This window comes from Lupinus angustifolius, chromosome LG10 (genome assembly GCF_001865875.1).
Source record: "Lupinus angustifolius cultivar Tanjil chromosome LG10, LupAngTanjil_v1.0, whole genome shotgun sequence".
NCBI classification, from domain to species: domain Eukaryota; kingdom Viridiplantae; phylum Streptophyta; class Magnoliopsida; order Fabales; family Fabaceae; genus Lupinus; species Lupinus angustifolius.
In genome coordinates this window covers 12,484,105-12,551,686 of record NC_032018.1, presented here as the reverse complement: position 1 = coordinate 12,551,686, position 67,582 = coordinate 12,484,105, and the positions used below count along the sequence as shown (strand labels likewise).

The 67,582-nt window shown below is 32.5% G+C and overlaps 4 protein-coding genes across 6 annotated transcripts in view; 2 read left to right on the top strand and 2 right to left on the bottom strand.

The window, feature by feature from the left end:
- Positions 12,044-18,687, top strand: LOC109358295 (rhomboid-like protein 20). Its single transcript, XM_019602450.1, has 8 exons — positions 12,044-12,166; positions 12,333-12,433; positions 13,444-13,584; positions 14,145-14,211; positions 15,748-15,899; positions 15,997-16,098; positions 16,873-16,995; positions 18,209-18,687. Exons 1-8 carry the CDS (start codon positions 12,142-12,144, stop codon positions 18,374-18,376), a joined length of 879 nt encoding a protein of 292 aa, XP_019457995.1. The 5' UTR covers positions 12,044-12,141; the 3' UTR covers positions 18,377-18,687.
- LOC109358294 lies at positions 20,002-24,415 on the bottom strand. Its single transcript, XM_019602449.1, has 6 exons — positions 23,854-24,415; positions 23,590-23,688; positions 22,876-23,106; positions 22,350-22,452; positions 21,234-21,463; positions 20,002-20,477 (listed from the first exon to the last, which is right to left on the bottom strand). The coding sequence occupies exons 1-6, from the start codon at positions 24,162-24,164 to the stop codon at positions 20,258-20,260; spliced, it is 1,194 nt and encodes a 397-aa protein (XP_019457994.1). The 5' UTR covers positions 24,165-24,415; the 3' UTR covers positions 20,002-20,257.
- On the bottom strand, positions 25,489-32,047 carry LOC109358293 (CDPK-related kinase 1-like). The gene is made up of 11 exons (XM_019602448.1): positions 30,830-32,047; positions 29,708-29,838; positions 29,426-29,467; positions 29,174-29,282; positions 28,213-28,291; positions 27,829-28,125; positions 27,633-27,748; positions 26,995-27,102; positions 26,847-26,909; positions 26,590-26,757; positions 25,489-26,080 (listed from the first exon to the last, which is right to left on the bottom strand). Exons 1-11 carry the CDS (start codon positions 31,319-31,321, stop codon positions 25,943-25,945), a joined length of 1,743 nt encoding a protein of 580 aa, XP_019457993.1. The 5' UTR covers positions 31,322-32,047; the 3' UTR covers positions 25,489-25,942.
- LOC109358912 (general transcription factor IIH subunit 2-like) overlaps positions 61,535-67,582 on the top strand; it is a 9,117-nt gene continuing 3,069 nt past the window's right edge. The window contains exons 1-3 of one of the 3 annotated variants that reach the window (XM_019603407.1): positions 61,535-61,881; positions 62,131-62,254; positions 67,312-67,582. The exon at positions 67,312-67,582 is cut by the window's right edge and continues 16 nt beyond it. In XM_019603407.1, the coding sequence (XP_019458952.1) occupies positions 67,317-67,582 (266 nt within the window). In that variant the 5' untranslated portion in view covers positions 61,535-61,881; positions 62,131-62,254; positions 67,312-67,316. Of the gene's footprint in view, positions 61,882-62,127; positions 62,255-67,311 lie in introns of all 3 variants that reach the window. The other 2 variants (XM_019603405.1, XM_019603404.1) reach the window with 2 other exon arrangements.

The window sequence follows — 67,582 nt, the reverse complement described above, 5'->3', positions numbered from 1 at the left end:
GGCGCTCTATCATCTGGAAGATCATCTCACCCTCATACCTTCGAGATTTCAGAAATGGCTCAACAAGGTATGTTCTTCATCTTCACCATGAACTCATTTGGGGTTTCTTCGGTCTGGACCATGGTTGTTCCATTCGGGTTTATGTATGGGCATAAACATTCGGCTTTTAGAACAAAGCCATGGTCATAAGGACTTCCGTGTTTACTCTATGGATTCCGTGTTTATCTTCAACTACTTTATTTAATTTCATCTATTAAATGAATTTTTTATTTTTTAATTATTCAACAATGTCCACGGGCCGCTCGCAAATGTGTTAGCCCGTTTTAAAACGGGCAGAACATTGAATTTTGTCCGTTAAGCTAATGCGGACATGCCCGCACCCGCTTAAATTTTTGCGGGCATTTGCGGACACAGGCTAAATGGGTCGAGCGGCCCGTTTTGCCATCTTTAATCATGCGACATTGAGACACAAAGTAGATTCACATCGGACCAATTTGCCATACTAATTGAGCTTGATAGTGAAACCCAACTAAATAAATAGTTTTTCAATGGGTCGTCTAACTACTCGCAACTCACACCTTACAACCATTTTAACTCAACACCGTTCATGTATGCTAATACATGCTAGACAATCACATTTCTTTGGATCGATATGTTACTTGCATAGAGATAATTACACACAAACACATTATAACTGATAAATGAAAAATCTACAGAGAAAAGGTCACTTTGGCAAGTACTATACTCTTTTAACCAATCAAAATAACAAACCATACAAGCTCAATAAGCACAACTTAATATTGTTATTCTATTAACCAATCACATTACATGCAATTGTAAGCAAGAAATCATAAAGTATATATGACAAGACATGTACAAATAATTCAACAATGGACCAATACAAGATACTCAACACAATATCAAAATCTATTCTTTGGATTTAGAATTTTTTTGTTGTAAATGATACTATTAATATCAATGCAATATTCAAATATTGATAAAATTAATTCTATCAAATAATAACATTTATCTCGAATGAAGAATGATTATTATTTACATGTAAGCATTTTATCATTGCTACATAATTATTATATGTTATTATTTTAATAATCTTATATTATATTATAATCTAATAATATATTATCAAGATAAGTCACATAAATAATCTTATATTATAATTTTAATAAAATCAATTTCCACAATAAATATTATTTTGAAATATATTGCACCAATTAATATAACTAAAAATTATTAATCAAATGAAAAACAATGTACTCCATTATTTGTTAATCTTACACACAAACTAATATCATAGAATGCATCCTTTAATTCCTCATTGAACAATATATACCAATTTTAACAGAATAATAAGAAACAATTTGCTATATATCATTATCAATATACAAAATAGTAGCCATAATCTGCATATACATTTATATATAATAAAATCATATAGATTTAATCCATGATATCTAGACATGTAACATATAAAGACCAAAGGATGTGTAAAATGCATACTGATTTAGATTGTGAAGGACACCTAAATGTTTTGTGATAACGATGTTATATTGACTATAAAATTATGCATAAGTTCACATGATGGCATGAAGCAAATCAAATTGCTCGGAAATCAATTATATGTGCAACAAAATTTTTATTTCCGAAAAGACATAATTTAATTTCATTTAGTGTATTTAATCATTAAATTATTATTTTCCCACAATTTCTCATGAAATCATAACAATATAGCAGACGTGTGGATCCATATACGAGATAATTTAATATATCATCCAACATGAAAATTACTTGTGAATCGTATTAGTTAAAAAAGTGTTATAAAACTCAGCTTAGATTGGCCGGTTCAATCGTGAACTGAATATTTAATTGGTCTGAGTCTCTCATCTAATCGACTTTGTATAAAAATTGATTGACTCAGTTCGACTCGTTTGATTTAAGACTAAAACTAATGACTTGGATGATCGAACCAGTTGGGTTGTATTAATCAAAAAATATTTATAAAAAAACAAATCAAAACGATATCATTTTTAAAGTAAAAGAATCAAATATTTTTAACTCATTTGTAGTTATCTTTATCATTTGTTGACTTATATAGGAAAATGTTCGTTGTTTAATTAAATTTTAAAGTTATTATTATTATTATTTTCAATTAAAGCATGACACATATGTTGTTTGATGACAGTTTCAACTTATATATCAAATTTCATAATAGTGAAATCTTTTTTATTAGTTATTTAATTAAGTATAATAATATTTTTAAATTTGGATTATAAAATTATTAAATAATATTAGCTAATAATATGATTTTTTTAGAATTTTTAATACAAATTGAATCAACTGATTCAATCATTGACCCATTTGTTCAATCAGTAACTTATTGACTCACTGTCCTTACTGAGTCCGTGATCGGTTCGAGTTTAATAACACTGCTAAACATAAAAAAAATCATAAAATCTTAAATTTATAACTAGCGTTTACACCAAATCAATGACTCTTAATTGAAAAATCATGAATATTTTTATATTGTCCTCGGACATCATTTGCTAGAATTTTGAATTTGAAAATTATATTTGACTTTTATATATGATTCCTATATAATCAAATAAGAATATAGATATATACATGAATTTATATTCTTAATCTTTCTTTGATATGCTTTAAAAAATTTAGTATAATGTTATTCCTCAACAATATCCTCAAGTTGGTGAAGAGACTTTTGTTTTCTTTCTAATATGAGAAAGAAAAATTGTTGTTTATTGATTTGGTGTATTGAGTGATAATCATAATTAGTAGTTTTAACTTATGGAAGTCGCACATATTATCTACATAAGATCACTTAATATAATTATATTAAAAAATATGATGACTAAATCTTAATTTATAATTTATAAATATATAACATATAGGCCGTACTGAGTCTTAATTTCACTACTTAAAATAAAAGATCTACTTAAAACTTTCACAAGCTTTTTAAGAATAAAACAATCTTATAACAACAATCCAATGTGAAGACTTTACGTAAGATTTTGTTAAAACTATGTCGTGATTGTTCTAAAATAAGTTACACTATTTATATGCTGATCACTAAAGTAATAATAGTACGAGAGTTTTCTTAACCTCAGCCCTAAATAAGGAACCGAAAGTAGATATATTTTTCTAAGGAAACTAAAGAGATAAACCTTCTAATTTTTTTTATCGGCAATAAAAATTATTATTAAAAGAAGGGATAATTATAAGAGAAGGAAAAGAAGAGAAGAAAGAAAAAGACTCAAAACCATTACAACACATTATGAAGACAAGACATGGGATTCGCTATCCAATCCGAAAAAGAGATTTGATCTTTGCTCATCTTCCCATTAATCCATAACCAAGAATTAATTTTAGCGGACTCGAGAATTTTCTCAAAAGTGGGTTGAACATAATTAAATATAAAGTCATTCCTAGATCGTCAGAGTACCCAAATAGTAGCTAACCAAATGATACTCCAGCACTTCAAATGACGTCCGTGCGTTATCATGCCCATGAGATTAGTAAAGTGATGAGTGGGCTGAAGAGGAAGGACTACATTGATGTTCAACCATTGTAAAGAAGCTGCCAAACCGAGTAGGTGAAATTGCAAGATGAGAAAAGATGTTGAGAAGTTTTTGTTTGGTTGTTGCAAAAAGGGCATAAGGTTCCTACTCTAGGAGCGAAACTCTCCTCTTGAGAAGAGCGTCCATAGTTGGAATCTGATCCTAAAAAAGTCTCCACGCAAAAGCTTTAGCTTTTAGGGGAGCTTTTGACTTCCAAAGCATACAAGTGTTATTAATATTGCAAGTCGAAGGCTGGTGATGATGCTAAAAGAGAAGGTCATAAGCTGATTTGACTGAGTAATGGTTGGATTTGTCGTGGCGCCACTCCCAAGAGTCGAGAACGTTTTCCCAAACGATAGTGTTTTGAATTACCTGCAAAAAAGAGTCAATTAGTTCAATTTCCCAAATAAAAAGATTATGTCTCCAAGAAAGATTCTAATCCCATTTTCCCTCACACCAACTTCCTAGATCACTAATGTGGGCATTCAGATGCACACTGAGAGAATAAAGCCTTCTAAACCTGGAGAACAGGTTAGTAGGTCCCACCCAGTTATCGTGCCAGAACATAGTCGAAGACCCATCTCCAACACGCCAAGAAATACCCTCCCAAAACCAATGATTGTTATCAGAACCTATAGGATGAAGATTACTGAGGTTCCTAGCCCATAAAGATTGGTTATTAAAGGAAGACCTAGACCAAATCTCAATAACGTTAGCAAAATTCTGGCCATAAATATATCATTCTCGAGAAATTATATTCACTTATGAGTCTCTGGCGTTTAGGGCTAAGGTTAAGAAATTCTTAGTATGAAATATAACAAACATATTATTCTAAACTCAAAAAACATAACACATCAACTAATTCTTTTAAATATTTATTATTTTTTATATTTTATATTTTTGTTTTAATTTCATTGGTCCGAGACATTATTTGGGATAAGACCTGAGATCCTTGTCCACATTTACTGTGTTAAAACATGTTTCTTACATCTCATGCTACAACATTTTCCTTCTATATTTCTCTCGTTCATGCCTCTTCTAAAGAAGATGAAGTCGTGGGCTTCTCCTTATTTTCTTTCTTTTCTTTTTATGTTTCTTGTAATTGGGCCTTTTATCACAAACTCATTTCCTTTTCTGGTTTGTTACTTGTCAGTTTCCTCATTTAGTTTGTTAGGTAGTTATAATAGTTTAAGTGCTTTCTCTTTTTAGTATAAATTCTCTTCTTCTTCATGAAGAGATTCATTGACTCCTAATTCTTTTGGCTGGGTCACAAATTCAATAAAGATAGCAAGTGTGCATTTTTCATCTCTTTTTCTCAAACTAAAAGTTTAACATGGTAGCAGGAGAAAAACTTCATTGAATTTTGCATCTTCTTTTTCTTCTCATCAAGCTTCTGTCCTTCGCGATAAGCCTCATTCTCCCAACAATGACTTCTCCTTCACTAGATCATCTTACAGATCCATCCAACCCCTTCTTCCTTAATTCGAACAAAAATCTGGTATTAATCCTTATTACTCCACTCTTAAACGACAGGAACTATCACGAATGGGCAAGGACTTTCAAATTAGCCCTTGAATCCAAGAACAAAACCAATTTCATTGATGGCTCACTCAAAATTCCAGCACCAAATGATCCTATATTTCGGCCATGGAAGAGATGCAACACCATGGTGCTATCTTGGATTCATCACTCCATAGAAAACTCCATTGTAAAATCAATTCTCTATATTGACTCTGCTGTTGATGCATGGAAGGATCTCAAAGACAGAGATTCACAAGGAGATATGTTCTGCATTGGTGACTTGCTTAAGGAATTTTATGACCAAAATCAAGGTACTCTTCATGTTTCCGAATTCTTTACAAAATTGAAGACCTTATGGGATGAAATAGACAATTATAGGCCTGTCCAAGATTGCACTTATGGTACTTTTCACTCACTAAGACAGTATAAAGAACAAGATTATGTGATTAGATTCTAAAATGATTAAATGATCAATAATGTTGTGTGCGTTCTCAAATTATGATGATTGAACCACTGCCTCATATTACCGATGTTTTCTCTTTATTAATGCAACAAGAAAGACAATTTGATAACCCTATTTCCCTAAACCCTAATCACGACAGCAAATTTCTGTCAATAAACTCCAGACCAGATTCTCAAACCAAAAATATCCATTCTACAAATATATCAACCTTTAGGAACAGATGTGGTTTCCCTTCTAAGGGGAGAAGAGGTAGATCAGGGGGTAGAAACCAAGGAACAAAATTTTGTACCTACTGCGAAAGAACTAATCACACAATAGACACTTGCTTTCTTAAGCATGGATATCCCCCTGGATAGCAAGCCAATAGACCTGCAAGAATGGTAAATCATACTGCAATCTTCCCCTTGGATAGAGACACTGAAACATTCACTAAACAAACACAAAGTCACAAGGACAAACTATTCACTGATGAGCAAGTTAAAGGAATTTTAGAACTCCTCAACAGTTCTAAAACGGAGCACTGCCATGCCGTCAATTCAGTTGTGGAGACAACCCTACAAGATCCATATAATATTCATCCCCAGTGGCTCCTAGACACTGGAGCCACATGCCACATTTCCTCTAAGATAAGCAACTTTACAAATTTTCACTCCATAGCACCTATTCTTATTGCATTGCCTAATGGTGATAAAGTTTCTACTTGCACTGTTGGAACAGTCCATTTGACAGAAACTATCACATTAACAAATGTGCTCTTTGTACCACAATTCCACATAAACTTAATATCTGTTACTAAGCACATTCAATTCTTAAATTGCCATCTCATACTATCTCTAAGAACTTGACTCATTTTTCATAACAATACAAGGAAGATGATTGGTTCAGCTAGACCCCATAAAGGCCTCTTTATACTGAATCTTCCATCTTTTAAATCTACATTGCCAAATTCTTCTGTTTTTCATACTTCTATTTTTCCTTTTGATAATCAATCATTATAGCCCTTACGGTTTGGACATGCCTCACAATCTGTTATGCATATGTTGAATAGACAATTTCATTTTACTCACACTACATACAATTCTTATATGCCTTGTGATATCTGTCATTTAGCAATACAAAGAAAACATCATTTTTCTCAGATCAACACTAAGAGCATGAAACCCTTCCAATTACTCCATGCTGACATTTGGGGTCCTTACTCCATCCCATCCTTGTTTGGTCATAAATATTTCTTGACCTTGGTAGATGATTTTAGCAGATTTACTTGGGTTATCATGATGGATACTAAAGCTTCCACTACGCCTAAACTTATCCATTTTGTGTCCTACATTGAGACACAATTCCATACTCAACTTAATGTTTGAGAAGTGATAATGGAGTTTAATTCTTGATGCATGATTTCCTTGCTTCAAAGGGAATCATTCATCAAAGAACTTGTGTTGAAACTCCACAACAAAATGGAGTTGTTGAAAAAAAGCATTAACACATCCTTAATGTTGCTAGAGCCCTATTTTTCCAGGCTCACTTACCCTCTACCTTTTGGAAATTTGTTATCCAACATGTTGTCCATTTAATAAATAGACTTTCAACCCATTTTCTTAAAAACAGAAGTCTCTACCAAACCCTATATAATATTATGCCTTCCATAGACAATCTTAGGATCTTTGGTTGTCTAGCTTATGCCACAACTATCCAATCTCACAAAACTAAATTCAATCACCGAGCTAGAAAAGCAGTCTTCCTAGGCTTTAAGGATGGTACCAAAGTCTACATTCTTTATGACCTTCTATCCCGCACTCTCTTCCTCTATAGAAATGTCCAGTTTTATGAACATTTTTTCTCTTCAGTGATTCTTCTACCAATACCACCTCAGAGACTTGCAAACTCTCTGCTAATCTTTCCCCTCCTATATTAGACACCCCTATACCTCACCTCTATAATACTAGCATTCCTCTACCTCCCACAATTACAAACATACCTTCAACTCATCCCACACAAACCACTACACCTACTATCCCTACTAGACAATCTCTCATGCCTAAGAAACCTCCATCACACTTAAGGGATTATCATTGCAACCTTATTTCATCTACTATTCTTGTTGTTCACTCTGATATTGCAAACCATTTGTCTTTTGTTTTGACATATGACAAGTGTTTTGCTCAATATAAACACTTTTGTCTAAATATCTCTAGTCATACTGAACCAAAATCTTATAAACGAGCCTCTCAAATCCCAGAGTGGCAGAATGTTATGCAAGAAGAGCTTCAAGATCTCACCCTCAATAATACTTGGACTTTAGAACCTCTGCCCCCTAACAAGACTCTAGTAGGATGCAAATGGGTTTACAAGATTAAATACAATGCTAATGGCACCTTAGAGAGATATAAGGAAAGATTAGTTGCCAATGGATATACACAAATGGAAGGGGTAGATTTTTTTGAGACTTTCTCCCCTGTTGTTAAAATTACAACAATTAGGCTTATTCTTGCCTTAGCTACTGCTCATTCTTGGCACCCAGAACAATTAGACATAAATAATGTCTTTCTCCATGGGGATATTCATCAAGTGGTCTATATGAAACCTCCCTCTGGCCTAATCATCTCTGATCTTTCTCTAGTTTGCAAGCTAAACAAATCCCTATATGGCCTTAAGCAAGCTAGCCATGAATGGCATATTACCCTCTCTACTAAACTCATTTCCTTAGGATACACCCATTCTCAGACTGATCAAGCTCTCTTTACAGGTCCTCTGCTAACTCCTTCACTGCCATCTTAATATATGTAGATGACTTAGCTCTTACAAGAAATGACATTGAACAAATTTTGTTTGTCAAACTCATTCTTGATCAAACCTACAAAATCAAAGATCTAGGCTCCCTTATATACTTTTTAGGTCTTGAAATTGCTAGATCAAAGTCAGGAATCCACCTAAACAAACGAAAATATAATCTATCTCTCCTTGAAGATTGTGGTTCCCTAGCTGCAAAATCTTCTACAATTCCTTTCGATCCATCCATCAAAATCCAAATGAATCAGAGATCCCCTTATCATGACCCTTCATCCTATAGACGCCTAGTAGGAAGACTTATTTATCTCAATATTTCAAGGCCAGATATTTCATATGTTGTCCAACAACTTAGCCTTTATATGGCACACCCTGTGGATTGTCATTTTAAAGCTGCATTAAAAGTTATTCATTACTTAAAAACTTCCCATGCTCAAGGTTTATTTCCCCCCCTCAAACTCTGATTTAACATTGAAAGCCTTTGCAGATTCCGATTGGGCATCCTGCTTAAACACAAGGAAATCTCTCACTGGTTTTTGCATTTTCTTCGGTTCATCAATCATATCTTAGAAGATCAAGAAGCATAATACAGTAAGCAGATCATCCATTGAGACAGAATACTGAGCTCTAGCAATCCTTGTCTCTAAACTTCAATGGTTGCAATATATTTTCAATGATCTCCACCTACCTTTTAAGCCTCCAATTTCGGTTTACTGTGACAACCACTCTATTATTTACCTAGTCCATAATCTGGTTTTCCATGAACGCACAAAGCATTTTGAGATCGACTGCCATGTGGTGTGAGAAAAGATTCAACAAGGTTTGGTTCATTTACTTCCTATTTCTTCATCAGAGCAACTGGTCGATGCTTTTACAAAGCCTTTCCATCCCAAAACATTCCAGACATTCATTCACAAGTTGGAACTTCATGACTTACACAGTCAAACTTGTCACAACTTGAGGGAGGATGTTAAAACATGTTTCATACATCTTAAGCTACAACATTTTCCTTCTATGCTTCTCTAGTACATGCCTCTTCTAAAGAAGATGAAAGTCTTGGGCTTCTCCTTATTTTCTTTCTTTTCTTTTTATGTTTATTGTAATTGGGCCTTTTATCATAAGCTCATTTCCTTTTCTGGTTTGTTAGTTGTTAGTTTCCTCATTAGTTTGTTAGGTAGTTATGGTAGTTTAAGTGCTTTCTCTTTTTAGTATAAATTATCTTCTTCTTCATGAAGAGATTCATTGACTCATGATTCTTTTGGTTGAGTCACAAATTCAATAAAGATAGCAAGTGTGCATTTTTCATCTCTTTCTCTCAAACTAAAAATTTAACATATTGTGCATTACATGTGCGAGGCCTGTGTGGCTTGCATGAAATCTGAAGACACAGATGGAAGGACCAAGCTATAAGTCTCTAAATCATGTGTTTCATTGTGCTCAGCAACATAGATTGTTAACAAAACTGCCCATGACCACTTAGGTATATAACTGAGAGAGCACAATATATTAATTAGAAGTGGGTCGCATGTTAGGAGAAAATTAACACTCATTTGTAGCAAATGCTAGGACCAAAGAATTTTGATTTATTCACGAACCAACCAATATATATCTATAATATTTATCCTTCTTAATGGAAAACTTAAAATAACTACTCATAGTGTAGTTTGTATTTATTTATTTTACCCTTCACAATTTATAATTTCATAGTTTTTATAAATTATGAGCATGTCAACGTAAATTAATGCTTCATCTGTTAACTTTCAGAGTAATTTGAAGTGAACATAACATAAAATATGATAAATGAATTATGAACATGACATAACTGAATGACATTTTAATTATATAAAATTAAACATATATATATATATAAATATAAATATAAAGCCAAAATATTATGTAACAATCATTGTGGTATAATTTATATTTTTCTATTTTATCTTTAACATTTTTTAATTTCTACAAAAAAAAACGATATAATCCTAGGTAATGATCATATCACATTAATTTAATTTAGATATTTTAATAAAGGCAAAAAAAATATATTATATAAAGTACACTCAATATAAAAAGTTATAAAATATACCCACTATAAAAAAATTATAATAAAAAACATATCTAAAAAAAAATGATATTTAAATTCTCTAAAATAAAATATATAATAGGTTAAGAAGATTCTAGCAATTTGCATCAACAAACTCAAACAACACTTTTGTGTAGTTTAAACTTTAAAAGGCAAATATTCAACATTCCTCTGGTCCTCATTGCTTTAGGAACAACACATCTCAATGTTCTATCTTCAAAACTTGAACTTGTTGCGTATTTGGGAAGAAAATAGGGTGACATATTTAAAAAAAGTTACTTGATTATGTTTCTTAAAGTAACTCGTTCATAAACCTCCGCGGAATAAGTCCAAATTTGTGAGCTCTTTAAAGTGAATTATAACTTATAAGTATTTTTTTTTTTCATTTTATATATATCATCTAGTTTATAAGCAAAATTTTCTAAACAATTTTATTAACTCAATCTTCACAACAAACTGAACTGAAACTTATCCAACTCAAACTAAATCCCTCAACATACATATTTAACCGAACCTACATGTATTTTTTATGAAAAATATTCCTCTTCAAAATAATAATAAACACATTTTAATTCAGATCTTAACCAACTAGATCATTTAAAAAATAAATACATCTTTTTTCTTCTTTTAAACAGCTTTTCCTCATTGTATAATAAAAGAATCAATCCTTTAATTCAGGTTTGATTGAGATTATTTCACTAATTTTTAGATTATAATAAGCAGCAATATATCCAACAAACAAACACATCCTCGAGATATGTATATGCCTACTAATATGGCAGGTATATATATTACCAAAATAAAATATATTTCTTTACCTCACAAAAACTATAAGAGTTTAATATTTATACATTGTCACTATAAATATTTTTATATTGATATATTATCTATAATTAATTTGCATTAATTTTATTTGAGAGTAAATAATAATTAACAAATGAATGATTAACGGTGCATTAACAATATAAACATTTGTATTATCAATATATAGTAATCTAAACTATAATAGTGTTCAATTTTTTTTTAATTTCTAAAAATATTCTATTAAAATAATTAAATATAATATATAATTTTATTGTAGGAAGACATTATTTATTTATTGTAGGAAGACATTATTGAAATAACTTCATTTGATGTAATTTTCATTTCCTATATTACCCTAAACATTATTTAATTTTTACAAAAAAAACTATATAATCATAAGCAACTACCACCCATACATTAATTAACCACATATCTCACTTTAAATTAAACATTATCGTAAACACAAAAAAATATAATATAAAGTACACCAAACACAAAAATATATTTTAATTCAAAAAATGAAATATATAAAAATTGAATATGTAGTATCACACAATATTCGTTTAATCCTAAGCAACTATCACCAATATATTAATTAACCACGTATCTCACCTTAAATTAAACATTATCGTAAACACATAAAATATAATATAAAGTACACCGAACACAAAAATACATTTTAATTCAAAAAATAAAATATATAAAATTGAATATGTAGTATCACACAAATATTCGTCGACAAGCATAAAGTGCATTTAAAATATAATATATCAAAGAATACACAAATTCATCATAAACATAATTTCATCACTGAGAGAAAAACTCGAAAGAGCAAAGGAAGAAAGAACACAATAAAAAATCTGTGAAAACTCATTGATTTCTGCTTCACTGCGAAGATGAACGGAGGTCCATCTGGTTTCAGTATGTAAATTCTTCTCTCTTCCAAATCCTGTATTCATCAACGCCATCGTTTTATTTTTCTTCTTTAACCTCAATTTTTTATTATTTATTTATTTATCGTCACAAAGTTTTAATCTTTTTCGAATTTCGATTTGTATTGATATTTAAATGTTTAATTCTACAACAGCAAATGCTCCTGTGACAAGAGCTTTCATCATCGCATCAGCGCTCTTCACAATTTTCTTCGGGATCCAAGGCCGTTTCAATACTCTTGGATTGTCTTATCAGGTCCTAATTTTTCTTTTTAATTTTAATTTTTCAATTTAGTTTTTATGTAATTAAGCCCTATGGTTTATTTTATTAATTTGTGTTTCTTTATTAGGGTTTTGATGTGTGTTAGGTTAGTCATTTGGTTTTGAAGTCTGATTTTAAATTAATCCTCAAAAGTTATTTTTTTATCTAGTAAGATTTGGATTTATTTTAAATTGGAACACGATAATTTTAGTTCTACTTAATGTGCCAGGTATAGAAGATGATTTTAATTGTTAATGGATATGACTTATTATAGGATATATATGATAATTTTAGTCCATATAACAGAAAAAGGCTTGGTTGTTATTGTATTCTATGTCAATTTGTGATAATAAGTACAGGATTGATCTTGGTGGTAAAATTTCAGCTTTCATATCCATTTCACCGTTTATCTTCGAATTATAATAAGAGATCATGCTGTCAACGAAAAAGTCAGGTGGGAGAATGAGTACCAAGTTAGCTATCGTGTTTGACACACGAAAATGAGAAGATAGAAGTATAGAACTTGATGCTTTTTTTTATTCGTTTTGGTTTCAACCCATTTAGAAGAAACAAATTGTTCTACTTTTTTAATTTCTTGTCTGGGCATGTTCTATTTATAAAGTACAGCAAAAATAGAACACAACCTTTATGGTTTGTTCTGTTCTATTTTGACAAGTCGACCAAATGCTACCCAAGACCATGTGACATCTGATGATGATTTACACTCTATCAGTAGTATATGATTAAAGGGCAAACATTTTGTCTTCCTTCACACAGGTGGATAAAAACAAAAAAAAGATAGAATGTATACGTTTTGTTTTGACATGTCTGTGAAATACTACCTAAGACAATTTGACACCTGATATTTTTTTCACTATCTATAGTATATAATTAATACTTGAAGGGCTGACATTTTGTCTTCTCTCACAAAGGCGTGAATGTGAACATGTTATGCATATACCATGTAGTCTTGGTCTTACTCCATACTCTTCTCTTTCTGGCAGGATATTTTTGGAAAGTTTCGCTTTTGGAAGTTGATTTGGTCCATATTTTCCTTCTCATCGACACCAGAGTTGATGTTTGGTCTGTATCTTCTATATTATTTCAGGGTCTTTGAGAGGCAGATAGGTTCCAACAAATACTCGGTAAATAATTTTAAGTTAAAATTCATGAGTTTGTAAGGTATCTCTAGATTTATTTTCAAAACCAATTTATTTTTATTAGAAAATTATGATATTGATTGATTAGCATATGTTTTATTAAGATTGATGCGTAGCATATTCAAATGCAATTGTTAAACCAATTTTCTGCCTTTTCCATTGTCCACTCTAAGAGGGTGAGCCTCGGTGCAACGATAAGGTTGTTTGCCTTGTGACCTTGGAGGTCATGGGTTCAAATCCTATCTTGGAAACAACCTCTTCGCTTGCGAAGGTAAGATTGTGTTCATCTAATCCCGCAAACCCTACCAAGTCGGAGCCTCGTGCATTAGGTTTTTTTATTGACCCCTCTTACATAATAAATACTGTTGAAATTTTTAATGTTATTATCTTTCAATTTTCTTCTTCTTTTCGAATACCTTATCGACCTCTGTCTTGTTTGCTATTTTCAATTTCTCACCATAGTACAACAACCTTGCATAACAAGGGATAACATGTTTTACTCTCAGTGAATGGTTTTGAAATATCTGCATGCACCCCTTATGCAGGTTTTTATTGTGTTCTCCATATTAAAGTCACTACTGTTTGAGGTCCTTGTCGTAGGGCTCTTAAAAGGTATTATTCTCCGTGTTCAACTGATCCTTGGCATGCCTTTCAAACTTCTTATAATTGGTTTGTATATGTTGCATTTTCTTTTGATAATTTTTGCTACACTTCTTTTCATGTAAATATCACCACTTCTCTGTTTAGTTTTCTTCTTGACAAATTTTTATCTCCCCATTTGTTGTTTTTGCCTTTGGTAAGCCTTTTTAATTAGCTTATGGTTACCCTTTATAACATGTTTAAGTAGATATAGTAGGGAACCTCCTTTTGCATGACTAGTTTCATATGGTTTGCATGGTTATTTATGAGGGACAGTTAATGGTCCCTTGCTGCCATTAATATCATAGCAAGGAATATTTTCCTTTTATAATGAGGCTTGCAACAAGAAAAAACTAAGAAACATCATTTTATAATGTAAGCATTTGGTTCTTTACAAAAAATATTCCAAAACAAAGGATGAACTATATATCTTTCACCTTTGGAAATTTGGAAAAAGCTCCTCTAAAGTGAGCTTGAGTTTAAGTGCGCAAGCAAGGGTGTAGACACCCTTGATTATCTAAAAGTGCATTGAGATCTTAATTTACAATACATTAGCTAATTAAGAGTTGATGCACTCTTATTTTCTCACTTTACACTTAAGCTTAGTTTATAGAAGCCTTATCCTTTGCTTTTAGTCTTTTCTTGTGCACCCAAAAAATAGAAAAAATCTGTTCTATCTAATGCCCATTTGCCCGTCATGATGTTTTGAAATCTACCAAACAACCATGTCATTGAAGCTTCTAACCATTTTAGGTGTTGGCTAAGTGCTGTGTTGGCGGATATTCGAACCAATAAAAATATAGTTTTAATTGGAAGCCCAATGAGGGGCGGGACTCTGATGCATCTCATACTGGTATCAGGAGAGTGTCAGTGTTGAAAACACGTTCAACACTTAGACACCTCAATAAACAAATGTGTTAGTGCTTCCTAGAAATAACATGGAAAAGTTAATTGAATACTAGAACTGTGCCTTGATCATATAACTTATTTATTTCAAAATCCCTACAGTCAACTTGTTTTTTTTCTTCGTTTCTGTAAGTGGGTACTTGAGTTGAATGCTTTTTAGGGATTCTAAGCCAGCGCTGGTGAGGGATGTTTATGTAAACATGGAACGTGGGGTTCAAGATCTGTAGTTTCAACCTAAGAATAGTATCTAAAACGTGTTGTATATGCTTTAGTTCTAAGAGTTCATGTTGACCTTTTTTCCAAAGTCAAGAGCCATTTATAATAACTTAGGAAACCCCTTATGAATTAGCTCGCATGATCTGCTTTCGTTTATAGGTGTCAGTCTCAGATAGCCAATACATATTATATAAGAATTTGATAAATCAATTTAGTTTGTGTAAATTGTGGATCCCCATTCTGTTATCCACTACTTAAGATGTTATTATGTGTCTCACTGTGTGGCTTTGTGCACTTTAGTGTTTGGAGCACTGGCCAAAAAATAATTGAAGTAACTTGTGTTCAAGACTTTCTTACTTAGAAAGTTGGATTGTTCAATCTTTGCAGATCCTACAACGAAGCTAGTCACTCCTGGACCTTATGGCCTTATATTTGCTTCATTTATACCCTTTTTCTTTGACATTCCAGTTTCAACCCGGTTTCGTGTATTTAGTTTTCACTTCTCTGATAAGTCATTCGTATATCTAGCAGGACTCCAGGTGAAGTAATTTCGGATTATGTGTGTTCATGTATTACTAAGTGTATGTGAATCTTACATCATTTACCATCTTAAAGCTATTTTACTTCATTGTATAGCTTCTTTTGTCATCATGGAGGAGATCCATCATACCAGGAATATGTGGCATCCTTGCTGGTGCCTTGTACCGTTCAAATGTCTTTTATATCCGCAAAGCAAAGGTAATCTTATGTCTTCAGTTTGAGGTTTGTTTTGTGATTTTGTATAGCAATTCACGTAGTATTCAGATCAAATGCAATTCACTAATCCTTTATTGTGGATGCAAACTTCTATATAGCCAACAATTTAGGACCAGGATTCATTGGCGTTGGTGTAAATCAAGATCAATCTTACCACAATTAATAACATTTTGTTAAGTGAATGTTTCATGAAATTCACTGTCGCGGCCCGATTTTCGGTTGGAAGATCGACTTTATGACTCATTCTTTCATCGACAAATATAAAGATTAATGTAAAATATACTTTTCAAATCAACATTCATTGCAGCCATTTGACCCTGCACTTATGGTTGTGTAAATTTTCAAAAATTTGGTGAGCAAGATTGACAATAGTTACTTATAATTCGGTAGTCTGATTGATAAAGTCGTTTACTAATTTGTATGCATGTATATGTATACACACATTTCAATCATAAAATGTTAACCATTTGATAACATACTTGTGGCCGTTTAAAATTTCCAAAGTTCTGCATGCAATATCAACATATGAATTGCTTATAGTTAGTTTAGATTTATTTAAGCCACTTTCTGTATGAGGTCACATGCACAATTACATTTTGCATCTAAAATATAAATCATTTGGTCTCATAATTTTAGCTGTTTAAAATTTTTAAAACTTGGCAGGAAGCATTTCAAATTACCTTATACTGCAAGCGATTAGATTATCGTGAAGATATTGTTATTACCTTTTTGTGATTATGTTGTCCTACTTTATAGTTCCCAGAGTTCATTGCATCATTCTTTTCACGAATTACTTTGCCATCTATGGGGAGTCCACCTGCACCATCAACAAGAAATGTTACAGGGAATGTACCATCATATCCAGCTCGCCAAATGGAGGCAAGTTTTACTTTTTTCCTATAACTCTTTTATGGTTTGATATTTTGATTTGCATACCTTAGAGAGCTATGTGTTTATGATTTTTGTGACTCAATCAGCTTTTTATTCAAACATTAGCAGCTTGATGTATACTTATCAATCTGACAAACAGGGCTAATTCCCTTTTAGCACATACAGATTAATATAAGCATTAGTGCAGCTTCTATCTAACCATTTTCTATTGTTCCTGTATTTTCTCTCTAGTTAAGTCAGTGCATTATAAGCTCTTCTAGATAATATTAATATGGATTTTTTGCCATGGTTGTATTTAAGGGAAATCGCACTAAACTCCCTTGATGTTTGACGTAATTAATACTTGGCATTCTTTTTGTTTCAAAAGTCCCACTTATCTCCCTTTTGGGGTCTGTCAGTGTTCTTTAAACATCGGCCTTCAAGGGAGGTGAGTTTAACTTGTGAAATCAAAAGGGTGTTTGGTGTAGCCAAATATCGAGGGAGGTCGATGTAATTTCCTCTTGTATTAGTGCTCACCCTAATCCATGTCTTAGTTTTATTTGCTTGTTTTATATGAAGTTGGTGGCCGAGAGAGGAGAAGGACATGATAGGATAGAGTGAGATAAGAGCGGGATATGATATGAGCAGGATAAGCTCTTATTTTTTCAAGTGTTTGGTTCACACCAGATAATAATCACATTGATGTGGTGATAGTGGTTGTGGCGGTGGTGTTCAAGTGTGGGAGGGGAAAACTGCACCATATTATCCTGTTCTTTTCTAACCCAGCTCCCCATAGGATAGAAAATACATTAGGTGAGTAAGATAGGATAGACCAACATGGTAACTTTATCCTATCCTGCTGACTAACCAAATTCTGATAGCAATAAAATGCTACAGACTATCATATCTTGTGTCTCTTTTCCTGTCCACCAAACGATCTCTTTAACGGAAGCAAGTTGGTTTTTTTACTCGCACACATTTGACTTGGAAATTTTATATATTGATTGTTGCTTAAAAGGAGAAAAGAGAGGACAGCCAGACTTTTTTGTAAGCCACAGATTTTGTTGAAAAGTTTCTCCGGTATTTGATGTAATGATTTGTCATTTTATACTCTGAACATTTCTTGGGTTTCATACTATTTTGTGTTCTATGTATAGTGTCCTGTCTTTTTCACAATTAGTCATTATTATTGTCTGACCTAAAAACTATTTGTTGGTTGCAGAGAAACTACCCTGCTCCCATGCCCTCATCAGTAGAACCATCGGAGGACTCTATCACTACCCTTGTTTCTATGGGATTTGACCGGAATTCTGCCAGACAAGCACTAGTGCAGGCCAGAAATGATGTTAATGTGGCCACAAACATCCTACTAGAGGCTCAGTCCCACTGATTCAAGAAATGCTCTTTGCATAAATGAGAGTGCTGCATTGATAGATAAAATGCCAATGAAGTACCAGAAATTGAGTAATTATGATGTGAGGAATCTTTGTGAACTTTTGAGTCTTGGGGCATTCATGGTATCATCCTCAAGTGTTCCTCCTTTTAGGGGATCATTTTTTTTCTAACCTTAAGTTGAATCTTTAGAATTCCATTTCAGGACTTGTATTGATAGATGAATGAGAATTAGGAGCCTGTACAAATAGTAGCACTATATGGAAACCATGCATATTATTTTATGAAATATGAACCATATATCTGTCATACTAGCTTCTTCTATTGCAGATTGTTTAAAGCACATGGAGCATAGTTACTTGAAGCTTCATGTTAAATCTCCAACCCTCACCTCACCTTATCCAGAAAATGATTAAATAAAATTTAAGTTCTTAATTGGAAGTGAACATAATTCATATTTGATTCTGATTTTGGAAGTGTCAGCTTCAAAACTTATTTGGAAATTTAATTGGCATTTGGTGAGAAATTATAGACCATAAAAACTTGATGTCAAAGTGTCTAATATTACTCAAATCTAAGGTAAAAGAATCCTGGTAAACGTTAAATAGCGCCCTTTAATTATATATTTTAGTTTAGGAGACGACGTTAAATAGCCCTTTAATTATATATTTTAGTCTAGGAGAGGACGTTAAATGGCCCTTTAATGAATGAAGAATGAAGTATATTCAGTAATTTCTTAGCTTTTCTTACTGCAATTTCTTTCCCTATCAGATAACTTACTTCAGTATGTTAAGTATTTGAGGGTTTTAGACAATCTCAAGACATAGGTTACCATAAGTTTGACCATAACCAAAAGTGTCAAATTTATTCGATTGGGAACCATTTTCATAATCCGTCTGGAACATTGGGTAAACCTTACTTTCCTTTGTTTTCAATTTCAATCATTCCAAGAAAAGAATGTGAGTTTGGCCACTAAATGTGTGTCTAATCATTCCAAGAAAAGTTTCGTTTCTTCTTTCTTCCTTTAAGCTTGCTTTATGTATTAGTTCCACCATATTTTCTGTATAACTCTATGAATTTTAATTATTTTATTTTAATTTTATTTATGGCCAGAGAATAGAGATAACAGTTGCGTTTAAAAGTTTTATTTCACCAAACATTTATTCAAATTCTGCATACGCTTATAAAACTGCTCCATAAAAGTTTTCATAAAGGGCATCAACTCATTTAGAAGATCACATTGACTAAAAAATAGACAACTAAAACTGTTTAGGAAAATCATATGTTAAGAAAATATATCAATTGTTGATCTTGAAGGGTCCCATGTCGAATTCAAAAACATAGAAATCAAGCAGAAACATTCACTCATACTATAAAGGGGGAACTTAGTCATGTAATTGATCCCTAAAAGTGTATGGATCAAAACTAGCTAAGTTCAATAACATACATCAAAACACGGACTTTCATGCTAATTCTAATACTAATTAGGGTATTGCAAGCAAGTTAAGATGATACAACAACTTGCACAATAATCCTAAAATAGAATTGAAATTTCATATCTTTTCTTTCCTAGAAAAATATGATGTGGCATAAAACCACATAAAAACTCACATAATAGACTTGTGTAACTACTAATGGGGCTCATCCTTCTATAAGTATTAAGTCCAATTATGGAACAAAACTCGTACATACAATCAAATACATGCACTTAATGAATAAATGTAATTTTGATTCTAAAAAATACCATAATATACATGAACAAATCAGCTTCTCATTTTCCCAAACCTAGAGTTTCTTTCCTAAAGATTTGAGGGGTATACATGTATTTTAACTTCAGGTGGATTACAGAGAAATTTTAGTAATACTATAGTTCTATGTGTCAACATGGTTTATCTGCATTGTAGACAGGTATCTGCCAAACTTTAGTGTTCTTTTTGGGGTCATCAGTGAGGCTAAGATCAGTGTCATCTTCCTTGTATGTTTTGATGAATGTTTTAGCACCCATCATGATAAGTCTCTCGATCATGAATAATTGGTAATTGTTCTCAATCAAGGGATCCAGAATATGGCTGTAGTTTGATGAATATGCCATTCTGTACCTGCAAATTTGAATCACTATGAACATAACGTAGCAGTGCTTGATTTCAGAAAAGAGTATAATAGTCATTAAAAAAGGGCGGCTTAACACGCAAGGGTCCCACTTAGTAGAGTCTGGGGAGGGTAGATGTACGCAGCCTTACCCCACAAGCGGAGATGTTGTTTCTAGGATTTAAACTTATGGCCTCATAGTCACTAAGGGGTGCACATCTGCTATCCCATAAGTTGTGCCAATGTATGTACCATCGGCTTATGATTGGTTGAAAAAATATTTTTAAATTCAAATTTTAATAATTAATTATTTTTCTGACCAATCACAGATAATGGTACATCCAGTGGCACAATTTGTGGGACGACAGATGTGTACCCGTTACTAAGTAACAACCTTACCATTGCTTTAAGCTTACTAAAAAAGTGATCTAATACGTTATTAGGTATGATCAAGTAAGCGGTTGAATGTCAGAATAAAGTGATCTAATACGCGATCCACTGAAAAAGCAGATAAAGATATTGTAAAGAACTGAACAGGAAATAAAATTATGAATTAAGAGAAAGATCAAGTTTCTTTGTGTGTAGATGTGTGTGCCTAACGTGTCTGGTTCTAATTATTGTTTCCTTACCGTTAGTAAGTAAGACCTCCAAAACAAGATAGACTTTTGTGACAGAGATGATGCAATCTATATTTTTATTCGCAAGAAGCAAGATACCTTCAGCAGTTTCAATTTTCTAGGAAGCAGTATACAGATGAGACTAGTTACCTAACAGAAAGTGGTGAAAAAAATCCCGGACTCCTTTCATTTGAAGCAATGAATAAGGTTCTTCCAGCAGGTACCCACTTCGCAATTCTGCAGAGAATAAACTCCGGTCGTGTATCCCTATCAAGGTGAGGATGTAGGGTCCTCGCTACTCCAAATCTGTCCTTCCTGGTCTTTATTTTATCCCCACGACGAACATGTATCGCATCATAGTCACCAAGAAGTGCTCTGATCTGTGAAAAATAGTCTAGTCAGAAATTAAACAGTGTAAACAAAGTTTTTTAATGTAAAGCTACACGACAAACTAATCCATAATTTTACACTCAGAATCATAATAACTTCTTAAATTTGCAGAATAATATTTAAAGAGACTCGTCCATTGGCTGCATGAATAAATTTCGTAAATTTTGTCAGAAGTCACCCTCAAGATAAGTGACTTTATCCTAACTATCACTCGAGCTAAAATAAATCACAATAAAATCCATCATCAAGTGCAACCTTACTCGAGGACTTTCAGACTGAAATATCATGTACCCATGGAATAATTGAAAAGAAAATTATATTTTCAGAGAGGGCAATCGCGTTATTCAATGTTTCTGAAAGCACTTGTATTGTATTTAATTGGTAAAGCTCAGCTAGGTTCCTCATAAAGGAGAAAACAAACAGTGAATTGCTCAAATTCCTCATTGGTTTTTGCATGAAGCAGGAACTCATGATGTCAAACCACTCAATATCTCTCTCAACCCTCACTGATTTTTACTTTAGCAGTCATAGGTTCTCTCTGATGCTCTGGTATTGATCATTACTGAAAAGCAGAGGGCTGAGGCACCTGGCGGCTTCATTACATTCTCAATTGTTTCTGTTTTCTTGTCATTCTTTTCCTTTTCTGTTTTACACATGTCTCATTGTCTCCCTAGTTGCACTTCACTACTCTCTTGACAAATTTTCTCTTGTACCAGAATAACTGTAAAGTAAACTTCAATACAATATCCTTGAGGAGCATATAAATGAAATACACAAACATGCACATTTAGAGGAATCTAGACAATCATGCAATCTTGAGGTGCTTCCAAATACCAACTTCAAGAAAAACTTTAAGAGATTAGGTATCAAGTGAACCTTTTCTGCTGCATCTCTTAGTTTCCGTGCTGACATCGAGGGAAGAAATGAGTATGGCAACATTATAGCACTACGATTTTTTCGATCCTTGCATTCCACAAACCTGGAGCATCATCATCATTCAAATCTCAGAAAAATAAACAAAATTTCAGAAGAAACAGTGTCTATTTAGAACTTATACAAGATAATACTCATCACATTCTCATATAGGATATAGCAACCAATGTTAGTAGCATTCCTCTAATTAATAGAATTAATTACAACAAAGTATATCAATGTTCTAATGACATCAATTTGAAGGCATGATATACAACTCAATATTAGTTATAAATTGTTATACGAACTTCAAAATCAACTGCTTAGGGCATATTTTTGAGCTTGAGTCAAACTTCTGGAGTTTACCTGTACAAGATATCTCAGGAGTTCCTCTCTAAGAAATTCTCTCTCGTCTATAGGATATAACAATTTCTGAATCAAAAAGAAAATATACAATGGGGTCGGGGGAGGATATGATTGGCTGACCTACCAAGAAAGTGGGCTAGCAGTTCTGTTGATGAGCAACTTATAGTAGTGACTATTTTCCTTAAGTTCAACACGGCTAACCCCTTGCACATGTGCAGCTCCTCTAGCTTCCAATTTCATGCTTGTAGATAGAACATGATACCACTCTTTTGAGTTGTCCAAAATTGTAGGGACGGTCTCGGATATGAGGTCTATGTCATACAAAGAGTCCATGGCACAAGAACTTGCTGCCCAACTATCATAGAAAACAAGGCTAGTCAAATATTTCGCTATGAAAATCACAAGAATTTTGCAATATCCTCTTAATAATCTTCCTTATACTTAAATAAGAGTATTAAACGAAAAAGTGGATGCAATTAATAATTTGGAAACATAAAAAGTATTGAATAGTTTCTTCAACTTATGGATGACAGTTCTGTTTCTATCCAGGATTGAATAAACAAGCATCATCCTGTAAAATAATCGGGCTAACTAACATCTTTCTATACTAGAAATGCATACACATATTATAAATAAAGGCATAAGCAGTTAAATGCACTTAGGCAAGGCTATATCAATGTATTACTCAAAGGGAAAAACTGATAAGTCGCAATGGAAGTGTACTGCAACCCCGGCTAAACATTATATACATGTCAAGAGTTTGAATCCTAAAATCACCATCCTGTGCTAACTAACTATGACAAAAAATTATCGGCATAGAGAACCGAAGGTAACTGACCTTTCATCTGTAGAAATAGTACCATTGGTGGAATGATGAAGGATCCCTTTCTTATTGTGTATTGGATTAATGCACATTCTTGATGGCATCACAAAAGTTCTGCAAACACACTCATTTTAACAACACAATAAGCAGATTTCACATGGGACCCACTAAATCACATGAAATTGCGTGCTTTGTGAGATTAAATATTGTTTTTCGTGTTCGTATTTTCTTCTCATAGCATCTTAATTTCAATGAGACAATTACTTTTAATTAACCTACCTTTGAAGAAATAGTGCTTCTTCGAGTGCGCATCTGAGACTAGATTCCTGGTGACCCAAACCCTCGCAAGAATCGCAGTGTTTTCCAGGGCAATCGATTCTGTTACCCCAATACAAGTATTTCTTACTATTCCATGCTTCTTCATAATGAGATTTAGGGTTTGAGAATGATGAAAATGGATTTGTTGAAATGAGAGAAGAGAATAAGAAGAGAATCGCAATGGCGGTTACTGTTATGGCGAATATCAGAATTGTGGATCTGCGTTGTTTGGTTGTTTTCGAGTTTGAAGAATTTCTGTGAATAATTGCCATTGCTGTGAACTATTTTTTTCAATGCCTCAAACTCTTTTTCATCTTAACACTGTCTCGTGAAACTTGAGTTTCGATTTGATTTTGAATTATTTTTGTACTGATCTACAGTGATTACAGTCCTCCGCCGCCGCGGCTGCCGCACCTTCCTCCGTCGTCTACCACCACTTGCTTAATGGAGATGTGTGGTGTGAGTGAGTTTCAGCTTTTACGGTTGCTCGATATTCTTACTTATTTTCAGATCTAATACATTAGTCATATTTAATCATCTTTCTCATGTCCAAAAATTAATCAAAAATTAATGGCTTATATATTTGTTGCAGAAGTAACAGCTTATAAGTTAATTGATAGATGTATATAAAATATTTCCATAATTTATAAATCATAAGTTCTCAAGGGCTAAAATCAAGACATATTTTGGCTAGAAAAGACTCCAATGATTTAGGAAATTGGTGGTAAAAGAGGTTTTCATACTAAATAGCAACATTTTTTTTCAAATAATTTTCTAAGTTTTTATATAAAGGTTCACACTTAGTTGGGAATAATCATATGCTTACACTACATCATTCCATGTGATATATCATTATCATCAACTAATCGTTGTACTAAAAAATGAGTCCTGATTGTTACAATTAAAAACATTAATGATGGATCACATAAGTCATAACTAACACATTGACTATAAGTAGTGTAGTATAATTGCATGACAGCAACTTTGTTTAAGACTCCTTTTCAGTTCAGCCTTATATAAAGGAACCCTTTCTTTTTATCAAAAGAGTGATGGTTGGACATACTATTATAAGACATCTTTGTAAAGTTTGAACTGTTTGTTGATATCACCAATTTAACCCCAAAAATACAATACTTCCAAGTTTTCAACTATATGATAATTAATGAACTAATATCATTCGAAGTGTATGATTGTCTCCCAACATATGTTACTCACATTAATCAAACATTTGATCTAGTATGATATTTGAAGATTTAATTAAGTTTTATACCACTAGGCCGACACCCTCATTGGTATATAGAGAAATTAATTTATTTTTTCCATTTCTCTCATCATGAAGGGAAAAACTTGACATGCCTTCTCTATAAAGACATATTGAAGCAACTTCTATGTATGGTTATTTCCTGAATTGTCTTCTCTCAGCAGCAATTGGAGACACAAATATAACCTTGAAAAGTATTGATTTCCTGAAGTTATGTAATGCCCATCAAAAGATATATTATGTAATATGTATAGATTTACATTAACAAAATGCCATGTCCTAAGCATAAGCATAAATATGAAGAGATAAAAAACCTGACCAAAATAATAAAATGCAAGTTATGAGGAAAACCAAACTATAAACTTGTAAACTATAAACGAGTTCACATAATTGGGATGAGTTTATTGATAAGTGCCATGGGTACACAAAGGATAAACCCGAAAAAACACAACTCATTTTTAGAAGTTCCACTAATCCTAAGTACAATCTGTGCTCTACTTTCATCTATACAAGCCTCAAACTCCAGCCCCACCAAGCATAAAGAGATTGAGAAATATGGTGGGTAAAGGGTTTTGTGTTTGAAGAACTCTGGAAAAAGAGGCTTAACAACAAGAGATGTTTACTTGCATATAGCTTCAGAAGCATCAAACTCGGGTCGAGTTATATAGCTTTTGGCTTGCTGCAGCTATCTTTGCAATCAAGATGGAGTTTTGCTAATGAGTCATGCATTCAAATCCCATCAAAAGATTTATGGCTATAAAAATTAATAGCAACCGCGTGTATGCTGTCTCAAGCTTTCTGAAGTGTGCGTGAAGAAACTCCGTGCAGAAGTCGGACAAACCCCAAGAAACTAAGCTTCCCATCCGAGTGTCTTATCCAATCTTGGAGTACCACATGAACAGGCACTGATGGACTAAGCCCAAGTTCCTGGAGCAAATCAGATTAAAGAAAAAGCTTAGTGCTATTTGACATGTTGTAGAGGAATCATATTGCTGATAAAGAATCTAATTTCAAGCATTGTAAGTCATGTTCATCAAATGCAGTAATGAGAAGGACATGCAAAATAAATTTATTATAACCCAAGATATGATAACCACTTGTGTTCTATCACACACTCTTGAACTGAATTGACTATTAGATTAGGTCCTTGGGAATAATTAATTTAGTATAATGGTCCTTAGTTCTAATTCTCCCGAAAATCGGGGGAAAACAAAGATCACAAGGCATGGTGCATGCATGTTTGGTAATGCTTAAATTTTGTGAAACAAATGCTTTTATTTTATTTTAATAAAATCAATTTCAAGGAACTTAAGATTATAAGTTGTTTTGAATAGAAAACATTATAATTGAAACACGTTATAAGATATGGTAAACCAAATCCTATAATGCATCATGTGTTGATAGTTAGATAATTGGTTTTGCACAAGAGAGAGTACCGAGGCAAGCTCTTCGACCATAATTGGTCTATTTCCATCCTTTTCAAACAGGTCATAAGCAGTCCTTGCGTGTTGCTCCCAGCTCTCCATTCCCTCTAGTTGATGCACACTTATCGAAGCAGCACAAAATTCCTCAAAGTCCAATTTCCGATATTGGATTGAACTAAACTGCAACATGAATGGTAAGAAATTTACTTTCATGTGATGCAAGTTTGTCAGAAGCTGATGTGATTAGTTATAGCAATCCATGGACTTACCGTGTTTACATAATCCAAGACCCGCGATTCCTTTGAGGCATCAGTGGCACTCTTTAAAACAGCCTGCTAATATAAATGTTAGTAGCTTGAAAGTTATTTGAAGAAAAAACAAAAAAAAAAGGTATAATAAAATTTGACATGTGCTGACCATCTTGAAGTTCTGCATAGAGATTAACCCACTTTTGTTTGGTCCTAAAAGAGTAAATTGTTCTTTGAGATAAGCTAGTTGCACTAACGTTAATGTCTTTGCAAGAGCCTGCAAAAATGACAGCATAAATAAAAATATATCCATGCCGTCAAAAGGAATTAATGAAGGCTACAACAAGAACTGGAAACAAAATGAAAAGTTTGATTTGTTTTCTGTTCACATTTCCAGTTGATCCGTTCCGTTATAAAAAGTTTGAGAACTGGAAACAAAATGAAAACAATGTAGCAATTGATTTTGAACTAGCTTTAACACAAACCCTCAACATAACATGTATACTATTTTCTTACAGCTCATTAACGAGATAACTAAAAAGTAGGACCCATGTTATGTTTTTATTGATGAGCAACACCACAAGCATCTAAAGAACTTTACCTAAGTTTCCCCAAACATAAGTGCTTGTGGTGTTGTTAACCAATAAAAGCATGATGTGTAGTTTATTTTCCTACAGCTCATTAAGAAGTAACTAAACAGTAGTACACATGTTATGTTTTTAAAACAACACCATGAGCATGTAAAGAACTTGACCTGGTTTTTTTCCTAATAATAATTAATAAATGATCAGAGACAACATCACATACCCCTAATGCTGTTTTGCATAAAGGAGATGAGCATATGTAAGCTTTAATAAGCTTCGGGATTATCATATCAAAGGGTATCCTTATATCATCAGAGTGATTTGCTAGCCACGGGTGACCTAAGCAAGAAAATCCATGAGATTATTAAAATACGAATGTTAATATCATAAACACCACTTATAGGAAATGGAACACATACTGAGAGCCTGTGCTGCAGTTAATCTTTTGCGATAATCCTTGTTCAAAAGTCTCTTAACAAAATCAATAGCATTAGCTGATAAAGAAGGCCAAGGGCCTTCATCAAAACTTGGATCTGTCTTCAAAACAGCACGAAATATGCCAGATTCTGTCCGGGCCCAGAAGGGTCGGCTTCCACATAAAAGGATATAAGCAATTACACCAATGCTCCACATATCTGCTTCCGTTCCATAAGATCTATGCAAAACTTCAGGAGCTACATAATATGCACTTCCCACAATATCATTCAACCTTTCATCTGCAAAAACTTACTATTGTTATCCATCATTGTTTTATTTTCAGTTAAAGAAATCAGAGAATATCTAGAGTTGGCTATAGGCTTGACCTGGTTTTACATAGTCAGACAGTCCAAAATCAATGGCCTTCAGAGTGGAATTGTCATCCTTAGAAGTAAAAAGAAAGTTCTGCAGCAGAAAACCAACTTTCTTGATTTATTTATGAATTAACTTTCACAAAAACTAGTGCCAATCAAAAGGGTCATTAACCTACAAAGAATAAAGAACACATAAAATGAACTACAATTGCATGAGCTCACTCAGTAACTCATTTCCTCCCGAGAAGGCAGTGAAAATAGAAGTATTCCTTTCATAAAGTGACAGGTATGTTCAGAAATAATAATGACCAAATGATAACATACAATAAATGGAATAATCACACCAATAACTACAGCCTCTTCCATCTATGTAGGGTCGGGTACATGGATCATATGACGCCACTATGTCCTATCGAAAACCAATTCTTCTGAGTTTAAATCAAAATACTTTCTGATAGTTTTCACTTAGAGATGCTTTTGCCTTTAGCTTGAGAGAACATTTTGATCATTAGTAAGTAGTAAAACGCCCGAAGTCTTACTCAATTTTACTTGTCCATCTTGAGTCGTATGGTTTACACCTCCCTCTATTTCTCTGTGCCTATGTATAATTGATCCAAGATACCTAAACTGTGTGACTTGTGCTATGGTAAGATCTCCAATCACACCATGAGAACAATAACACTAAAAATACTTCTTTCCATCTTTCTGTATCTCTTTTGTCCATATTTTATGGAGGATCCAGTGAAGGGAATAACAAGGCTTAATGACACAGATCAACAAAGTTGAATAATCACGCAGCTTAAGTGAAACACAGGGACACTATTAGCTAATGTAAAGTGTAGAGCTTTAAACAAGAAACTCTACTTCAGAGAATAGCAATGTCATCTAATGATCTGAACAATCTCAAAGATAAAAAAAGAATATGGTGAATAATTTCCTAGCAAAGCATTAATTGACTTTATGAGATATTTACCTCTGGCTTCAGATCACGGTGAACAACACCCTGTAGATGACAGAAAGCTACCGCATTTAATATCTGAATCATAACATCCTTGGCATCCTCCTCTGGGTACTTTCCACCCCTATAGATTTAAATTAAATATGTGCTGATTAGAATCTTACTAATGAAAGCAATAGTAAAATAAGGAAGCCAAAATGCTTTTTTTCTTTCTATTTTCTTTCTATTCTGTGGCAGGGAAAAGCGAAAATTGGAGAATATTGTTACCTGGAAAGGATCTTATCCAGAAGTTCACCTCCTTTGCATAGCCTGAATAGCATAAGATACAGTAGAATATGAGATCTTGATTTATTGACTAAATTAACAATCAGCATTATAATCATAGTTCCTCAGTAGTAAACTAAAGATATATGGAATGCCCGTCAATTTGTATAAAGTAATGCATCCATGAAAACACTGATTTCTCCATTAAACTCAATCAGCTTTGGATTATGCTAATAATTTTTCAACAGCATAACAAGAAGAGGAAAAGGAAAAATATGATCTTACTCCATAACTATATGAACATTGTTGTCATCCTCATAAGCTTCATAGAATTGCACCAAATTCTTATGCCCAGTTAGAGCTCGTAATATCTTTACTTCTCTCCTTACATCCTCTATAGCAATTGCTGTTGTCATCTGCCAAACATTGCCCATTTTCATAAGAACAAAGTGCACATTGCTGATTTTCATAATTGACAGCTAAAAGAACATTGATCACAAGCATGACCCTTACATAAGAGTGGAATGAAAACAAATCCATGGGAGGTACTTCCTTAAACAGAAAATGTTGTTATTTATATAAAAGAATGATGGTAACTGACTCCGGATTTTGTCAAGCAAAATTTAATGCTGGACTATCCAGAGAACATAAAGCATGAAGTTTTCTTCGAAATGTGTTTCAATAACAAACAGTTCTATTTATAGGGACTTAGAACATAATCAGTTAATCATAGAATAGCTACATGCTCACATCCATAAACTTAAGGAAGGCTACTTTTACTACATCCATAGTAAATGACCAACAAATCCAAAAGTCGCATCTTTTATTACAAATAGGTCCTTCAAAGTTTATCGTCACTATCGGGAGCACATTTGTTGTCTTACAATTTGTGTCACTCCATATACCATTAGCTGTGATTGGTTGAAAAAAATGTATGCAAGTTAAAAGTTTAATTACTAAGTATTTCTCAGACCAATCATAGCTCATGACATGCAGTACAAATTGTGGGACAGAAGATGTGCTCTCATCACCAAAGTCCTTGAAAGATTTAAAATGTACTTCAATTGAAAGTTTTTTGGCCACCAATTAAGTCATTGCAAGAACCTCAATGCTGACATTTTAAAAAAAATCTCAATTTGTAACAAACAAAAATTCAAGGACACCACGCCATAGTCTTGGAGTACTGAATTGAGAGTTCTCTCAAACATTGAACATTACAGTAAATACTAGTTTTAGTCTCATATTTTTTGAGTCTTCATAAATTGAAAAATCAAAAATCATCCCCGAAAATTTCAAATGTAAGTAAAATTTGTCATTTTTAGCATGTTTTACAACACCAAATAGAAACTAATTTGATTCACACCATTGAAAAGTGAGTATTTACTCTAAACATGATTATAATGAGACCTTGGATTTTGGAATGACTTTAACAGCAACCTCCTGGCCCTTCAAGCTTCCCTTCTTACCCTTTGCAGAGCAAGTATATCCAAAATGGCCACGCCCAATCTCTTCTCCAAGCTCATAATGAACCTCAAACTCCTTAGAAAACCCAAAACTCTTATCCAAACCAACCTCACATTCACTCCCTTCAGGGATTGTGGCCTCGTTAGGCTTCACAGAACCGTGGCGCCTCGCGAGCAATGCCCTTATGTGCTTTGCTGGTGAAGGAGGAGGGAAAGGCCTCTTGAAGAGGCGCAGAGGGGTTGAACTCACACTAGAGGGAGTGGAGTTTGAAGGTGAGTTTTTGAAGAATTTATGCAAAGGGCTTGGGCTATAAAATGGAAATTTTGATGAAGATCTTGGTGGTAGTGGTAAAACAACCTCTTTATCATTTTGGAATGATTGGTTTTCTCTTTGAGTTTGTGAGGTTTCAATTGGTTTTCCATGACACAGTCCCATGAAAACAGAAACCCAGATACACAATTAGCAAAAGATGATTCAATAATGAGAAAGTTCAGATTTTGAGGCTTTTGAAGCTGCAAGGAAGAAGAAAAAACAAAAGGGTAAGTGAAATAATGAGAAAGTTCAAATTTTTAGATCAGTGGGAAGGAGAAGGAGTGAGTGAAGGACAAAACTGAAAAGGGTTTTTTAAGGTTCTAGGGAAGGAATTAAGGAGAGACAACAAAAGGGTTCATGGAACTTGAAGTGTTTGTTTTTTTCTGTGTTGATCAATGGAGCATAGAGAGGATTCTACATGCATTTCCTGAGTCAAAGATAAGAGAAAATTGCAACAAACATGAAGAAAATAATAGAGGTTTTGATGATTTAAATTATTGAAGAAAGCAAGTAGACTTTTGTGACCATGCAAATAATGCTATAGATGAAAATAAAATGCTAGAATTCACCTAAAGAAGAAGCTATCTGTGGCAAGTATAGGATATGAATATGATGCTTAAACAAAGAAGAATTAATAGAAATCTGAGTAAAAAATATTCCAAGTAGAATGAAGAAGGGGGAGGGAAAGAAAAAGATGAGAAAAGTGAAGCAAAGATGCTTAGCAGAGTCTGCAAGAAAAAAGAAAAAGGGAAGAGGAACCAAATTCTTCTTTTTCTGCTTTTTGTAAGGCTCTTTATTTTTTTATTTCTGCTAGCATCAGAGTTTTGTTAATGGAATACACTTTTATTGGAGAGGGAGTGTTGTTTTCTTCTCTGATAATAATGGTGAGTGGGGTTGGTTTTTGATCCTTCCAGCCTGTCCTTATTGATCCCAAAAAATACTAAGATGTATCCATTTCATTTTTTTTTTGTATAATCAATCACATCTTCTTCTAACTATATAGTTAAAGAATTAATCTCTCTTTTAGAGTTTGTGACTATTTTTCTAACAAGTATCGCTCTTCAAAAAATCGACTCTTAATATTTTGATCTAACTATAAATTTAATTAAACTTTATACTACTAGACAAACATTTTGTTGGCATCTATCCATTTCATTTGATAACAATGTGACTAACATTTAAGAAAACTTAGCTTGCATTGCTTTTGTATTTTAGCCTTTGAAGTTTGACCCTCTTTTGTTGTAGGCCACTGATCTGAAAGACTGTCTTTTTCTGCTTTTCTTATTTAGTTTTTTCATGGTAGGTCTATAATTTTTGCCAATTAGTGACTTGAGATCTGAGAACATTTCAAGTTAAGGGGGGATTAAAGGTGAAAGCATATCAACTTGATAATTTGCTATCATTGCATTATTGAAACCTTTTGAGTCATTATTTCTTATTTTTGGGGCATTACTTATATTATATATTAACATGTAAGAAGCAACAAATGGAATGTTCTAAGCACCAGTAGAGGAAAGTTAATGCCATAAAACTAGAGACAGTTCCTTCTTCATATGGTATTATAGGTTATCTAAAGAATGATGGTTCACATAAAAAAAAATCAGTAGTGATGTGTTTATAGCATCAAAATTTTCACACCATTTACATATCGATTAATAATGACTCAATTATTGGTTAATAAGATGTATAAATTTAACATGTCAGTGAAGACATCATTAATTATTGGTTAATCTTGCAGTCACTGCTCCACCATGTATATAAGATTTTATGTCAGATGTATTCCTTCATTCAACAATTCATATTTATAAATTTCAGTTTGATCAAATTCATTTTCAGGAAATATCTTCTAGTGGAAAATGGATAATGAATTAAGAAGTTAGTATTAACAATGTGTTAATCTAGTAGTATAAGGCTCTACTGGATCCTCAAGATCGAGACTTTGATGCCTGAAAGCGACACTTGTTGGGAGGGACAGTCACGAACCAAAAAAGAATTAGTTCCGGAGACACTTGTTAGTACTAAAAAAAAGAATTAAGAAGTTAGTTGTTTTACTAATTTTATTTAAACAGGCCCTACATGACAAAAAATTTGTTGAAGATAAACTATCCCTCTCTTCCTTTTCTCAATTCTCTTGTACATTTTGTGTATACATATATGACTTCAACTAATATATATGGTTATATATGGTTGTATTTAATATGGTTATATATCTCACATATGGTCCCAAAATGCATGTGTCACATTTACATTGTTGGCTGCAATTGATTTGAGATGAATCTTGCTTCAAAGTTGGTGCAGCTACTTTTTAAGCTCTTGTATAAATACTTTATAAGAGTTAGTAAAGAAAAAAACTATTACAATCATAAAAACTTCAATATTTATTGTCTATGACAACCATGCTTTATTCTTGTGCAAACTTAAACTATTTCCTACTATTGATCTTTAATTTGAATAATGTCCTAACAAAAAAAAATTAAGAATTTTATTTATTGGAAAACAAGAATTTGAACATTTTTAAAATTTATAAGATCAGATAAGTCTTACAGCGTGAATCCTCGATTCAAATATTGATATTGAGATTTTGCGATAGACAAGAAAAATCTGGACCATCTCATTATTTCCCGATTCTTACGTTTTTTCTATTGAGAAATCCCAATCTGATTTTATTATTACGATTATTTTATTCGATTTGAGTCCGCCACTAATACCTAGATTGTGGATATGAAATAAAATTTTTGGTAGTAGTTGAGATTTTCTTTACACCTAATATATATTTTTACTATCAATAGTTCTTATTGTGTATCTGATTTCTATGATACATTATATTTATATGAACAGTTTTAGATTTAATACATACATAATCGACTCAGATCTCTAGGATACTCGAGAGTTCATTATTGGAATGTGATGTGAAGTTTGGTTTTATAACCTTTAATATTTTTATTTAAAAATAGTATAAAATATGGACTGTTAAATATATTTTTCGAAGAATAAATATCATACAAAATGATGGCATATATACACATTGAAACCAAGAAAGCCAAAGAAATTTATGAACATTACTTATAACTACTTATATATATAGGTGGTGCAACTTTTTGGCTATCTATCAAGAATCAAATGGACTTTTATTTTGTGTGGTAGAAGTTTAGTGAATGGACCAAAAGCTTTTAGAACATTTAAATTATGTGTTCGCCATTTCTTGCCATAGCAAACACATATAAAGTAGACCATTTACCTTCACAAAGTTGAGGGAATAGTATATATTCCAATAGCACAAAGCTTTTACTCCTTGCTTTTCTCTTCTTTTTGTGTGGACCATTTTGCTATTTTTCAAGAAAAGCACAAATCTTTCAATTATTAATCTATATCTTTTTCATGTTTGAAAAACAAAGGGGTTTAGAAATTTGGATGTCCTAAAAAAACAAGAGTTTTTGGTGCCTCGGTTTAAGGGAGGCTATTTATTTATAGAAAATATTATGCACTATTAACATAGGTATAGAAGCTACTGTATAATTAAAAAAACAATTATTGTGCCGTACAATGAGGCTTGATGATAGGAAAAATATAGTTCTATTATAATTAATTGGGGTTCTCATTTTCCAACCAACACATGATTGTTGTTGATTTAATTACCATATTTTTTGTACTACCAGAATATCTTCTCATTCTATGAGTAATAAATTAATCTATTTTAAGTATATGATTGTATATTATAATAAACGTCACTCTCAAAAATAAAATTAATAATTTATTGATTTTTTTTGGATCTAATATAATCTTAAATCATTATATCAACGTCTGAATGATATTTAATTATCATATAAGGTAGTGCATTGAGCAAGTTACTTCGATGGATAAACAGAAGCTTCTATATACCAAATCAATTATGTTCTTCACAAAAAAAGTCAAAATTCTCTGCTCAACGACCCACTTTCCATACTGCTATTAGTTAATTAATACACATTTTTATATAATAATTGTGAGGAATGTGTCACTTATAAATTATAATCGTTTAAATTTTATTGAGCAATGTGTATAACACAAATTTAATAACTTAGATTATATGCTCCAATTCCAATATGGTCAGCTTTGACCATGTTGTTTTTGCACAATAATACAGTAATATGTCAAAGTGGAGAATTCTTCCTTAAAATCTAAATAATATAATAAAATAGGAAATTATTAAAATTTATACGCATTTAAAAATTGATAATGTTGTATGTCTCATGCACGCTAAGGGACAACATAAAAAGAATAACACAAAATAAATAATTAAGTTACAAAACAACCTTTTCTCCTATTATTATTAATATGTGGTAATTGATGCATAAGACAAGCTGAACAATATGAAATATACAAAAAAAGAATACTTCTTGCGTAGTATTATACATCGTTGAAAAATCATATTAACTTTTGGTTAATTTATCTAGATTTGAAAAGACTTTCTTTTAATTTCAATTAAATACTACTCCCTTTATTTCCAATAATTTTACAATGAAACTATGGGATCAAACTATAATTGAGTAGCCTCTCATCTGAATCCTATAGTTGTTATAGAGTATGGGAAGAGTAATGATTTATAAGAGAACTATCACGTTTTGAACTAAAATATTAAGGCAGGTTTATTGACATTTTCTCCTTGCAAACTTTTTCATTCATCTCATATATTCAATATGTGACTTCAAATTGAATATATCAACAATCTTTCCTCTTAAGTCAATCATGTTTTAGTCAAGCCATATTTAATAGACTAATACTATGAGAGGTTTTCATTGTTACAAGACATGAGACGAGTAAAAAACTATAAGTAAAACACCAAATCTTGAACCAAAATTTTAATACAATAATTTTATGAATTTTTTTTATTCATCACTTCATATCCCATTAGAAATGAATAGTATGATACATTATTATAAAATATATAAACTTCTTTCTTAAATTATATAAGAAATCAATAAAATGAAAAGGTTTAATTGCATTTTGATGTACAATATATAAACTCTATTATTCATCACTTCATATCCCATTAGAAATGAATAGTATGATACATTATTATAAAATATATAAACTTCTTTCTTAAATTATATAAGAAATCAATAAAATGAAAAGGTTTAATTGTGTTTTGATGTATAATATATAAACTCTATTATTCATCACTTCATATCCCATTAGAAATGAATAGTATGGTACATTATTATAAAATATATAAACTTATTTTTTAAATTATATAAGAAATCAATAAAATGAAAAGGTTTAATTGTATTTTGATGTACAATATACTTGATCCTACTATGTGATTAGTTGCCTATTCCTTTGTTAAAAAAAAGGAAGTAGAAATTTGTAACTTTACAATTAAGCTCAACTCATAGTATAGTTATGGATAATCAGATAATTTGGATGTTGAAAAAGTGAAGCTTATTTTCCACTATGATTATGATAATTTTTTTTCTAAGAGGAATAATATATTTTCCTAAAAAATATTATACCATACAAAAGTGAGATATTAATAAACACAATTGTTATATGTAAGATACTAAGCAAATAACATGACGGGAATTTGCTCTACTAGGGTTTCTGGTGAACACCCTCCCACGGAAGATGACCCTTTGGCACGTTGCACTAAAAAGGTAAAAACTATAAGTAACCAAGATGAATTGGGCTGCAGTTAATACTTTGCACTCTATCCCTGCTTATAAGCCCAATTTCATAAGCATGCTTGGAGGTAATTCCAAATCCACAATGCATCCTGAATCTGGAAACATCTCTCTTCCACAGGAAGGCTCATCTTCGATGAACTCTCTAATAGTGGTGGAGACCCCTCTCAATGTGCAAGGGAAATGAGCAAACTATACTTTGAGATTAACCTCTGATGGAAGTGAGGTACCGATGGAGGATGTTAAGCTGGGTGGTCCAACACCAAATCAAAAACCCCAAGTTTAATGAAGTTATTGTGTTGGAATTGTAGAGGTGCAAATGCAAAAGGCTTTCGCTCAATGATTATGGACCTTCGAGCTATGTATTCGATATTTTTCCTCATTCTTGTGGAAACACAAATCAGTGGTGATAAGGTTGATAAGGTGATGGGTAGTTTGGGCTTTGATGAGTTCGAGAAAATTGATGGTTCTAGTAGAGCTGGGGGCATTTGGGTGCTCTGGGATAGAAATTTCTAGGATATCTGTGTGTTGCAGTCTACATCCTAATCCTTTACTATGGAGGTTCGTATTGGTGGGAGAGATCCGTGAATTCTCACATCGGTTTATGACAGTCCTCATTTTTCTATTCGGTGTAGGCTCTGAGACACTATTTGTTCCTTGGCTGAAGATATGAATAAACCTTGGTGTGTGATCGGTGATTTTAATGTGGTTGCCTCAGTGCAAGAAAGTGTCGATAGTCCCCGAGGGGTTCTAATGATTTTGTTGAGTTTAACAGTGAGTGCAATTTTATTGATCTCAGTTTCGTTGGTCCTTGGTTTACTTGGAATCGGGGGAGACTGAAGGAGAGGTTAGATAGATCCCTAGGGAGTTTAGATTGGTGTTTGTTGTTCCCTCAAGATTCTATTACTCATCTCAACCCTCTTAAATCAGATCATTCCCCGTTGTTGCTTACCCTTGCTGACAGGATTGGCCTCAATCGCTTACGGAGGCCATTCAGGTTTTTGGCCCCTTGGATGTCCCACCCGTCTTTTGAGGATCTAGTTCGGAAGAGTTGGCAAAGTCACCTTCCGTGGAATGATGCTATGTCCAAGCTCCAAAATGATCTCCTAATCTGGAATAGAGAAGTTTTCGGGAATAATTTTGTTCATAAGAAGCAGCTGCTTAGACGGTTGAATGGCATCACTTTGAAGCTTGCTAGTGGTCCTAATCCCTTTCTTGAAAGGCTCCAAAAGGACTTTAGGATTGATTATAAGCAAGTGCTCCATCGGGAGGAAATGCTTTGGTTCTAGAAATCTAGGAGCAACTGGTTAACATATGGGGACAGGAACACTTGCTTTTTTCATGCTTCGACCATTATTCAGAGGAAAAAAAAGGCAATTGCAAAGGCTCCTTAATGACAACAGCCTCTAGATCTTAGATAGGGATAGGTTGGAATCGATAGCGAGAGATTTCTATCGCAATCTTTACTCGGAGGAGGATGTCTATATCCCTTTATGTTTGAGTGGTTGCTTTCCTCCAATGTTGGATTCTCAGGGTATCTTGTTGGGTGCTTATGTTTCTGATGAGGAAGTGAGAAGAGCATTTTTCAATATTGGAGCTTATAAGGCTCTAGGAAAAGACGGGTTTCAGTTTCTTTTCATCCAGAATAATTGGAATCTGATTGGGGCGAAACTCTGTGAATTAGTAAGGAATATTTTTGTTGATCCGACCTTGGTAGGGGATCTTAATGAAACCATTATCACCTTGATTCCAAAATCTGACCAGGCATCCCATTTGAAGCACTATCGGCCAATTAGTCTGTGCAACGTCTCATACAAAGTAATTACAAAGATTTTAGCTTATAGGTTAAGGGGAGTTATGGCTAGACTCGCTAGCCCATCTCAAGCCAGTTTTATCCCCGGGAGACAGAGTGGTGACAATATAGTTATCACGCATGAGGTAATACACTCTAATAACAACAAAAAAGGAAAGGTAGGATGAATGGCCATCAAAATTGATTTCGAGAAAGCATATCATAGAATTCGATGGCAATTCGTTAGGGATAATTTGGTGGAAGCTAATGCTCCAGTTAATATTGTTACCCTGATTTACCATTGCTTCTCCTCTACTTCTATGCAGACACTTTGGAATGGAGAAGCCCTGGATTCCTTCAAACCAAAGCGGGGGATCAAACAGGGTGATCCCATCTCCGCTTACAGGGCCCCCTCTTATCCATTTAGCCTTTGTTGATGATTTAATCCTTTTTGATGAAGCTTCCTTGGAGCAGGTTGAAGTGATCAATTCTTGTAAGAAAATGGTTTGCACTAGCTCTAGCCAGAAGGTAAACAATGAAAAAACACGGATTTTCTTCTCCAACAATGTGCATGAAAATGTTAGATGTCAAATCATTGAGGAAATCGGCTTTAATAGAACTCCTGATTTGGGGACGTATTTAGGGGTACATATTCATCAATTGGGATCGAGAAGGAGCAAATAAAGTTTCATTTTGGAAAATGCACAGCGAAGACTAAGCAAATAGAAGTGTTCTCATCTTTCCTTTGTGAGAAGGCTAACTCTTACCAAGTCAGTCCTGCAAGCTCTCCCCTCTTATGTGATGCAAACAACTCTTCTGCCTTTCTCGGTTTGTGATGGGTTGGATAAATTATGCAGGTCTTTCATTTGCGGAGAGCATGTGGCAAATAAGAAAGTCCACTAGGTTAAATGGGAGACTCTGTGTACTCCTAAACAGGCTAGAGGGCTAGGACTGCGACATGCTAGACTGGTTAATGAGAGCTTCATGATGAAAGTTGCTTGGAACTTTGTTAATAATAAGGATGACTTTTGGGTTAGAGTGGTTCGTGCTAAATATAAATATGGGAATGATTTTTTACCAAATGTCTCTAAAATGCCAAGGGAATCTTTTTTTCTGGAAAGGGGTGAGGCATGACTGGTCTAGAATTCATGACAATCTCATCTAGAGGTTGGGGAATGGCAGAACCGTTAGCTTCTGGTTTGATAAGTGGATTCTTGGTGAAGGTGCCCTAACTAATAGTCAAGGGAATCGTTGTGCAAATGTCTCGACAGCTAGGGTGGCTGATTTCGTGGAATCCATTGGGGATTGGAATATTGGTCTCCTGCTTAATTCGGTCCCGTCGGAAACTGTTCAACAAATTTTAGCGCTACACCCCTACTAATCAGGACATTACTGATTCCTTGGTATGGATGAGATCTTCGGATGGTGCCTTCTCGGTTGCATTAGCTTATCAGAGTATTGCAAATTTTGGTGTGGCTTCTTGTAGCCATGTGTCTGATGTCATCTGGTCCTGGGATGGCCTATACAGAACTGTGCTTCTGCTGTGGCGTCTAATTAGCAATGGGCTTCCAACAAATGAGCAGTGTTATAAGAGAGCTACGTCTAATTCAGATTCTTGCCCCCGCTGTTCGAATTTCGAGATTGGTCTTCATGCTCTTTGGGACTGTGTTGAGATTAAGGAGGCGTGGATGCGTCTCCTCAAAATTCATGCTCAACATTCTTTCTTCTCTAGGGGTTTAATTGACTGGTGCAGGAATAATTTAACGTGTACCGAGGTTGCTGTTGATGGGGCTTGGCCTTTTGTTTTTGGGATGGCTGTGGAGGCCATTTGGAGAACTAGGAACTCCCTCATTTTTTACAACCAGAGGTGCCCGACACAACAGTTATGTGCACAAATAAAAGCTCGTTGTCGAAGCACCTCCTCGGCTATGCAGCGGATTATGCAATCCTGATCTAGGATGGGTTAAACTTAATGCGGATGGAGCCTTCTCGAGGTCAAGGAGGATAGTTGCTTGTGGTGGCGTAGTAAGGGACCATTTTGGTGCCTTCATTTTTGCTTATGCAAACCATCTCGGTCCTTGCATAGTGGTCCAGGCGAAGCTCTGAGGTATCCTGATGGGTTTGAGGCTGTTGCATCAAAGGGGTTTTCAGAAGGTCCTTCTTGAGTCTGATTCTGCATGCTAGGTGCAGATGGTGGGGTCTGGATGTCCTACGTATCATCCGTGTGCGGTGCTTGTGGATCAAACCTAAAGTCTTATTCCAAAATTTTATCAGGTTCTGTGTACTCATATTTTCCGGGAAGCCAATAGTATTGCGGATGCCTTTGCTAAGTTCGGGCTTGATCTGAAGATGCGTGCTCGGGTCTTCGATACTGCTCCTCGTTTTTGTTCCATTCAGCTGTTGTCCGATAGTGCCTCCTCCTTTTATAGGAGAGGAGGGTAGTCTTTGTTTCTTCCCTCCTGCTTTCCTGGGTTGTCTTTAGCCCCTTTGTAACACCTGGAAAAAAACATACTAAGCAAATCTATTATATTTAGGATTTAATATTTATACACTAGGTCACTAATAATGTAATTATTTTTTACATTATTGACACATTATCTGTTATTCATATGTTAATCATCGTCAAAATAATAATAATACAATTCAATAATAGATGATAGGTTGAAAGTGTAAAATACATAGATATTAAACTCTTATATTTATTTATATTGTTATTATATGTGAGATATTAAACACAATTATTATATTTATTTGGACCTATAAATCTACAACGAGAATTATTTTTTTAAGAGTGTAATATTTATTCACTAACAGTGTAAAAATTTATATATAGTGAATGCATTATCCATCATTTATTTATATTACTTTTATTTAACAGTCAATAATGATTAAAAATAAATAATCTAAAATAAATAGTGTAAAAAATATACACTAGCAATGATATATATATATATATAATGCATTATATAATGTTTATTTGTGTTACTTTTATTTAACAAAGTAAATGATAATTGAAAATAAAAAGTATAAAATATAATAATAATGTAAAACTTTTTATATTTTCAGTTGCATTTTTTTCTTTTTCTATTGATCAACAGAGTCATTATCGCCAAAAATGACTTAGAACTAATAGTTCATTATCTAATAGATTTTTCTGTTCTAATACTCTATCTAGAGTTATCAATATTTATCAAATATGTTCCTATTACATAATAGCACATAGTTCCCTTCATTCTAAAGAAAATAAATATGGAAAAGCAAGTGTTTGTCCTTGTATTCTTGTTGGTGGTTTCCAATTCCAGTTTGAACACCTTTCTTTAATGCCAAACAACAATGGTGGTGAAGAATGATTCTCCATTGAAAGTTCGTGCTTTTTTCATTTGCATAAAAATATTATCTCACTATAAATATAAAAAAGTCTCATATCATATTTTTTTCTTTTGCATATGATAGCACTTACATTTCCAATATTACTTGAATAAAATTGGTTAAATTATTATATGGTGATGTCTAAACCAAGAGTCTAGCTCCTCTCCATTACTGAAGAGGGCAATGTATCCTAAGATTGCAACACATAGTAAAAATAATGTTTTTATGGTCCAGATTTTTATTTTTTTTTAAATTAAATATTTTATAAAAAGTGACCCCTCTCACATTCCCAATATTAGAGAGTCCAGTACTGGAGAGGAATTCATTTCCTAAACCAATAACTTTTATGGCCATCACTACATTTCCTACTATATAGTGGTCACAAATACCTTGGAAAACAAAATATTCTCTTAACCAACTATGAGAGAATATAAATTAGACTTAACGAAACTCTTTCCTTTCCTAGACATGAGTTATAAATTTTGTACATTAATAAATTGTTATTTTTACATCTGGATGTATTAGAATATATGTTTAGTAAAATAATGAAAAATAATATACAAAATTACTTTTCCTAGTAGTACATAGAAGATGCCTCATATATAAGGAAAGGTGAAATATACCTCTAATAATGACCTCTTTATCTATAGTGGATGCTGTTTTTGCAAGACAATCAGAAAATTCTTATTCTTTGTTTCTTTCCTTTATCTTTTTCTTGTGGTAATAGAATAAAGATGGTGTTCAGTATGGTAGAAGTTAGTGTCCTTAAAAGATCAGAAACACTGAAGAGTATCATCTAAAGAATTAAAAAAAGTTTATTTGGTGTGTTTATTGCTGACATTTTAATTTATCTATAAAAAGAATTAGTTATAGTTGGAAATTAACAAACACAATTAAAATATATTAATTGGTGCACAGATTAAAATTAAAATTTTCATTAAGAAAATACAAATTATCTTTCCCTTGGTTGATGAACAGAAACCTAATGAGAAAGAGAGGGCATGCTTATTTTGTTTATGTATTGTGCTAATTACTTTCTTAAAAACTAAAATCCAACATTTTAATATATTAAAAAATGTAATATTATGTACTAAAAATTTATATATAATTAATATATCAATAATAATAAAACATGAATAATAAATAATATAATGATAATATATAAAACTTTTATATTATGAGTACATACATTTTTTGATGGTTACTAGTGACTCTAAGGTTAGTTTGGGAGTTAGATTTTGGAGAGGAAGAGAGGGAGAAGGAAAACTTGTGAACCATAAAATACAGTTGTTTCATAAGTCTCAATCCCTTTCTCTCCAAACTCTAACTCCTAAATTAATCCTTCAGAAATGGAGTACAGATGTATTAAAGGCAGCGAATGAAATAAAATCGTAATTTAAGAAATTTGGTCAAACGTTTGTTAAAAACCACATGAGTTTTAAGAATCCAATGGCACTGCGCACTAATCACGATAACGCCTTATCATTTATGATTACTACCTTGTCAAACTTTTCCCTTTTGAAAGTTGTTAAGAAAAGATGCCTCGGGGAATTTTCCTCTTCATGTTTTGATTTTTGTATAATATTATATGAATGTTTTTGATGTACTAACAATGTTTTTGATGTACTAATAATGCGTTTGTCTAATAATATAAGATTTTATTAGATCTTTAAGGTTAAGATTAGATTTTTGTGAATGATATTTGTTGGGATAACACTCACAAACTCTAAAATAAATTAATTCCTAACCCAAAAATGTAACAAAAATATCATTAATAGTACCAACAAATATTCTTCGTGTTTCTGGAACCAATAGAGGATTAATTATGGTATTAATTAGTTAATTGATTTTTGTTTTATTTAGCTAGCAAGCTGCCGAAAGGTGTGCAAAAAGTGGAAATTTAGGGACTAAAGGATTGTGTGATGGAAGTTATTTTAGTCTTCACCATATGAAAATTATATTTTAATGTCTAAAACATCATAATTATATTTTAATGTCTAAAACATTATATAATTGGTGAGTTAGATCTCTTACCTATTCTAAGAAGAGAAAATTTTGATTGGAGACCTAATACATTATATTTACATATATTAAATTAGATATAGTAAAATAGATTGCCCGACCCGTTTCATTCATGTCAACAAATGCCTGCAATATTTTATGTAGACGCGGGATGCCCATATTGTCTTAAGGACAAAATGATATGTCCGACCCATTTTAAAATGGGCTAACGACATGCGGGCGGCCTGTGAGCATTGATAAGAAATATAAAAAGAAAAAATTAAATAAGTTAGTTAAAAAGAATTTCTTTTATAAAAAACTTTGAAAATACATATGAAGTTGAACAAAACATATTACATTACAACTTTTTTGAGATATTAAATCACATTACATTATAATTTATTTGAAATTTTTTTATTACATCAAGCCCACTGGTCGCTAGCATTGCCCAATAGAAATGCATGCGAACATTGCAGGCAAAGGAACTGGGCAAAAAACAAATTTTGTATGTCATGCCTGCAAAATTTTGCAAGCTATGTAGGTCGGCCCATAGACTTTGTCCATTTTGTCATCTATACACTCAATCATAGTTTGATAAGTGATTAAATTATGGGTCTCACTCCAACAAATCATTAAATATGAGATTGAGAGAGGAAAGAGAAAGACAACTGAGAGAGAGAAATAGGAGAAAAAACTTGAAGGTACCCACAATTTAAAGACTTAACAAACTATGATGAGTGTATGTAAATATGAGGTATTCGGGTTGTCTCCAAACAAGTTTTCTTGAGAAAGAAAAAACCTAATTAATTGCACATATTATTCTACATTAATGCTAACTTGTAGCTTTTTAGATAGTTTATAGTTTTTTAACTTAATTAATAAGTTGCTAGAGCCATTCAATAACCAAAAAAATTGAAGAGGATTTATTGCTTTTAAAAATGAAAGAAAGTTATTTTTTAGAAAGCAATTTAAAGTATGGAAAGTATCCTCTTCAATAATTTATTTTCTAATTTTATCCATCAAAATTTTAATATAATTAAATTAGTTACCACAAACTAAAAAACCATATTATTGTTTTGTTGTGTCACCTTATCTCCAAATAAATAAAAATATTGTATATCCAATATAAATAAAATATTGAAATAAATGATTGAATTTTTTGAGTTAAAGTTAATAATATATTCAAGTAATTCAATTATTAATTAATTAATTAATAAATAACTAAATAAATACTGGACATGCTTTTTAGTCATTTTTTTTTAATTTTGACTACTTATAAAACTAGCTTTATCAAAGATATCTAATTTAATGAGTTATCTACACAACTATAAGACTCCAACTATTTTCATAACTATATAAGTTACAAACTCATACCTATAAACTAATTTTGTTGAAGAAACCCAATGTGATGTTTCACCTAATAAAGATGTATTTTATATTTAAAGTAATGAGTGTTTCCGCTACCACCAACAAAAGTCACTATTTATTCAAATTTTAGGCTGTTTTCTTTGTTCCCCATTGTATTAGACCTCACTTTTAATTCCGTTGTTGCTTAATTATTAAGAAACAAACTAATGAAAATGAATTACTATAAATACTTAAATGAAAACAGTGAAATATTATATAAGTTTTGATATAAATATACATGTTAAATATATTTCATAATCTATCTTTATAATCGAAAAAGAAATTTAAATATCAACTGAGTTAATACTAGTATATATATATATATATACAAGAGTTTAATTTTATCTCATAAGTATTTGATTCCAATTGGTAACTAAGTTCAACCTTAAGGGGTATTAGTGTAGTTTCTCTCGTCTTTAAATATAAGTCATTATATAATATCTAGACAATATTAAATAATATACACCAAATATATCAATCTATAATTATAATCTATATTTATTACTATTTATATATTCCAAAAAATATTTTACTTTATCATAATTAAGAGGAGATCATTTTGGAATACTAATATATTTTTATAAATTTGAGAAGTACAAATGATTTAACTTATTTTTTAATATATTTGAGTGAGTTATAAGTGACTTATATAAAGGGAAAATGAAGTAAATGATACTTCATCTCTTTATATTTAAATTGATTTTACTTTAACAATTCAAAGTGTATTAATCACTTTTTCTTCTTTTTTTACCCTTAATGTCTTATGATCCAAATATTCCTCATGAAAATGGAATAGGTAATTCCAAAAGACATATAAGAGTAAGAATGAAATAACTATGTTTAGTAAAAACACATTTTTTACATATTAGTCAACTTTTTCAAGATTGCTTTAGTGCGTTGAATAGGCTAAATGGATAATTAAAATGGGCCAAAATTTGCATTATTTTTAAAGATTTTTGTTAACTAGGTCAGAGGACTAGGAGTCAAAATATCACACGAGTGTACTTGAAAACAAATTTCATCACCTCTTAAAGTTTCAAATGTATTTTTTCCTAATATAAAGTTACATTTTGAAGTTAGTTATCCCAAACCCTTAATAAACTCCTATTTTTAAAGTGACTAAGTAACATTTTATTTATTATTAAATTTTAAAAATGATATTTACATTATAAAATAATTCTCTATTATGGGCTGCATTGGTTTTAGTTCCTATATTCTAAAAGTATTTAATCTCACAATTTTGTAATTAATGTTGATTTTCGTCCTTCCTTTAGGGGCTAAATAGTTGATAAGGAAAAATACAAAACTAGAATAATCGCGAGACTAAAAAATATGTCAATTTTAATCATTGAAATTTTCTTTTTAAGTATTTAGTATTTTACCTTAAATCTTTTTTATATAAGTTAACAAGGAGGACTAAAATTAATGACACAAATTGAAGGGACTAAATACTTTGAAAAAAACCTAGAGACTAAAATTAACTCAACCTATAACTTAAGGAACCAAAAATGTATTCAAGTTCGTTTGTATGCTTTAAATTATCTTAAAAATTAATATACTTTTACTTATATTAAATTTAAAAGTGATATCATTTTATAGAAATTAATTTACAAATTTGGTACCCATGAGGCCATGACCCACTTTATCATCCTGATATATGTTATTGTACTTTTCAATTTAAGTGTAATATGTATGTATTGATAGTGTAAAGATTTATATATATTTAATATACTATTCATAACTCATTCATATTACTTTTTCTAAAAAGTCAATAATAATTAAAAATCAATAGTTTATTATAAACTGATAATATAAAACTCTTATAATATTAATATACACAGTTTTTCTCTTTCAATTTTCATTCTGTAACCAAAAAGAGTTTGGAATTGCTATGCCTAGTGACCAAACCCATTAGACCAATGGAGGGAAATAGAAGGAGGGGACATCCATTTGGGAGGACCTTTAACTGCCGTTAGCTAAGTTATTTTCTAATTCATCTCCTATTTTATTTAGTTTGGTTAAGTAATTTAAAAGGATAAAAAATATATGATAATGTAAGAGCTTTATAGACTATCAACTATTATTTATTATTAATTTTTCATCATCATTTTATCTTTAAAAAAAGTAATATAAATGAATATTGAATGATATATTAACTGTGTATAAATCTTTGCAATGAAAATATATAAATATTACACTCATTTAAAAATAGAATATATATTTAAATGATTTACAATTTGATGTACTACATATGTACTGCGAGTATAAAAATTTATACACAACTAGCAAGATACCCGTGCATCAGCGATGCACGGGGCAATACTTCTTTGCTGCAAGATTAATAACACCTATTACATGTACATTTATGTACATTTATATGGTTAAGAAACATATGTTACTTGTGCATTCGGGTCGTTAAGAACACACATGTGACCCGTGCATTCGCATGACTAAAAACACACATGTTACTTGTACATTCGCATTACTAAGAAAACACATGTTACTCATGCATTCGCATAGTTAAAACACACATGCTTATACATTCACATTATTAATAATACACTTCTTACCTGTGTATTTGCATATTCAATCACATAAGAAAAAAATGACAATTTTTAATTTGAATTTTCTAATGGAAATAACAAAGTGAAAGTCTGAAACATGATACCATATTATTTTTATTAAAATAAATATTTTAAAATTTATAGAAAATGAAATGATTTTTTCAATTTTAAATACGATTTTTTTAATGAAAAAATGGAAATCAAATCATTATACTAAATGAGTTTTTTTATTAAAAACATATTTAAAAGTTATAAAAAACTTCAATTTGGAATTTGATTTTTCAATTATAATAGAGAAAAATTAAAATTCAAAGAATCTGAAATATTAAAATTCAATTGGAAAAGTGTTACAAAACTTTGATGAGGTGTAACAATGCAATTATTCTTAGATTAATAGTAAACATTAAATAATATACATAGATTAGTGTAAAGAAATAGTTTGGATGTGAAAAATGATTTCAATCTCATATAATGCTCAATGTATATTACATTTTAACATAGTAAAACATAAGTAAAACATAGATACGGTAAACACTCAATTTTGGTGGGGTAGCAACATAGACCAATCGCTAATTAGTATTAAATTATTAACATATAAAATATATAAAAAAGTAAGGATAGTGTGGGAAGGTACATAGTAATAACATGTGACATGAATGAGTTTTTATTTTTATTTTTTAATAACTTAGAACATTTTAAGATGAGAAAAATGTGAGGAGAATGTGGCATATTTTAAGATAGAAAAATGTGTGGAGAATGTGACATATGGCATGAAGGGAAAACATGTGAGGAGGATGTGACATGTGGCATGAAGGAGTTTTTTTTATTATATTGTTAATAGATATGTATAACATATATCATTTACTTATATTATTTTTTTGAAAAATTAATGATAAGTAAAAATGAAGGTTAAATGATGTTCTAAAAGTGTATAAAACCCTTAACTATCACCACATGTATTTTTCTCTCAAAATTTATATTGAATGATATTGAACTTTAATACATTACTCCTAATTTTTTAGTAATGATTTTTTATTTATTTATGACACTTATTAATAAGACATTGTTGATTAGAAGCATTTTAGGGGTTTATAAACTTATTCAATACCGGACTCTATGTCAGATATTGAAATTAACAACGACTATTCAATAGTGTAAATTTGAACGACGCTGTTAAAAATGAGGCGGAAGAATATCAACAACGCATATTAAAGCAAGCATTGTCAATGTGGGTAACTTCAACAACGCATTTTTGAAAAACGTTGTTGAACATCAGTAACGTTAATACTGATTTGAATGAATTATGTTTAACAATGTATGTGATAGAAAACATTGTTAATGTATATCTATTCCACATCGCATCCTTAAATATGTGTTGTTGAAGATGACATAGTAACAATGCTTTCTTAATTATGCGTTGTTGATTTTATACGACATTTTAAATATCAGACCACTTAATGGTTGAGAGTGGTTATGCATCTCTTCGTTTCTTGAAATATTAATAGTTGAGTGATTATGCATAACTTCGTTTCTTGAAATGTTAATGGTTGATTGGTTATGTGTCTCTTCGTTTCTTGAAATATTAATGGTTGTTCGTCTATAAATGTTGTGGTTCATACAATGTTCTATTTCATCATCACTAAGCTAAGAGTATGTGTTTATGCTTTGTATATTTTTTGTCTTCTTCATATTGTCTACTTTTATAATTAGTCATGACACGTAAGGATATAAAGATAGGAGAAAGAAAACACAAATTTACCAAAAAGAGAGCAATACTGCCAGGAACCCTATATCATAATCATGTCAAGAAGGTCTTGTTAAAGGGAAGTTCTGTTAAAAGGAATAGAAAAAAGACACACAATAGATCTCAACAACTCGAAGTGTTAAAAGTGTTAAAGTTGTACTGTCGGGAACCCTATATGAGAATCATGTCAAGGAAGTCTTTTGATTTGGGAAAAGGACCCATATTTCAAAAGGAAAGTGACTGTTATAGCATGAGATGAAGATTTAAGCTGCAAATCATTTAGTTGATTGTCATCTACCAAATCATGTAGTTCATTATCAGAATTTTGTAAATGAGGTCTTTAATATATTTTGATTTGGCAAAAAGACCCAAATTTTAAAAGGAAAGTGACTGTTATATAAGATTTGCATGAGATAAAGATTTAATCTGCAAATTATTTATTTCATTGTCATCTCATTTAGTTCATTGTCATCTACCAAATCAATCAGTTCATTGTCATGTCACACAAATTAATGTATTTTGTCACTTTATTTGAATGAAGAATGAACAATTATTTTAAATGTTAATTTCTATTTTTTTATTTATTTGAATGATTATTTTCTTTAATATTTTTGCAGTTCCTTACTAATAAACACAATAAACAAATTAACAAAACTTAATGTTTAATATTTTTGCAGTTTCATATTAATAAACACAATAATATGATAATGTACTTCATGACAATTTCATGTTAATTAACTTATTTTCATGTTATATTTTTACCCGTAATATAATATGTTAATTTAACAGTGCATAATTAGGAATACGTTGTTAAATTGAAAAATGAGTTCAGTTTAACAACGCATAATTAATATTGCATTGTCAGTTAGATTTTATTCAACAACATATAGTTGTTGAGATAAGAATGTTAATTAGATTCTATTCAACAACACAACATCCAGGAAGCGTTGTTTATGTGTTCATGAAAATGAGTAGTAAACAGATGGATTCACAATCACAGTGCAACCCTTAAAAAATGTTGTTGAAGATGTCAATACAACAATGCTACCGTTAATATACAATGTTGAATATGTCCTATTAATAGCGCTATCTATAGAAAGCGTTGTTGCATTATTACTACAGTTTAAATATATAAGAGATGAATTAGTTCTCTTTATGCTCTCAAACTTAATCGAAAAGAAACCTCATACTCTCAGAAAACCCTCATGCTCTCATAAACCCTCAATAAACTTGATAAATGGCTTTCCAAAGTGGTGATCATGGTTCTTATAATGGTGATGAAGCTACACTGACTCCACAAGACAAACATATTGTTGCTATAAAACGAACTTAATGTGGAATGACTTTCATGAAGAGTGTCAATTGGGAAAGAAATAAAGATGTGAAGATAGAAGTTCAATAGAACTCAAAAAGCCAACCATTAAACTCGAAGGGTGCAACTCACTGGTAAGCTACATTGGGGTCGTGGTTAGGCAGAATGTGCCGCTAACATTCAGCAAATGGACAGATGTTAGGTTGAATGTCATGAAGAAGCGTATTTGGAATGAAATAACAATAAGTTTATTTTTGAGTGTGTGTTTTTGTATTTTCATGCAACCTACATATATGTGTTTGCATGCAATGTATGTATATGCACTTGTTTGCATGCAATATAATGTATATGATTTTAATTTCAGTCAACTTTTGATGTTGGTGAGGAGCATAAGGATTACATCTTTAAATCTGCTGGCAAGACTCTCTGACAATTTAGAACTGACGATGAAAATTGTATCATAGATGTTGATGACAATGTCAACCTAAAACCTCCAAAGAAATATGCAAATATCGTTGAAGAAAAGGATTGGAAGAATTTTATCACTCTATGCATACAAGACGAGTCTTTCTTTGTAAAATCATATTCTTTGTATTTTTATTCTTATATATGCTTTTGTATATACATATGTATGATTGTTAATGTTAATGTTGTTTGTTTTCGTAGAAAGTAAGTAATGAAAACTGCAAGAGGACATCTAAGCCTTTGTATCCATATTGTGCCTCTCGAGTGGGGTATAGAGGAATCAAAGAAAAATTGTAAGTATTGTTAATTTGTAAGTACATTATTGATTATGTTTTGTAAGCATATATCTAATTACATTATTATTGGTTATGTTTTGACAGTTGGACAACAAAAGTGATACACTTTTGACTCCACATGGAGTAGAACTCGATGTTCTATGGGTGGATCCCCGTAAGAATAAGGGTGGTGTCATCGATAATGAGCAAGTTCAAGAAGTGGAAAACATGTTGTAAGTACTCATATTTTAATTATACTTAATTTTCATACTTTATTTATCAAAATGTGATTAATTAACATTATATTTTTTTTCTTGATTTGTCAGGTTGCCCTAAATTAAAAGGAGGAGCAGCTGGATAGTCGCATAATACTTGATAATACACTAGGACTACTTATCTACCCTGGCTGTGTCCGGGGTGCAGGATTTAGGGTTAGCCAGCGAACATTTGTACCTCATCCAAAGCGTGCAACCAAATCCCAAATGAGCCAGGTTCAAAATCAATTGAATGACCTAATGCAACGGTTCAATGAATTTGAGCAATCAATGAAGATGAAGGGAGCTGTGTGGCAACGACTGGCTAGTGCTATTAACATTGTTTCTTCAACCATCAATGAGAGTTGCACACCTGCTCCTTACAACATTCCCATTTCGATTCTCATTCATGGGGTAATTTAGTTAACTTATTTTAATTTATTTGTCATTTAGTTTATAGTCGTAAACTAATTATATGTTTTAATCAACGTACAAGGAATCAATTATTGCAAACTTTTCCTAGATACCCCATCTAGCCAAGTGGTGGGTGTTGGGAAAGTGCACAAGTCGACTGATGTTATGCTGTATAATGCATGTATCCCACACCATCAAATTAAGGTCTTGATTGATGTTGCAATCGGTGATGATGTGTTGCTACCAAATCCTCTCGATGAGGATATCTTCACAGTTGGAGGGGCTATAAGCACTTTTGTAACTTGGCTAGTAGATCTTGTACACGTAATTCCTTCTAAGGTATGATTTTTCACCTTATGCTCACTCATATTATATATATTGATCTATAATAGATATGTTTTTTATTGAATATTTCAGGAAATGTACACTCCACCCCAGCAGCAACTCAAAGATTAAGCCTTTTTCGAGAGATGTGAGCTTGATGTCATCTATCAAAGATGTGAGCTCGAAACCATCTACAATGTGAGCTCAAAGCCATCTAAGGATTATGTGAGCTTGAAGGCATCTACGAGGAATATGAGCTCCAAGAAGACTGCCAACTACTGTACTCAACTGTTTAAGCTTGTACAGATGTTGGGAGATGATATAATACGTATATCAATTTCCAAGGAAGTCTTCGATATTGATGCTGAAGAATACGTTAGCATCAATAAAGTCTAGGATATACATAAATATGATTGGATTGGTACAACTATTGTATGTATATATATGAGGTAAATTATGTTTTCTTAACTTCTCGCTTTTGCATGACAGTGTGTTATAACTAACTAACATTTGTGTTATATACATTAGGTACTTGTATGAAAATTTTGTTTCAGTAAATAAGAAAAATGTGATGTTCATATCCCCATAATATACCTCTTTGGCATCGAGTGACAAAAATAAGATTGACGAATAGACAAACCGAATTGCAGATACCATCATCTATCATAAATAAGCTGTAGATTGACAAGATTGTATAAGTTAAAATCTGTTAATGGATGGACTGATAAGAGTTTCACCGACTTCCTTGCACTTCTGAAGGATATGTTGTGGAAGATAATGTACTCCATTATCGAACCTATGATGCAAAACAAATGTTACATTCCATTGGCATGGACTACATTCGGATACATGCTTGTGAAAATGATTGCATCTTATTTTTTAATGAGTACGCTTCATTAAAGTTTTGTCCTAAATGTAATGCATCACGATATAAGAAGGAAGACTCAATTTCTAAAAAGGTTGCATGATATTTTTCCATTAAAGCTAGATTCAAGCGTATGTTTGGGAATACCAAAGATGCAAAGAAGTTGACATGACATGATGAAGAAATGATTAAAGATTCTCCTTAATCGAGAAAAATTGATCATGATTATCCTAGTTTTGGTCAAGAATCAAGAAATCTACGCCTTGCATTGTCAACGGGTGGAATTAACTCACATAGTGTTCAAAGCTGCTCCCACAGTACATGGTCAGTGATGTTGGTGATATACAACATATCTCTTTCTCTATGTATGAAGCGCAAATATGTGATGTTATCTATGTTAATTTTTGGACCTAAACAACCAGGAAATAACATAGACATATATTTGGCTCCATTAATTGAAGACTTGAAGCGAATGTGAGAGACAAACATAAATTTATATGATGTATATAGGGAAGAAAGCCTCAACTTGAGAGCTTTGTTGTTTGGCACAATGAGTGATTTCCCTACCTATGGTAATCTATCTGGGTATATTACAAAATGATATTTTGCATGTCCTGTATGTGAAGACAATACTCATTCAATAAGGTTGGAACACTATAAGAAGAATGTCTTCCTTGGCCATCGTAGATTTTTGCATTCAAATCATCACTATCGACGATGGAAAAAAACATTTGATAGGAACAATGAAGAAGGTCGTGCTCCTTTGTTGTTGATAAGTGACCAATTATTTCAAAAGCTAACTTTGGTAAACCTTTTGCAAAAGAAATTGTCACAAATGGGTGGAAGAAAAGGTCAATCTTCTGTGAATTTCCATATTGAAGTTCATTATATGTAAGACATTTCCTCGATGTTATGCATATTCAAAAAAATTTGTTTGAAAGTCTCTTTGGTACCTTACTCAAAGTCCACGGCAAGACCAAAGATGACTTGAATGCAAGGTTGGACATGGTTAGTATGTGAATAAGAAAGGAATTGTGGCTGATAATGAAGGGAAAACGTACATTTCTACTTCCAACAGCTTATACTTTGTCAAGGAATGAGAAAATAAAATTTTGTAAATTTCTTCATGGTGTTAAAGTTCCAGAGGGGTACACTTCCAACATTCAGAATCTCGTATCAATAAAAGACCTCAAGTTAAAAGGTCTTAAGTCTCATGATTGTCATGTACTTATAGAGCATTTCTTACATATTAGAATACAATCAATTTTACCTAAAAAAGTTCGAGGAACCATAATTAAGTTATGCTTCTTCTTCAAGGCAATTGGTAGCAAAGTGATTGACCTAAGAATGGTTCATCTAAGCATTTATCTTGTTCGAGAGACACAACTATGTGGCCCTTCCTATATGAGATGAATATACCCCTTTGCACGTTATATGAAGACATTAAAAGGGTATGTGAAGAACCAATCAAGACAAGAGGTTGTATTGTCGAGCGATATGTTGTTGAAGAAGCTCTTACCGAGAGTGATTTCATGGGCATTCTAAAGCATCTGTATGAAAAAATAATATTTGGTGAAGGTATTAATGAGAATAAAATATTGACTATAACAAGAACTAAATTGGAGCGAGCGCACTTATATATTTTACATAATGTCGACGAAGTTGAGCTATATGTTGAAATACACAAGGAGATGCTATGGAAGTCTTACCAAAGTAAGAATGAAAATTAGGTTTCCAAATATCATAATCAATGTTTCATAAAGTGGATAAAAAATCACATTAATGAGGAGTTGAATATAAATGCACATTCGGTTACTGAAAGATTGAAATGGTTAGTCAATGGTCAAAGTATTCATGTCTTATCCTACAAAAAAACAAGATGATCAAAATAATAAGTTCACATTTTATACAAAAAAACAAGATGATCAAAATAAAATGTAAAATAATAGTGTGATTCTTGTTGCTCGAACTTTACACATGTCAAGTGCAAAAGATATATACCCAATATATGCGAACATATCATACTTGGAAGTGATTGAACAAATATGGGAATTGGATCACACAATGTTTCGAATGCCAGTTTTTTATTGTATGTGGGTTGATAACAACAATAACTTCCGAGTTGATGAGTTAGGGTTCATGCAGGTGAATCTTAATATATCATGATATAAAGATGAGTCATTTATTCTAGCATCACAAGCTCAACAAGTATTATATGTTAGTGACTCAGCTGATATGAAATGGTATGCTGTTCTTTTAACTAACAAAATAATCGTCAATAATATTGATGACCAAGAATATGAAGATATTGATGAAGATGATCTTTTTTTGTGACATATCAGTCGCGTGAGAGGGGACCAACTACTGATGATGATTTATATACAGGAGATGACCACGATGAAGAACTTTGGGTGAGTCAATATGTTCCTTCAAATAAGGATGACTTACAAGTCAAAAACAATCAAAGAAAATGAAAAAGTAGATGCAAGTTGTCTTTATATAATTATAGCTTAATTTTGATTGTTTGTAATTTGTATAATTTTGTTTTTTTTTGTAATTTGCATAATTTTTTATTTGTAATTATGTACCTCGTCAAAACATAATTGACATGATATTCATTTTTGTAATTTGTTTTATATTGATGTTAATAAAACAAACTTTTAGCTTGTATTAATGTGTCTGTGCTGTTAAGAATATGTAAATGTTTGTGTTGTTGAGAATGTTTGTGTTGCTAATGAATGTATATGCATGTATTAATTTCTACAAATCAACATCGAATTTTAGGGGAAACCTTGGAATGTACTGTTGTAAAGAATTAATACAACAACACTTTTTATAGATTACGTTGTTGTATATTCTTAATACAACAATACTATGTGCGTGATATGCCGTTGTTTGAGAATATTTTTTAATAATACAACAATGCTTATCTACTAAGGTGTTGTTATACATATATGATACAACAATGCAAAAATAAGCATAGTTAACAATGCCTATAAAATGTGTTGTTTATGTATGACATATATAACAATGCTTTGTATATGATGTGTTGTTATATATATGCAATATATGACATCGCTTTTTGTATGATGTGCCGTTGTATATATGTAATACAACAACATATTAGAAACGCTGTTAATCATAACAATATACTACTATGGTCAAATGGAAAGCATACGAAAGTGCTGTTATACACCTAAAATATGTGTTGTTGAACCCAAGTCTAACTTAGTGTGATTACTCGTATCAATATGTAATTCTTTTGTTAGTAAATAGTGAGTGAGTATTATTGTTCACCCCTTCCCCAAAATTTTAAAAACCCATAGTTATAATCTTTTTCCTACAATTATAGTTATAATTAATTAATATTATGTGGCAGTATCATCTGAAATAAATGTAAAGATTGGTCGATGGAATCTTTGACAATTTCTTGTGCTGATCTTTGGAACTTACTTAGGGATTAGAGAATCTCTGGCATTACTTTCCCAAAGTGCAACTTTGATATCCACTTCTTAAATTATTCTTCTATGGTTATCTTGTTCTACATTAAATTACTGTAATATATGAACCAATATATACAATACGAACCCATCATAAGGAGGCTCAACCCAATACTAGTAACTGGGCTTATATAGGTTGTTGAGCTTAGGTTCCAAGCTTGTCCTTGTATTCACAAAAGTCATGGTTTGAGTTTTGCAAAGCAAAGACATCAATAGAAGATAAGGGCATAGTTAAAATTTTGTTGTTTATTATTTTATATTTTTATTAATCATTTATTATTTTTGTCCTTTCATTAAATTAACTACTCAAATGATATCTATAAGTTGATTAAAAAAATCTTATAATAAAAAAACAAATAAATTTAAATATCAACCTATGTGATACACTTTTATAAGAGAAAAAAAGAACTTAAATCCAAATAATTGGATATATTAGAGAGAAATATCCCCTTTCGAACTCACTTAATAGTTTGATTTGAAATTAAGAAATTGTTATATCAAGATAAGTGTGCTTTAGTTCTCTACTAGGATAAATTTGGTGAAACAAACATATTAATAGACTTGTGTTTAGAAAAATAAATTTTCATTAAACTTTAGTTAAGTTAATTATTTTTATTATCCTTCTAATATTCTTAAGCTTCTTTAATCTATATTGTATCTTCTTATCTCATCGACAACTAATCAACAAATAAATCTTCATAACTCATATAAGTACAACTTTAATCTTCATTCCTAATAAATTCACTTAGTCATATTTAGTGGAATCTCAATACCATTATGAACTTTGTTTTCTTTGCAACCCCTGTGCGAAATGAAAAGTCCCCCATTTTAGAACCTCCGGATGGGGGTGGTGGTGGTATGGCCTTGATGGAGGAGAAGAAGACAAATTTCATGGCTTAGTGTGACTTCATGGACCTTGACATTATGGGTGGTCGTTTTACTTGGAGACACAATGTGCATAGCATTGATCATGTTAGGAAAAGGCTAGATAGATGCATGGTTGATGTGGATTGTCGTTTTCTTTTTCCCCATGCCCTTGTGGAACTTCTCTCTCTCCATAGTTCTGATCATAATCCCTTCTTCTTAGTTGTGCCAAGGCTAAGAGTAAAAAATCTAAGTTATTTCATTTTCGAGCGGCTTGGATTTCCCATCCTGATTATGGTGAGTTGATTAGGAATACTTGGCTTTCTTCCAATGGCAATACCATGTTAAAAATGGCTAGAGTCGGGGATGAGTCAATCATTTTCAACAACAATGTTTTTGACAACTATTTTCAAAAGGAAGAGACATCTCAAGGCTCGCATTGCTGGAGTTCATCAACAGCTTGATATATACCCTTATTCTGATATGATAAGGCTTGAGAGAGCTACAATCTCATTATAATCATATTCTGGGTTAAGAGTAACTTCTTTGGTATAAAAAAATCAAGGGAGAATTGGGTCAAATTTGGTAATCGAAATGCCAAATATTTTCGCACGCGTACCCTTATTCGTAGAAGAAGGAATATAATTTTGGGTTTGAATATTGATGGTGTTTGGTGTAATGATGATGAGTTACTGAAGAACGCAACCTTTGATTATTTCAAGAATCTATTTCAATCTACGAAAATTTGTTATCCTCAAAGTTTGGAGCTTTATTTCATTCCCACGATTGGTAATGACTTACATGACTCTTTGTTACAACCTCCTCTTGAGGAGGTCAAAATCGCCTTGTTTTCTATGCACTCTTATAAGGCTCCTAGGCTTGATGGTTTTCAACCAATTTTTTACAAGACATATTGGAACATTGTTGGTCGAGATATCCATGATATGATTGTTGCATCTTTTACTAGTGGTACAACTGATCCTGTTCTTGCTGATACGTTGGTTATGCCAATCCCAAAAGTAGATAATCCAATGAGTCTGAAGGATTTTCTCCCAATAAGCCTTTGCAATGTTCTTCTAAAGCTGGTTTCTAAAATTCTTGTTAATAGGATTCATCTTTATTTGGACAGCTTCATTGGCCCTCTTTAGAGTAGTTTTATTTCGAGTCATGGCACTTCTAATAATGTGATCATTACTCAAGAAGCGGTTCACCATATGCACAAAAAAAGGTAAACTTGGCTATCTTCTTTTCAAAATTGATTTTGAGAAAGCTTATGAAATGATTGATTGGAGTTTCCTTAAGCTAACCTTACAGGACATTGGGTTCCCAAGTTCTACCATTACCTTGATTATGAATTGTGTTACTGCTTCTTCTTTAGCTTTGAAATGGAATGGGGACATCTTAATTTTTTTTGCTTCAAATAGAGGGTTGAGGCAAGGTGATCCTATGTCTCCTTACCTCTTTGTTATGTGTATGGAAAAACTCTCTCTGCTGATCCAAGAGAAGGTTCAAGAGGGAAGATGGAAACCAATCAAGATTTCAAGAAATGTTCCGGTTATTTCCCATCTATTCTTTGTTGATGATTGCATTCTCTTCACTCAAGCAACATCAACCCAATCAAGATTGGTTAAGGAAGTTTTGGATGCGTTTTGTTTGGCTTCTGGCCTTAAGGTGAATGTGCAGAAGACTAGATTATTGGCATCTAGAAATGTGTCTATTGCAAAGAAGAACAAATTCTCAGCCATGACCAACTTTCATCACACATCTAATTTGGGTAAATACCTTGGTTTTCCAATGTTGCAGGGAAGAATACGGAAGAATGATTTTTCTTTTCTTACTGATAGGATCGACATGAAACTTGCTACCTGGAAGACTAAGTTGTTGAGTAGGGCTGGGCGTGTAACCTTAGCTAAATTTGTTTTAGCTTCTATCCCAGTTTATTCCATGCAGAACAATTGGCTTTCTACATGCATTTGTCACAAATTGGATGCTTCTGTTAGACAGTTTATCTGGGGTGGTAATTATAATCATTGGGTCAACTAGAAAACTATAATTAATTCTAAGGATGAAGGTGGCCTTGGCATTCGAACAGCCAGGGAGACTAATATTTCTATGCTTGGTAAGCAGGTTTGGAGTCTTTTGCATTAACGGGACAAACTGTGGGTTCAACTGATTCATGCTAAATACCTGAATGATTCTAATATCCTTGTAGCCACTCATGTTCCAGGCATGTCCCCAACATGGAAGGCTATTATTAAAACATTGGATGTAATCAAACCCGACTTCAAGTTTAGACCTGGCAAGTGAGACATCTCTCTTTGGTATGATAAATGGCTTGATGATGGCTACTTGTATCAGCTTGTCCCCTATGTGAATATCCAGGATAATGAATTACAAATTAAGGATGTTTTCGTTGATGATTGTTGGCGTTGGGGTTTGCTTGCCACTCAAATCCCCTTGGATATTAAATCTAAAATGCAGTCTTTTTTTTCTGCTGATAACAACTTAGAGGATGTTCTAATTTGGGGGAATGATAACTCAGGTCATTATTTTGCTAAATTTGCTTATCTTTGGCTCAATCAACATAATGTCATGACTCAACCTATTCATGAGCATAATGGTCTTGGATATGGAAGATTGATATTCCTAAGAATATTAGGCATTTTCTGTGGCTTGCAAGCCATAACAGCCTCTCCACTAATGATTTCCATTTCTATAGGTATATCACCAATGAGATGGGTCTTCATGCTCTTAGAGATTGTGTGCATTCCAAGTCAGGATTTGGTGGCTTAATGAGAAATAATGTCGGAGAATGGATTTCTGGATTTTCCGATTTCTGTGGCTTTACATTTAATCTCCATGCTGAATTGCTAGCCATCTTTCATGGATTGTGCTTAGCTTGGGACTCCGACTTTAGAACCATTATTTGTGAGTCTGATTCAAAATTAGCTTTGGACTTGATTGCCAAAGATGTTGATAAATTTCATCTTCAAGCTGCTGTTATTAACAAGATTCAGGGACTTATCTATCTTCCTTGGAACTTATCCCTCAATCACACTCTCCGTGAAGGAAATGAAGGTGCTAATTGGCTTGGTAAATTTAGTGCTGCTAATGATCTTCCGTTTAAGCTTTGGGAGCATTGCCCAACCCCTCTCAGACTTATTCTGCTTGCTAATGCTAATGGGTTTGTTAGGCTAAGAGTGTAGTTTTGGTTTTGCTTTCTTTCTTGATAAAAAAATAAATTATTTAGTTGACTTCATTAAATTTCATTTCACTCCTATCATTATTTATGTATGCACTTGAATCAACTTATTAAAGGAATCAAAATAAATATATTGACAGTTTAAGTGTTTTTTTTATATTGGTGTCAGTCAATCATTCATAATTTATATGTTAATTATCATTAATTTTCCAAAACAATACAAATTAATGATGTGTCGACAACATACAAACTTTACACCAACCATATATACTTAACGTATCAGGAAACTATAGACAATATTTATCAAAGCATGGAAACATGAAAACAATTCAACACCTTTTCAGAAATATGGCACTAAGGATGATGCAGATTTTAAATCATGAAACTGTCTCAATGTCATGTTTGGTGCTTGGTGATTCTTCTTTTTTGAGTAGGATACACCATATATTTTTATCTGCTCAACCAAACAGAGGAGTAACGTGAAATTTTCCTCCACTTTCTGTCCTTCCATCTTCTTTCTTCTCTTATTCCCCCAAACATGTAAATGAATAAAATAAACAAATCATAACTAACTTCTTCTCCTTTAAACCCTAGCAGAGCAATTCTCACCGGAAACCAATTCTGAAGTGGCCAGTCGCCGCCGCAGTTCATCTCCCTCGTGCAACTTCACTCCGGTAAGTTACCTTGAATGTGATTTCGTTATAGTTCAAGTTCAAAATTGTTAGCCTCATCACTCTCTTTAGTGATATTATTGTGTAATTTATCAGACTGAATTTTTCTCGAAGTGTGGTTGTGAAATATAACTCATGAGAGTTGCTTTCTTTTTCTTTCAATTTTCTGGTTGTTGACTGAATTTAATCTTCATTTTGTTTTAGTTTTTGAGTGGAAGGTGTTTGATAAAATGCTTATTTCCTGTAAAGAAGATTTTCAGGAACATGACATTGTATATGATCAGTTGTTCGTTTGTAAAGATACTGAAATAGAATGTTGTGAATCAAGGGAAGGTGCAGATGCATTTAGCTTAGGAACAATCATATGTGTACTATTGTAAGGACCACTTTCTGGAAGTATAAACTTCATGCACAATTTCAACTTTTTATGTGATTGAGTTGAAGTTTAGAGTGTGCTTCAAGAGGTTGATTAGTTCAAATGTATTTAAGGCTTTTATGCACAATTTGTGTTGTCAAAGTGGTCAATCTCCTTTTTTATATTTTGACTTGCTTTATGAGTAGGATTATGTGTCATAGTTGGTTGCTTTCTTATTTCTTAATTTGGTTATAAGTCACAATGCTGAGAAAAACATAATAGATGCTTCTTTTTCTACATCAAAGCAGTGTTGGTTTTATGTGTTGACTGAATACTAGTCAGTAACAGGAAGTGGTTCATTTATTTCATTACTCACAATTTTGAAACAAAAAGAAAAAGGCTAGTGTCAAATTCATTGTACAGCACAATCATATTTTATTGATTGTAATGAACCAGTGTGTGAATTCACCCATCACCAACTTCATTCATTATTGCAATTGTTAGATCTTGCTTATCATATCTTAATTGTCCATGTCCGTTGCTAATGTGGCTTTTATGTCCCCGAGTGCGACAAATGCTTTGGGAAGTTTAAACTTAATTTGGTCTGTGGATAAGTGATGCGAGTTACTGTGACTTTTAATTAATGTCCAATACTTGCCAAGTAATACCAAAGAGATGAGTTTTCTTCGCAGACAAAATTCCTATGCTTGTATTAGAATTTGTAACATTTTTAAAAAATCTGGTGGGCCATTCTGTTTGAGTTGGGTTGATTAGGAGTGCACAGAGAACTCAAAAACGTATCTAAATCCTCAAAATTTTGAGGTTAGGTCAAACCATCAAATCATATCCACAGAGCTAGATATAGCTGTCAGTTTGTTGTTAGGTATGTGGGTATGAGAACTGTTGGATCCAAACTGACCCATAAACATGAAGACTAGATTAAAAGCTAGACATGGAGGTCAGTAACCCATGAGTCGGTCTCACCCGCTGCCCCAAGGCCTAGCAAAGCAATTGCCTAACTTCCCAATTCTGAATCGTCCTAGCAGCAACACAGAACCTTCTCCCTCTGCAGCTATGCACGCTGTAGTTCATCCCCTTCTCACTATGTCGTAGTTGCAGTCTGGTAAGCTACTTTGTTGTGAATGTCATTTCCTTGAAGCTCAAGTCCAGAACTGTTAGCTTCAATAGTGTGTGTAGTGTGTTGTGATCTTATTGTGATATTATATAATTATTTCAAATTAATTCTATAATATACACATTATACAATGCTAACTTTTCGCTGGGAGGAAATAGAAAAGTCTGAGGTAGTGTTTGGATGGAGCATTTTAAGGAGGGAAAGTATTTGTTGGTGAAATTTCTTGTTTGGATAGGTTAAATAGGGGATTTATAATTCCACCTCGATAAGTGGAATTTTAGAATTCCACGCGCTGTCTCCCTGGAACTGCTCTCTCCAAAAACTCGTATCACTCTTATGTGATTGAAATTATCGTATAAATTGTAAAATGATGTTTGTGTTTTGAACAAGTTATTTGGATAAGAAACATTCTGTTTATTAGTTGGGTGTAATCAAGCAAGTTGCATTTTAAGTGCTGAAATTGTAGAGTTATTGGTCTTTTGATCTTATTAATAGATGAGCTTCTGTTATTTAGCCCTTCCGTGCTTAGTTAATCTTCCATGATGAATGTTATTACTAGTTCTGAGTTTGGAGATTCACCATATCCATGCCACTAATGTCATTGGTATATGTTTTTATAATGTAGATTATATATATTTATTGCATTTTTATAATGTCAATAGTTTCGTATTGTAACCAGTGTGTTGTGGTATATATTTTTATAATGTCACAAGTGTATATTTACTAAATGAAAACAATAATGTATCTCTGTGTTGTTATTATAATAATGTATTTTCCTTATAACAGTAAGGTTGTTGCTTAGCGACCATAAAGTTATGAGTTTAAATCCCAAAAATAACTTCTCAACTTTTAGGGGTAAGGCTACATACATATACCATCTCCGGACCCCACTAACTGGGAACCTCATGCACTGGACCGCCCTTTTGTAAAACTTGATTTGTGAAATAATGAACTTGTTGGTGCAGCGGATGTGATCGTTGCACAACGTTAACCACAATTAATCAAATAAAGGGCATAAAATTAATAAAAGAGAGGAAACAAAAGAATTTGGTAACGAGGTTCAGCCAATTATGCCTACGTCCTTGGAAGTGTTGAGCGGCTACCTATATATTATTAGAGAATAAAGATTACAAACCCTAGCACACCCATGGGCCCAATATGAGACTTCATATAATAACATATTTCAAACATTTCCAACAATCTTCACATTGATTGAAATAGATGAATATCTCGCTCCTTAGGAAATCTACACAAGAATCTTCACCTTAGCGAATATATGACACCATCTTGCTCAATGCCTAATTCTCTTTAATAACTCCTCTACATAAGAGTTTGCTCCCCTACAGCATAAACCTAATGAGTATCCTTGACGATGTTAACAAAAGCCTAGCTCTTCAAACTTTTAGTGCAGCTTCCCATACCGCTATCAAATGGAACACGTCGCCTAGTCACCTATTGGTAGGAAGTCTTTCGATATATGGAACCTCAACACAAAAATTCATCAACAATCATTCTCTTCAATACTCAGTCAAACTAAACCTTGGAGCTTCCTTGGAAAACCTCAACTACTACTACCATTGTCTACTCCGACAATCCTAGTTCAAAAGAACTATCATACTCAACCATAACGAGTATATCACAATACACACATTGTGTCAATGCTAACCAATGCATGTGTCACATCCTTGCATCCAAGTCAATGCCCATGTCACACCCTGCATCTCTACCAATGCCCATGTTACACATTATATCAAAGTCAATGCCCATGTTACAACATAAATCAAAGTCAATCATCGTCTCTGTGTTTTTGTAGATTTGCTAATAATTAATATCATTTACTATGATGTCCCAGACAGACCATTAGGATATTCCACTTCTCATCTCAAATGAGATCATTCTCTCAATATCTAGAGAGATATTGTCAGCATGTGTCTCAGGGTCAAACTCAACACATGAGTCCCTATCTCCACCTTGATTCTAGTATATGAATTTTTAGGATTCTGGATCAACATATATTGCCCTACCACAGTTCCGCCATGTTTTCTTTTCCTTCAACTCATCTACTTTATCCTTGCGCAGTAGCTTTGATGCACCTTGTCTAGCCATCATGCCTTTAACCCCTTTAGCCATTATCTGCTGTCTAGGTTAAGAGTCATCTACCAATTGACTCTGATACCAATTGTTGGTGTAGTGGAAGCGATCGTTGTACAACGTTGACCACAAACAATTAAATAAAGTGGATAAAATAAATAGAAGAGAAAAAAATAAGAGAATTTGTTAACGGAGTTCTACCAATTATGTCTATGTCCTCGAGAGCGTTGGACGACTACCAAAATATTATTAGAGAATAAGGATTACAAACCCTAGCACACTCATGGACCCAAGTGCTTATAAGGTATTTCTATTTGGTGCTTATATCTGGTGAACATTACAACAAGGGATTTGAGTGCAATATATAACATTGATACTCTACTCTATCCTAATACTAAGCAATATGAGACTTCATATAATAACATATTTCAAACATTTCCAACAAAAACTTCACTTCTAGGTATTGCTGCAGCTTGTTTTTTGGTTTAAAATCTTAGATTGATCATTTTTTTCTTGGAAAATATATATTGAAATCCCTATTTTGTAAATAAATATTAAAAATGAACTTTTAGATAGAGGAAATTCAATTACTTTATCCAAACAGTGAATTTTGTAAATGTTGGGGATCAAATTAATTTATCCAAACCGGGAACTTTGTAAATGTTGGGAATTCAATTGAAGCAATTACATTTTCTATCCAAACATATTTTGAGTGTAAATGGTCCACATTACAATTTACATTGGTCTGGCAAGTAATAAGAGTCAAGAAGTTTAACTCTACTTTTCTCTGTATCAAATGTCCAAATTCTATATATAACCCTCCATGATGCTAAAAAGGGCCATGGTACAACAATTCAATACTTCCAAAATTAGATACTTATTTTTGTGATAGGCGAAGTTTCTGTTTTTAAGGTTAGGGGGAGGGCACAACTGCCAGGGTTTGAACTCAGATACTTAGTAATTAGAGAATTAGAGACTGTGTTGACTTGGGACAGTTAACTAGCACCGCCTTGTTATCTATAATCACATCAATTCATACAGAAGCAAACTCAACATTCTAGGGACAACTTGATGATAAAAGTTGGCTCATGAAATATTTAATATTGTAGGCAACTCACTTCATAGCTAGGTATACAGTTATTACTCACAACTAAGTAGCCTATATATCAGGGAGATTTTAGAAGTATTATTTAAGTCCTTTGACTTTTTTTTATAAAATAGTCCATTTTGGCCTCTTTGATGAGCCCTCCTATAGTAATATTTGAATAGGTCCATATTTTTAACCACATTTGGAATGTTTTCTGTGAACCTCACAGTTGCAGGAAGGTATTTTATAGTTCAGTATTATATTTAGATAAGCACTGAAGTTTCTTTCCTCATTTGCAGACAGAAAATGTTAACTTTCTTTCGTTTAGTGTCAACTTACAATCAGTTTAGGATTTTTTTTGTGAACCTTTTTTTCTTTCAAAAATGATTATGCTTATTTAGATGTAATCCGTGAAGGTGAACCTTGGTATTTTTGTTGTGGCACTAGTTGTTGGATAATTTGAGGCAAGAAGCCATTTAGATTTGAGTCATGGTACTATTTCTGTTGATAGTAATTTGAGGCCAGAGGCCTTTTGGATTTGTTTAATGATGTTGTTTCCCTTTCCCCTTTGTTGTGTCTGTTTTATACATTTATGCATGTGTGGTTCCATCTAAAGATCTCCTTTTAAGTACTGATGAATGATATTACAGTATTTTTCCTTTAGTGTTCTGAGAATAATGTCTATCTGATGAAATAAGATACCGAGTTTCTGTGGTTGCTGCTATCACTGCCCTGGTTAATTGACTGTTGCATCTGTTGGTTTAGAAATTATGAATAAAATTACGGAAAGACCACTTAATGGAGATGTAGAAGATGACGATGAAGATGAAGGTAATGACGGCCGTGAAGCCTGGGAGAGAACTTATGCAGAAGATAGATCGTGGGAGGATTTGCAAGAGGACGAATCTGGACTTCTTCGCCCCATAGATAATACAGCCATTTATCATGCCCAGTATCGCAGGCGCCTTCGTGCCCTTGCTTCCATAACTGCAACTGCACGAATTCAGAAGGGTCTTATTCGATACGTATACATTGT

What these genes read in the sequence shown, in the direction of transcription:
- LOC109358293 (XM_019602448.1), bottom strand. Translation starts at nt 31,321, where the DNA reads ATGGGACTGTGTCATGGAAAACCAATTGAAACCTCACAAACTCAAAGA. An exon ending in AAGTCATTCCAAAATCCAAG is followed by an intron (nt 29,839 to 30,829) that starts GTCTCATTATAA and finishes AATGTTTGGCAG; the next exon opens with ATGACAACAGCAATTGCTAT. An exon ending in TCTTGGATTATGTAAACACG is followed by an intron (nt 26,758 to 26,846) that starts GTAAGTCCATGG and finishes TTCATGTTGCAG; the next exon opens with TTTAGTTCAATCCAATATCG.
- LOC109358294 (XM_019602449.1), bottom strand. Translation starts at nt 24,164, where the DNA reads ATGGCAATTATTCACAGAAATTCTTCAAACTCGAAAACAACCAAACAA. An exon ending in GAAGCACTATTTCTTCAAAG is followed by an intron (nt 23,689 to 23,853) that starts GTAGGTTAATTA and finishes GTGTGTTTGCAG; the next exon opens with AACTTTTGTGATGCCATCAA. An exon ending in TTTTCACCACTTTCTGTTAG is followed by an intron (nt 20,478 to 21,233) that starts GTAACTAGTCTC and finishes TCAAATTTGCAG; the next exon opens with GTACAGAATGGCATATTCAT.
- LOC109358295 (XM_019602450.1), top strand. Translation starts at nt 12,142, where the DNA reads ATGAACGGAGGTCCATCTGGTTTCA. An exon ending in CTCTTGGATTGTCTTATCAG is followed by an intron (nt 12,434 to 13,443) that starts GTCCTAATTTTT and finishes TCTTTCTGGCAG; the next exon opens with GATATTTTTGGAAAGTTTCG. An exon ending in TATATCTAGCAGGACTCCAG is followed by an intron (nt 15,900 to 15,996) that starts GTGAAGTAATTT and finishes TTCATTGTATAG; the next exon opens with CTTCTTTTGTCATCATGGAG.